The sequence below is a fragment of the Puma concolor genome, chromosome F2 (genome assembly GCF_028749965.1).
Source record: "Puma concolor isolate L17-30 chromosome F2, mPumCon1.1.hap2, whole genome shotgun sequence".
Taxonomy (NCBI): domain Eukaryota; kingdom Metazoa; phylum Chordata; class Mammalia; order Carnivora; family Felidae; genus Puma; species Puma concolor.
In genome coordinates, this window is record NC_141684.1 from 41,875,130 (window position 1) to 41,947,218 (window position 72,089).

At 42.7% G+C, this 72,089-nt stretch overlaps 1 protein-coding gene, 1 non-coding gene and 1 pseudogene across 3 annotated transcripts; 2 read left to right on the top strand and 1 right to left on the bottom strand.

Moving 5' to 3' along the window:
- Positions 1 to 6,008: 6,008 nt before the first annotated feature.
- Positions 6,009 to 6,090, top strand: TRNAS-AGA (transfer RNA serine (anticodon AGA)). Its single transcript has one exon. It is a non-coding gene; the product is annotated as a tRNA-Ser (tRNA).
- Positions 6,091 to 6,504: 414 nt separating this feature from the next.
- On the top strand, positions 6,505 to 29,672 carry CFAP418 (cilia and flagella associated protein 418). Of its 2 annotated transcripts, XM_025922995.2 has the most exons (6): positions 6,543 to 6,741; positions 11,789 to 11,876; positions 15,232 to 15,296; positions 15,838 to 15,903; positions 23,636 to 23,731; positions 27,535 to 29,672. In XM_025922995.2, the coding sequence occupies exons 1-6, from the start codon at positions 6,587 to 6,589 to the stop codon at positions 27,686 to 27,688; spliced, it is 624 nt and encodes a 207-aa protein (XP_025778780.1). In that variant the 5' UTR covers positions 6,543 to 6,586; the 3' UTR covers positions 27,689 to 29,672. The 2 variants fall into 2 exon arrangements, with proteins under 2 accessions (XP_025778781.1, XP_025778780.1); XM_025922996.2 differs by lacking the exon at positions 23,636 to 23,731 and having other exon boundaries at positions 6,505 to 6,741.
- A 1,467-nt stretch (positions 29,673 to 31,139) lies between these two features.
- Positions 31,140 to 33,593, bottom strand: LOC112859306 (RNA-binding protein 25 pseudogene; annotated as a pseudogene).
- Positions 33,594 to 72,089: the final 38,496 nt, after the last annotated feature.

Here is a 72,089-nt window from a genome sequence, read left to right on the forward strand (position 1 = left end):
GCCAAGGAATGCTAATAGCCATGGGAAGCTGGAAGAGGCAAGGAATAGATTGTTCCTTGAACCTTCAGACGGAGTGTGGTCTTGCCCACAACTTGATTTCAGACATCTGGCCTCCAGAACTGAGAGAATAATTTCTGTTCTTTTAAACCACCAAGTTTGTGGCAATTTGTTATTGGCAGCACTAGCAAACTACTGCAGCCCTGGACAGTGGTTTGAGGTTTGGGTGAAGTTCAAGCCCAAGAATAGAAACAGAGTTCAATCTAATGGTAGAAGAGAAGTCCATCACACAGGAGTTCATGGGGCAGACAGCAGCATGGCCTTTCACTTACCAGATACCAGAGTTAGGCTATCCAGACCAATTCCAGATTGAACCCTGATGGAGAAGAGTGAGCAAGTGCTGAGCTGACTCACAGGCTGGTGGAGTTCATCCTTCAGGTGAGATATTTCAGTACCCACAGGAGAGCAGGCAAACAGGAACGGACAGAGCAATCAGTGATGTTCTGCTAATAAATGATAAATATCTTGTAGAACCTGGTCATATGCAGTCTAAGATGAGTTGGTTTCGGCGGAGGGATAAAAAAAGCCACAAAACATGCTTCTCCTACAATGGAGAAGTCACATGCTAGGCACATGTCAGCACTAGAGGCACAGAGCTGAGGCCAGGCTTTGCCCTCCGGAGCTCCACCTCCGGTCAGTGCCCCCCTGTAGCCTCCCCCAGTCTCTCTTAGAACAAGACCTCCCTGCATGTGCGACAAGACTCATTCTCCTTCAGTCAGCCAAAAGTTTCTGTGGCATTTTATGCCCATGTTAGCAAGAAAGAAGAATCAGGGAAAGGAATAACTGACCATCTCTATAGGCTTCCAAGTCACAAGTCACAGAATCTGTCTTATTGTTAGAAGACAGCAGGATTCCCTGACCCCTAAAAGTACCATTATAATAGGATTTCAGCTTAGATTTTCTCAAAAGCCGTACTTCTCCCTCCTAGGCACTACAAAAGAAACAGATATGCATCAGTTACATCTGCATACAAACAGATATGCATCCCTGTACTTCAAGGAGCCTGTGCTCTCATATGTAATATGAGGTCTACACATAACCACTAAACTATAAAGCAGTGGGTACATTAGAGTGACACAGACAATCAGAGATTAAAGAACTTGAAGGGATAAGAGATGTTTTTATTGATATATCAATGCAGGCATGAAAGGGTTCCTAAATGTGGCAATCTGATATTAAACTTGTATCATCATTCATGGCCACCAGAAAGAGTCTTATCCAGAATAACCCAGCATGATAATGAAATAAGACAATGTAATGGCTGCAATGAAAAACTCTTAATAATAAAAGAATTTCTAAATTATTTCAATTCTCGGGGTGCCAGGGTGGCTCAGTCGGTTGAGTGTCCAACTTCAGCTCAGGTCACGGTCTTGCAGTTCATGAATTCGAGCCCCACATCAGTCTCTGTGCTAACAAACAGCTCAGAGCCTGGAGCCTGCTTCAGATTCTGTATCTCTCTCCCCCTCCCCTGCTCATGCTCTGCCTCTATCTGTCTCTCAAAAAAATAAATAAATGTTAAAAAAAATTTTTTAAGAGGCGCCTGGGTGGCTCAGTCAGTTAAGTGTCTGACTTCAGCTCAGGTCATGATCTCTTGGTCCATGAGTTCAAGCCCCACGTCGGGCTCTGGGCTGACAGCTCAGAGCCTGGAGCCTGCTTCAGACTCTGTGTCTCCCTCTCTCTCTGACCCTCTCCCCATTCATGCTCTGTCTCTGTCTCAAAAATAAATAAACATTAAAAAAAATCAAAATTTTAATCAAAATTTTAATCAAAAAAAATTTTTTTGATTGTTTCAATTCTCTGGCCTTGATTGCTCCTTCTATAAAATGGAGTTTTATACATAATCACCAAAGTCTTTTCCAGCTTCCAAATATTCTTTGGGCAGTTTACCATAAGAGAGATAGCCCTGTTGGCTTTATCCTTAGGGACTTCCACGAGTTTTTTGTGGATGTGGAGAACTTTTGGATTTTCAGAAACCTACAGACATCTTTTTTTTAAGGCCATAGAATGGCTGACATGTGGAAATGTGACTGAGAAAACAGAGCAGACAGGTCTGCTTAAAACTCTGGGTTCCTCCCTAAAAGGCAATATGGCCAATCAGGGAATGGAAGACTGAGAGACACAAAACTTAAGCCCTGGCCTTGAGACATTTCTGATTGCCTCCGTCAGTTTGGTTCTCACTTTGCTTTCATTCTAACACCCAGCTGTAATCCCTACTCCCCCTCCCACATAGTTCTCCAATCGATCCTTTTTTTTTTTTTTTCTTGAGTCAGGTTTAACTTTCTGAAGGTTGAAAATCATAAAGAAAAAACCAATATGAAACAAGGAATTGGGGGAAAGGGAGCTGTACTCAGAGAACTGTAGAACTGAAAGGAACATTTTAATGTTTAAGCCTCAAAAGAAAGGCTGGACTACTGACTCCTCAGAGGGCTAAGTGGTTTGAGCCACATACATTAGCACTGGCCTCCTCAGACTGATCTGTTGGTTGGTTGCTATATGGAGGTGATAAAATATCTATTTGGGTGGGGTCAAAAATTGTATTACACTCTTACAGAACATCTGTGAATACTGGCCTTTTGAACAAATGACCATAGTTCACCAGGCTTCTGTGCTGTCAGAGGCTGCTTCCCAAATACCAACTTTGAACCTAGCTCTGCCATACGGACACATGGGGTCAATGAAAAATAGTGTCCAAGGGCCCCCAAGCATGAGAAGGTCTGGCAAAAAGTGACAGGTTTTATCCAGGCTGCTGAAGAGAAATGTACTGAGACTGGAAAGACTAAGGAGGTGCACGCCTTCCGAACGTGTCTGTGGATCAAAATACACCCTAACAGATTTCTGAGAGAGCCCCTGGCGGCCATGTTAACCTTGGCATTGTTATCATTAAGAGGCTATGCTCATTTCTGGCACCTAACATCGGACACATTGACAGCAACAGGGTTGATGGAAGAGGAAAGAATCTGTTTTGCAGTAAAAAAAGATTTAAAGATAAAAAAAAAAAGCAGTTCTCAGATTTCTCAGGCCATTTGAAATCACGCCAGAGAAATACTTGATTTCAGCATTCTTAAGCCCTCTGCGATGATGCTGTGAGTAGTGTCCCCCACGTGTGATGATGTATTTTGGGGCCAGAGTTTTCTCAAGATGTTCCAAGCCTGCAGGCTCCTGATCCTTTTTCAAATTATGAAGATGATAGTATCCCAGTGAGGGTTGTGATTAGTCTAAACTCTCCACAGCTGTGAGAGTAGAATGGGCAAATTCCAATAAAGATCCTGCGTGTTCTGGACTGAATTTACCTACACGACATCGAGGCCTAACTCAGGGACCACTTAAAAGAACCGGAGCTGCCTCAGTGCTGTTCTGTTTCTTCCACAGCATCAGCTGCTGGGGGGCTGGCAAATGTTCTGGGAGGATGCCTCCCCTCGCACCACTGTCATTGGGCAACAGTGGATGTTCATTTAGAAGGTCTGGGGTGTGTGGGTGAAAAGCAGGGCTGGGGAAATTAAACTCAAGTACATGGGAATTTAAAGAGGCCTTGCAATTCATTATGTGAATGGCCAGGAGGATTATAAAACACCTTGTAACTGAAGAGGTTGGCCTGGAGCTGTGTGGGACAACAGAACCAGCTGTATCACCACCCCTAACTCATTTAGAACAGTGCTAGCAAGAAGGCAGGCTCAGAGCTTTCTTCAGTTACTTGGAAAAGCCAACAGGGCTTTATTTTCTTATTTTGGACACTTTTTTCCTAAAATACTTCCTTGGAATACTAAGTAATGTAATAATACACAGCATGCTCCTTTTACCATGTTTAATAATTGTATCATCTGAAGACACTTGGCTATTCTCCCTTACGACACATCTGACACTACGCTTTCCAAAACTGGGAAAGACTTAGGGGACAAGGATTTACATAACTGTCTACACATATTAACAACTATAGAAATAATAAATAAGATTCCTCACTTTGGAAAACAAAAAGAAAATACCAAAAATATATATATAATAGTTTTTTTTAATCTAATATGATTTGCATGAATGTAGAATCTTCTAAAATTACGTATATATTCATCATGTACGTCCACTTCCATTGTTTACAGTCCACTGAAGCACACCTGGTATCACTCCTGACATCTAGAGATTTTTAATAGTCTAGTCTCTATGATTTACAGTTTATCACATAGCCACACACATATGTGACATGTGACATTTCTCCTTGTAAACACTGAACTTTTCTCTAAGGCAAACCAGAAAGACAACATGACTAAAGTCAAGAGACCCAATGGAGAGTTGAATGAGCTGTAAGCAAAATTCTGAAAGCACCAACCTCTGGATGATCTATCCATACGTGGTATTTTATTAAAATGAGGATGTGAGTGGAAGAAGATGGAAACAAGCTCCAATTTTTTCTAATATTCATAACAAACAAAACACACAACTACAAGCATTTCCACTTTTAACTTTTCACGGTCCTTCATGCAAATCTTCTACATGCTAATAGATCTTTCAACTATTGGCCATATCACCTCAGATGTCATCATTTCTAGAGAAAAATCAAATCATTAATTTAAGCCTGTTAAACTGGATGGCGACTGTGCATTACTCCCCCTGGAACCCACGTTGCAAGGGCAACTTCAGTATCAAATGGCTTACTCCTGTCTTTCTGCTGGAGGCCATTTCCGAGTACAATCACCCAGTAAGGCAACTTGGAGGGGGGGCAAGGGAGGGGAACTTTAAAGAACTGAGTAGGAAATCAGACAGTATGTCAGGATTCTTATGGCTAAAACAAAGCTGCAGGGAGAATAAGCAGGGCAGCCCTACAGATAAGAGGAGTGTTGCCTTGCTGGGAATATTCAGTTGGTCTGATAGTAACATTAGTAGTTGCTGGTAGATGCTTGACAATCAGCTCTTATGGAGAAAAAGCCATGTTTTATAGCATTTGCAATTTCCCTGGTGTTATTACACCCATGAAGGCTGATTTCAAACTACCCAAAGTGATATCCCTGCATGAAATTCACCATAACAACCTCTGTATATTTCAGACACAAAGACATAACTAATCTCAACAGCATAAATTACAATAAAATGTGGGGAAATAACTAGACTATGGTGAATTTTGAGCATTACTGTTGTTTTTAGTGTCGTTATTTTAATTGTAAGTTTATATAATTTAGTTCTAATTAATGGTTGCATTTAACAATTGGCTCCCAAAATTCATAAAAATATAAAGGTGGGCTCTAGTGAGCAGGTACCATTGGCTCCAGCACACCACTGCATTTTGTTCTTCAGGGACATTAAAGACATTTTAAACAAACAACAAACCAAATAAATGAAGCTACTAAATCACCTGGATCAAACTATTTTCAGGGATTCCAAGGGTTACACTGTGGGTAGTATTTACAGGGATACCATTAAATGACAACACCTTACATTTGTATCACGCATTAGACTCTTCAAGTTTAGGGCACGATGGGACAGTCTGATCCTGCGTAGTGAATTTAAATCGGTGAGTAATAATAGCATTTTAGTGTCTGGTGCATGAAAAGAAATTCCTGGGAGCTATCCGTACAAGAGAGAAGTGTAAGGAAGGAACTGGGAGCCAGGCAAGGAAGCCTAGAGCTGGCCAGAGCCCCTAGGTTCCAGATTCCGTCCCGGAAACGGCTCCATTACTGAGAAAGCAGGTGTACGTTAGTACCAGGCTTTCCTAGCTCCCTCCTGTTTTCTGACTCTAACTTAAGAAGTCAGACTAGAACTCAGTTTTTTCTGATAGAAAAGAGTTGGACGGGATATCCTCTAAGAATCCCTCAAAAAGATAAATTAGAACCATAACATTCAAATACGCTTTTATCTGACAGAACAGCTTTGAATGGTTTTTCTCCCTGATCCAAACATACCTGTTACACTGTACACACTCGTGTGAAGAGTCTACATAGATCTCACTGCCAAAATTAACAGCAGCAGTAGTCGTGGCCGAGTGGTTAAGGCGATGGACTAGAAATCCATTGGGGTCTCCCCGCGCAGGTTCGAATCCTGCCGACTACGGGAAGGTGAACTTTTGCTGCCGATATTTGTTTTCGTTTCGGAGAGTTCTTCCCAGTGTTTCCCGCAGATTATTTAAGGAATTTTGAACGGTTGGAATACAATGGGAACCCCAATGGGGCCGTAAAAAGAGCGCGTGAGGGAGCTAGGGTGTCGCGTGATTGTGGTTACAACCTGAGCCCAGGAGGGGGAGACGGAACAAAACACGCCAATATGAAGCGAAGAAAAGCAAAGCGTCGCGAGGTCGCGCAAAAGGGACAGCTCCGACCTCCGGCCCCGCGGGCTGGCCAGCTCCGCCAGGACTCGCGGACCCCCTGCGCCCTTTCGCGCGAGCACGTCAGCGTCCGGGCCTCTCGGACGCCTGGGCTGCCTCGGGACGACAAGCGCATGCGCGGGAGTGGCCGCGAGCGAGAGCGCGATCTGTAATATCCTCGCGTTGCCCCTGGAAACCACCCGGCGGTGTCGCGACGGGAACGGGAGAAAGACGTAACGATTCAAGATGGCGAAGGACCTGGACGAGCTCTTGGATGAGGTCGAATCCAAGTTTTGCAGACCAGACCCACTCAGACTGGGCATGGTCGAGCGGCCCAGAGGCTGCGTCGGCGGCATCCTCAGCAACGACCGGAACCAAGCCGAAGCGAAAGAGAATCTCAGGTTAACAGGCGGGAGGGGTGAGCTGTCCTGGGTAAAGCCTGCTACACGCCCTAAAGCCGCCCGCTGCCCACGATCTCCAGCTCCTCTCCCTAGTCGGGCCGAGATCCTGAGCTCCCACTCCTAGTGCAGCATACACGTCAACTCCCTGTCCGGGAGGATTTGGGCATTTCTTAGCAAGGACCAGCGATCCGCCCGTGAGAGCCCTCAGCCAGTCTCTTTCACCTAGACAGGTCCCGGGGGCTCAAATGGGGCGGGGGAGTGCGAGGTGCAGCTTTGGGGTCCTCTCCTGAGACCCGCCCTAGAGGGCCGCTCTGACCAGGGTCTTTGCCTTAGCGTGAGTCCTCATCCCACTGTAAGATTCGTTCGCACAAAGAACCTCAGCCTATCGCCTCTGACCCAATTCCCCAGGCAGAATAATCCTTGGGCCGGTTGTTCGAGAAAACGATTCCGTTCTATACTGTGTCATCATTAGCTAATTTTTTTTTAAACTCAGAGAAGGGAGTAATATTAAATTTTGGATAAATAGTTAATTATTGTGAATACAATGTTAGTACAGCCACCTATCTTCTCCCTGTGGCCCCCAGGTAAGGGTCTCAGGGAATCTCAGGCATCCAAATTGAAATTTCAGGAGATTTCTTAAGTATTCTGGGTTTTGATCCTAAAAACTACCTTTCAAATTTGTCCATCTTTTTGATTCTGTATAATCATGAGATAATAAGACTTCTTTTTCCTCAATCCCAAAAAAGTCAAAATTTTTGTGTCAGAATGAATATTGCCCTTCAAAGTGATGACCTGGGAATCTCTGTAGTGACTATGTTGGAAATGTTTGTGTAATTACACAGAGGCAGCTTTGGAAAAACTCAAGAAAGTCATTCTTGTCAATTTATGACTGAGTCTGTAGTTTGGTTTTGTTTGGCCTTGGTGTACAGGTGCATGATTTCCCAGAAGTATTTACCCAACATCGGTACCCAAATTACCCGACCTAACCTCTAGTGACATTTGTTTATAAAAATTGACCCTCAGAAGATAAAAAACATTGAAAAGATTCTAAAGTTCAGAAACAAATTCTAAAAATTAGTTAAGTACTGGGCAGTATTCTAAAAAAACAAATGTAGAGCCAACTAAAATGACTACTTTGAAGGAGCTAATACTTATTTGACTGAACAGTTATGCAAATATCACTCATTAATTTATATATTTTTGCCTTGTATGCTGGAGGTCTTATGTATTCATTCCCAGTACATCCCACCGTCCACATTCCACAGCAATGTTATTTTACAATTTCTTTGGTTCTTTTTATTCATTCCTTGGGATGGAGAGAATTTATCAAAGAGCTTTCCAAAGCCTTCATCTTAGGAGAGCTAGCATGCGGATGGATAGGATGTCTTGGAGCATGCTGCTCAAAATAGAAAGGGCTGCTGAGGTGGATCCTCTTTAAAAACGGGTCCTTTATGCCTCTCCATGGCCTGTTCTTGAACTACTAAAATCCATCCATAATGTTTCTAGCATCCCATCCCATCTTACTACATCAGATTTTTAAGTAATACTTTTATAAAAGCTGTAGCAAACAAGTACTGCTGTTATTTGTGTGTTAAAACTTTTCATTTGGCCATGTACTTGTAAAGGTAAATTATGCAAAAAACAGCAGCAAAGGCCCTAAACCTAAAACCAAATACAGTCCCTACCTGGTATATGAGGTCAAACATTAAAATTTTATCATGAGCCAAAACTGATACTAAAAATTAGGAACCGGGGCACCTGGGTGGCTCAGTCGTTGAGCGTCCGACTTCAGCTCAGGTCATGATCTCACAGTCCGTGAGTTTGAGCCCCATGTCAGGCTCTGTGCTGACCGCTCAGAGCCTGGAGCCTGCTTCAGATTCTGTGTCTCCCTCTCTCTCTGTTCCTCTCCTGCTCTCACTCTGTCTCTCACTCTCTCAAAAATAAATACAATTTTTTTTTAAATGTTTAAAAAAAATTAGGAACCTATTTTTTTATGAATTTGTTAACAGACTACCTGTCAATTGTATAGCAATGTAGCCAGTATCTCTTCCCCTTATAAGAGTTAAAATACTGAAATTGTCTCTTAAAATGATAGCTCCACAAATAATAAATGACCATGCTACATCTGGATACCAGGAACAACTGCTTATGTAAGAGGTCAAAACCTATACAATTTGTTGAAGTATTCAAAATGATAAAGAGAAGGACTGGTTAGTTTAAAAAAAAAAACTCGGTTGAACTGCAATAGGACTAAAGTGGTTCAGGATGATACAGATGGGAATATTTACAGATAATATCATAACCTCCTAGATGATAGCTATAATAATAGCCAACATTTATTGAGTCATTTCTATATGCTAAGTGCTTTGTATGTGTCATATCATTTAATATCCACAACCCTGTGAGGTAAATAATATTATTATCCCCATTTCACTGACCAAACTAAGTAAAAGTTACTTGCCCAAGGTCATATTTCCAGGTCTACCAGGATATTGTAGATCTAGATTTAAGCTTTTATATATACCGTTTACATTTAATTTGGGTCTCAACTGTTTATATCTGTGTGTGTGTGTGTGTGTGTGTGTGTATATATATAGTGTATATATATATATATATATATATATACTTTATATATATATATATACACTATATATATAAATATATATGTATATATATTTTAGAGTATGCCTTTTACTTTTGACAAAAACTGTATCTTTAATCAAGATTAGAATATAAGAAGCCAAGTTGGGGGGGGACCAATAAGTGTTTATTAACCTTTGATTAAGATTATTGTATTATAGGAATGCCTCGTGGCTCAGTTGGAAAAGCATGCAACTCTTGATCTTGGGGTCATGAATTCGAGCCCCATGTTGGATGTAGAGATTACTAAAAAAATAAGTAAATGAACTAAAAAAAAGATTATTATAGCATCAAAAGACCAAAAAAAAGTATTATAGGGTCCATTAAAATTTGTATGAGTTCTCACTGAAATAATGGCATTCTTTTCTTCTTTTTTTCATTTCTATAATAAAGCATAGGCAATTGTATGCATCATGAAATGGTATAACAGACCAGAATCTTATGTAAGTGTGGATCCCTAATAGTTCTATTGGGTTCATAAAGTTTGAGTGCATCTGATTCTTGAAATTGTGAATATCCTAAAAACTAAAGGAGGAGAGAATTTCAGGAGAACAACTTAGCAACCTGCTGTCATAAAAGAAATTGAAGGAATTGGTGCCTCACAGCCTTGGGCATTTTCGAAAGATTAAAGGGGGGTGGAACTGAAAGCAGCCATTAAATTTAGTGATGTAGGCAGTGTTGACATTTGAGAGAAAAGTTTCACTACAGTTGAGGGATGTAGAGGCCAGAGATAGTATATTAAACCTGGAAAAAGTCTTAAATAGTTATCTAGATCTCATTTTTACAGGTAAAATATCTGAGGTTCAGAGAGGTTAAAAAGTTTAAACTAGGTCAGTAGCTCTCAACCAGTGATGATTTTACCACTCAAGGGCATTTGGCAATGTCTTGGCATATTTGTCACAACTGGGGAGGGGTATGCTACTGGCATCTATTGAGTAGAAGTTAGGGATGCTGTAAAACATCCTGCAGTGCACAACAGCCCTGCTTCTACCACCACCACCACCACCACACACACACACACACACACCAAAGAATGATGTGGTCCCAAATGTGAGAAGTTCTATGTTTGAGAAACCCTCACCCAGATCACCATCCCATATATTTGTGAGAGAGTAGAAATAATGGATATAGACTTCAGGAGCGAGTGAGAGGGTGGCAGCTCAAGAGAATTTTTGGAGTCCTGTATATACTTGTAAGTCAAGGGAACGAGCCAGTATAGAGTGGAAGAATTTAAGGGTAAAAGTTATAGAGGGAACAACTGAAGAGGCAAAGCCTGGAGATAGATGGAATCAGACATTCAGTGTCTGGATTTTCTTACATTGGGTTAATTACTCCAGGCAATAACAAAGAAGGATTATAATCCTGAAGTTAAGAATTTTCAGGAGCACTTGGGTAGCTCAGTTGGTTGAGCATCCAACTCCTGATTTCAGCTCAATCACAGGTCATGTGATTGAGCCCCACATCAGGCTCTGTGCTGAGTGTGAAACCTGCTGAAGATTCTCTCTCTAAAATAAATAAATAAATAAATAAATAAATAAAAGAATTTTCAGAGTAGATACAGTTCTGAAATCAGTCTGACTAAACTTATCTTCTAAAATATATACTTTAATGGTCTAATTAAGTTATGAAGTTGATATAAAGCATCTATAACAAACTCTAAAAAGAGTTCCTCTTGTTTAGCATTAGGTGTGCGGACTGCCCTAGATTGAATTCCAAACCTCTCTTCCCACTAGTTGTATGATCTTGGGTGAGTTTCTGAATCTCTCAGTCCCTGCTTCTTCATCTATATAGTAAGTATTCAGTAAATGTTAGTTAGCTATTAAAGAGTTTTGTGCAGTAACAGTTCATATCAATAGTCCTGTGATGGCTTTCCCTGCACAAAGTAGAAAGGTAGTTGAGATATTCTGTCAAGTGAATGCTCTTGTTAGATAGATAGATAGATAGATAGATAGATAGATAGATAGATAGATAGATCATTTGATTATATAACATTCAGCTCCTGTAGTTAAGAGATACGGTTATTGACTTACAATGGAACTCTTAGGGAAACAATTAGAAAGACTAATTAAAATTATCTTTGTTTATAATTCTCAGGTTCTACTTATAATTGTACGTATCTTGTGTTCTTTAAATAAGTGGTTGATGGAATTTAGAAAGGTAATGCCCAGCTTTCTCTTGAATATAGCTTTAAATGTTTTAAGTGTGAAATAGTAAAGTACATATATGAATTTGTACCTGATAAACTGCATCTTTGTGTCAACAGTCTTCAACTATGTCTATAGAAGGAAAATAATTAACATCACATTTATCCTCCTGTTACCAACTCTAATAATAAACCAATTAGACAAAATTCTTCTGATACTGACTGACTTTATCTGCACTTAAGCTTCAGCTGTTTTGTTTTCAGATCAACAGAAACATTTGCAAAAGAAGATGATCTTGACAGTCTTATTAGTGAAATATTTGAAGAGCCCAACTTTGACAAAAAACCTTTTGTAAGTCAAGTATTATAAATGTGCAGTAATTCTTTCATTATTTCAAGACATGTTTAGAACAGTCTGTAAATGTATAGAATGCACAAGTATCTGTAGTCCTTTGAATTCTGAGAAATACGATTATTTTAAAGGAATTATTCTACTCAGAGTTATAGAAAAAATAAAATATTAAAAACTCTCAGTATGTGTTTTGCTGTTCATTTCTCAGCAAGAATGAAACTAGAAAAGCTGTTAGAGCAGAAGTCAGCTCACAGATGAAATAGGTTTCTTACATTTATTTGTATACTCTTAAGAACGCTTTTCTAAAAGACTGAAAACGGGTACCTGGGCATCAGATCCTTGATTTCTGCTCAGGTCATGATCCGAGGTTGTGGGATTGAGCCCCATGTGGAGCCCGCTTAAGATTGTCTGTCTCTCTCCCTCTACCCCTGTCTCCCTGCCCCTCTCCCCTACCCGTGCTCTGTCTCTCTAAAAACAAAATAAAAATAAATAAAAGATTGAAAACAGCTTTAATTATAGAAATATGCTTAATGTTTCAGATGCAATGACATTGCTGTTATCCCATGAACCAATGAGTACATTGTTTGTATTTTAATGTTTAAGTGCTTTTGTATCTATCAACTTTATAAAAAGCTTATAAAATAACAGCCAGCTATATATTTACCACCCATAGTGAACATATCTTAATGTTTTGTCATATTTGCTTCTCTGGATTTGTTTTTAAAGAAATAAAAATTATAGTTTAAGAACTCCAAATCCTACTCTACTGCCTTTCTTCCCACAGGTAACCTATCCTTTCCATCTATACTTTTATATTTTAATTACATACTTATATAATCCTAAGCCATTTTAACTGATGTACAATAGTCCATTATGTAATTCTGCCACAGTTTGTTTACCCACTTCCCTGGTAATAGACCTTTAGATTGTGACCAGTTGTTGCATTTAGGAACATTGCTTCTTCAAATATTCTTTGCATGGCTTCTTTTATCCACGTACGAGAGTTTCTCTAGGGTGTACAAACCTAGAGGAGCAATTGCTAGGTCATAAGGTGTGCTTATCTTCAACTTTTCTACCCATTGCCAAAACGTTTTCTAAAGTGACTATACCATTTCTATTGTGGCCAGCAGTGGATGAGAGTCTGTATACATTAATTTTTACTGGTTTGGTGAAAATACATTTGTGAAATTTAAGAGAAGGAGGCCAGATGGAAGTCTAAATTACAGGGACCACGAAGGGAAAAAAAATTTAAGAGATGAATATAATACCAGGGGCGCTTGGGTGGCTCAGTTAAGCATCTGACTCCTGATTTCAGCTCAGGTCATGATCTCATGGTTCATAAGTTGGAGCCCCACATCAGGCTGTCTGCTATCAGTCACAGAGTCCACTTCAGATCTTCTGTCCCTCTCTCTGCCATTCCCTTGCTTGTGTGCTCATGCTCGCTTGCTTGCTCTCAAAAAATAAACATAAAAAAAAGAAAGAAAAATATATTATCATAGAGGGCTTTTTTAATGTTTATTTATTTTTGAGAGAGCACAAGCTGAGGAAGGAAGAGAAAGGGAGACAGAATCTGAAGCAGCTCCAGGCGCTGAGCTGTCAGTGCAGAGCTCCAACTCACAAACCGTGAGATCATGACCCAGGCCAAAGTCAAAGTCAGACGCTCAACCAACTGAGCCACCCAAGCGCCTTTCAAAGAGGCTTTTTTTTAAGGGGGAAAATTACTAGGCAGTGGTGGTGGTAAGGATAGAGATAAGAGCCACTTTTATTTTTGGTAGCCAGACTAAAAATCAAATGACTAGTATAGAGCTTAAGATCTTTATTTCTCTAAATTTAACATTTTCTGTTCATAAGCAGATGGTAAATTAATAGGCTGATGACCCAGTTGATTAACATATCAACATAGTAAGAATGATGAGTACTCTGCAAACAAGAATGCATCATAAATGCCAAATAGCAATGCTAATTTAATCAATAGTAGGATAAAACTGCATGATGTTCTTGTTACTCAAGGATCTGAACAATTTGTTACTAAGTACCATAGGGCATGTATCTGTATGTGAGGTACTATCTCTTTAGTTCAAGACAGTTCAGAAGGAGATGGAAATACTTCTCTGCTTTGGCTTTAAAATACACTAAATTGAAATAATAATTTCTACAATTGTGGGTAGGTGAACTTCTTTGCATTTTTTCTGATAACTCCCTTTTTTTAGTTATTGTATTCAGTTCTCCAGATCGTGAGGGGAAAAAACAATCTAAATAAACTTCTGGAGGAGAGCAGATCTATGTAAAACATGGATTGGGTGAGGAAGAGAGGTGTCTTTGAAGAGGTATCTGTGCCACCTTATTCTTATCTTAGCAGCTCATCTTCCAGAGAAGAGAGCACTGCTTCCTCCCCCATTGCTAATTCCTGTTGAATTTCTGAACTGTTCTCAGACCCACACAAGAAAGCCCAAGAACAACAAATACTGTGCGTGCAAGCCTGGATGGTACATGAAACATGTTCCCCCAATAAAAAAAAAAAAAGACTCGTCCACGTTTTTATCTTTAGGCATGCATCAAAAATTTTTCCAGTTCTGTTTAACATCAAATAAAAAAGAAATAGTGAAACAAAATACTTCTGCCTCCGTTAAATTTCCTCACCTACTAGGTAAAATAAAGGCATGTCTCTGCATAGTTTAAATTGCATTTTCTCCATCTTACTTCCTTTCCTTGGCGGTGGTCCTGGTATGTGGTTGGTTTATGTTGTTTGGTACCATATACCAGTTAACACTTAATAAATGCTTGCTAATAATGATGATGTTATGTAACCATATAGGAACTACTGTATGGTTGTAACTAGGTAGTTCTACAATTTCCTTGAATGTCTATTGGTTGGTACCATTCCATTTGATCAAAATTAATATTTCTGAAGTTACCCAGGAGTTTGGTTAGTTTATTTTCAGTGCAGGTGAGTACCATTTACAGCCTTTAAAAATGAGTCTGAGGTTTTTTTTCCTCCTCAATTGAATTTTTCCAGGATGAAGTTTTAAATAGCAGGTCCTTCATATTAAATCATTGAACTTAGTATTAACTGAAGAGTTATAAAGTGACTCTAAATCTTAGCATGCTAATAATGGCAGTATATCAGTTTCCTAGACTAAAAGCTGAGTAATTTACAAATTCCTTAGGGAGGTCTACTTCCCTTTTGCCTTTAAAAGGTTTTGATCATTGTTTTTATTTCAGTAACTTTAAAATTATACAAAATTTGTATTTAAGTCATTTAAAAAATATTCTTGTTATAAAATAAAGAATATTAGATTTTATGTTAGAATTCTTCAAGTTACCCTTGGCCTTTATTGTTTTGTTTTTTTAACAGAAATTAAAATCTAAATCTTCAGGTAACACATCTGTCAGAGCTCCCATTCAAGGCCTTGGTAAAAGGTAAGTTGAGATTGCTTTAGTGAATTATACACACTAGTGAGCAAACACTATGAGCATAGTCTAGTAGATTTTGTAACCATTTAAACAACAGTGACATTGAACAACAAAGCACTGGTTGGTTTTCAAGAGAAAGACCAATAGCAATATCTTCGGTGTTCTTACGGTCTGTGACCCCACAGTGTAAAAGAACTTGAATGGAAGATTATTGCATTGTAAATAATTTTCTGCCACATGAAAAAAAAATAAGTGTGAACAGTTCCTCAAAATTAATGTTCTGTTATATTCTTCAGTGTTTACTTTGTCCCTTATATTATTTGGCAAACACATTTTTCTGTGACTCATTTTAACTCTTTGAGTGTTCCGGAATGTACAGGTTATATCCAATAACACAATGATCCTGGAATAAATACCTCTTCTTTGAAAGTTAGCCTGATCAGGAAAATATACTGTTTGATTACAAGTATATAGAGTCAATGAGGCCAAACTCACTTCTCATGTTTTTTTATTGTAATTTTTTCTCCCATCTATTGAACACGTCTAGCTGCAGCCCAGTGTACCTTGGTGGAAGCACTGCTCCATGTGGAATTGGAACAAATACTTCACAGAGGTAGGAGGTCAGAAATAGATTATCTTTCTTAACTAGGTTTTTCCCAGTTGATACCCTGTCCTTAAAATGTAGCTCTTATCATCTTGGCATCCATCTGTTTTGTAATGAGAGGTGTATTTTATTAGCCAGGTTAAGAACACTGTACTGAAATGTTTGTTATTCTGGGCGATAGCTGTTGAAAGCTGTGATGTTGGGTGTGTGCTGTTCATTGTGTTGATGCCCATTTCTAAGCCCCACGTGAAGTGCCTGGTTCATTCCCATCCAAGTCTGCTTTCCACAGGACACCAAGAGAGAGCTTCTGCCTTGCCATTTTTGCCTTCTGGGCAGTAGAAGCCAGTGGATGAGACAGGCAAATGTGGCCGTGCAGCTACATGATGTGTTACCCACTGTCTTGGCCAAACAGCATAAGAAAGCTGGGTCTTCAGTACCCAGAAAGTTCTCAAACATAGTCACTTGATTTTACATGCTTAAAAAGCAGAAACCCTCCTTTCTTTGTCTCTTCCCCACCCCTTACACCCACTGTCTCATTCATTACTTCTTTCAGGACAGTCTTATGGTCCTGATACCACCCACCCCATTACTGCTAGAATAGTCCATTATCATTGTCATAATGTAGGGAAACAAATTGGTTTAAGCATATCTTTCTGTTGTCCTGAGACTGTTGATTCTGTTTTTGCAGAGGCCTGTTTGTCTAGATTATTATATTTTGTCTAGTCATTTCTAAAACACTTTTCTACTTTCTGTTAATTTTTTAAGAAAGAAAAGAATGAGATATATAATTGCATGTTGACCACATTTTAGGAGGAATAATGGTTATATTGAATAATAGAAGTGGGATCTAAAACTCATTGTAGGAGGGTTTGTAGTGGTGCTGGCCTAGATCCTAGGAAGCCTAGAAAGAAAGGCCATGGGACTGAAGGGAGGTTGGGAGTGTGGGGAACCCTGTATTGGAAACAACAGGCAGCAGAATGGCTCAGATGGGCTACTAGAAGTCCCCCAGGGTGCTGTCTGCTGTAAGGGCTGTAAATAACAATTAATAGCACTTGAATCATTGTGCGTTGAGGGCCATCTATTCAAAGAATTAGAAACACAAGCTGGCCCTCACAGAAGAGTACAGTCTGCTTGCTGGCAGTCCTTACTTACCCATGTGGAGCCACTGGGACTTGTCTCCGTGTTTCCAGACCACACCCCCTCCAACCCCAGCTTCTCTCAGATCACCTAGGAACTGCAGTAGTTTCCCCGCTACCACCCACTCCTTCTTCTCTAGCTTCGCCCATATATAACATGAAGGATAATATCCCTAACATATTCTTTTGAGCACATCTCCCCTGTTCAGAGGGAAAATGAAAGCTACCATTCATCTCACATTAACGCTAGAGTCATTATTTGCTTTGCCAGATCGTGTTCTTCCTGGCTTCACCTCCAGTGAAAGCCGGGTTAGGATACTTCACTTGCACCAGAACATTTGTTATCCTCTACTTTCCACTTACATTTTTCTGCCTCTGAATGTTTTTCACATTTATTCCTTTTTCTAGAATGACTATCCTTTCTAATGTATGTCCTTGCTGTCTTTGCTTATCTACAAATTTTTTTCTCATTCTATTTGAGCTTCTTTTTTCTTTTCTTTATATGATATTCTTAAAATGCCCATCATGTCCCAGCCCTTATGCTAAATACTAGATGCCAAAAATAATAAATACATACATACATACATACATACATACATACATACATACATACATACAACCCTATCCAGGAGAGGAACTGGTAAAGAAGCAAATGATGACCCCTGCAGAGCATGAAGAGAAAGGGCCCTGATGGCAGAATGCCTGAGTTCAGATCCTTCACTGTGCCACTTGCGAGATGGGAAGCCTTGAGAGAAGGGATCTATCTTCTAAAACTTCATTTTCCTCACCTGTAAAAACTGAACATACTCCATGGAGATATCATGAGGATTAAATGCAATGGTACCTTAGAGTATGCCGATGGTGCAAAACATAGCTAAGATACTTTGAGTAATAGTTTGCAATTATTTGTGGGTCTTTCTCAAATGGCAGTGCTGCTAGTCCTATATTCTCCTACTACTTTTCCATTTTATCTCAGGAAATATGTATCAGTGTTTACTTACAGGTGTCTTCTGATTTTACAAATGGTCTCTAAGATAATACATTCTGGTTCACTTCCAAAAAGTAAATATTTCATGAAGATTTTCTTTTATATGGTGTTTTTTACATGTACTTTGGTTCTAGCACAGAAGAGTCTTGCTCCAGATGGAATTTAAGTAGACAAAAGAACAGCCTATTTTTATACCTGGGGGATCCTATTAGATAATATTGACCCATGAGCATGCCAATATCCATCAAACCCCTTCCTACTTTCTGCACAGCTACAAAAGGAAAAAACACATACTGTTAGCATATATATGCATAGATAAATGTTTATATTCGTGGATCTTTTCTTCCTTACCATTACAAAGATACCCTCATAGACCATCCTCTTCATAACACAGATCTATACCCACAGGAGGGTAAGGATAGACCTGTTCATATGCATGTAAAACATTTTATGTGTGAAGTACTTTATGCTGTCCAGAGCACTGTTTTAAATATGCTTATTGGTTCAACTCCACAGGAAAAAAACCAGGATGCAAATAGAGCAAGATTTTTTAACCCCATTTTATAAATAAGGAAATTGAGACACTGGTGTCAAATTCATTGAACACATATTAGCCACCTGTTTACGAGGTCCTAGGTTGTCAGTGATAAATAAATGCACACTTCTCTGCCCTCAGTGAGTTATCAGTCTAGATAAGGAGAGAGACTTTAAATAGGTAATTCCACAAATAAGTATTTAATTTCCATATAATACATAATTTGAAGGGAAAGTGCAGGGTACTATAAGCGTAGATAATTAGCACCCAGTTAATAGGAAGGGTTAGAGAATGCTTCCCTAAGCAAATAACATTTAACCAGACTACAGCATGAAAAATGAATTAGCAAAGAGAGGACCATTAGAGCCAGAGGGCACATGGTGTTAGATGATCCCTGAGCTGGGAAGGAGTTTTGGAGTAGCACAGGACAGCCAGGTGAGCTGGAGCATAGTGAGTGGGGGAGAGAATGGCTCTTGATGGGGCTGGCAAGGTAGTTGAGGGACATTTTGTTTGGGGTCCTGTAGCCCTCTGGAGGATTTTAGAAAATGTATTGATATTTGCAGTGGAAGCCATTAGTTGTTTTGTTTGTTTGGGGAAGGGGGGACTGGATTTTGTTTTTAGCAGATGGAGTGACAATCATATTTGTATTGATGAAGTCATTTTGGCTGCTGAATGGAACATAGATAAGAAGTTGGAGGGACAAGACTGGTGAGGACACAGGGAGACCAGTCAGCAGGTAGTAGTTATGGTGCTCCAGGAAAGAGACAGTGATGATAGCTGTAACCTGAGTAGTGACAGTAGCTGTAGGGAAAAGGTGTCATGTCTATGCTATTTAGAATCTAGAACTGACAGAACTCAGTGTTTAAATGGCTATGGGAATTAAGAGAGAACATTGTCAAGAATGACACCCCAAGTAATGTGCCTTGCCAAGGTCACAAAAATTATTACAAATCGAGGACTCAAATATGTAACGTGTTCTTGGCCTATGATGCTTTCTAGTATACCAGTTTGCAGCAGACCATGTAATATATGCAAAAGGGATGAATCTTAGATGTTTTTTCTATTGCTGCTACTGTCATTTTCCAACTGCCAAACATCAAGGCTTCCTAGTCCACTGTGCATATCTGACAGGATTTAACTGAGAACCAGAGTCTAAGCAGAAGACTATATTGGACTGTATTTTGGGTATTCCCATCATGAACATCTTTAAAATTGTAAATATTATACTTACTAGCTGGACAAAAGGACAAAGCTGATGGTGACAACTTGGTATTTGCGTTCCCTCCACATTTTGGAGGAAGAATCCTGACAATTTATCTTTCATTAGAATCATGCCTTTTTTTTTTTTTTTTAGAGGTGCTCTAATATGTACATAGTTATGAGAGAGAAATGTATTTAAGCCCTAAAAATAAGCACTTATTTACATGCCAAGGGCATAAAGGAAATTGAGTCTAATTTTCCATGTGTTTTATTTGTCTGATTTCTAGCTGAAGCTCTGGTTTGGGAGTAATGCTGAATGAATTTAGAGTAAAGATTTGAGTCTTTTACCCAGTTGGTGGAAAGGAGAACGAGTAGCAGCAGGAAGCATGGTGGCATTAGTAAAGTATAGATAAAACCAAAGTGTTATTTTCAAGCCAGGTCGAATTTTACTCTCCTATTTTTTAAACTACTTGTAAGACTGGATTATTTCATAGGCTGCTACCAATTATGATCTAATAGAGTGAATCGTAGCAGCAGAATGATTTCTTAGCTGCAAGTTAGTTTTATTTTTCTCACAGGGCAGTGTTTGTAGGAAAATGTGGTAGTGTGAGTAGATTTGAATAAACTACTAAATTTTAAATTAAATTAAAAAGCTATATTTAATATTATGGTTGAGATTTTACACATACAAAATGTCAGGAGATTCTAAATTATAGTTCCCGCAACAGCAATAATTTAGCCAAATTGCACATATGTATTAAGGCATTAAAGTTAACACTCTGTGCAATCATGTAATAAACTACATACGCATAAGAAAGCAAGTTACGGCAGCTTTGGGAATCATCATTTTGCATTTCCTGACTTGTACGTTCAAACTCCAAGTTCAAATACGTACGAATGTAATTGTGTTAAATTTCCATATGTACAAATACAACCCTATAAATTGTTAACAGTTTGAAAGAAAATACAGAATTGTTTATGAAACTTGTATAGATTTTGAGTGTTTATTTTTTTTATGAGTAATCATTTTTAAAATAAAAGCATTTATTTTCAAAGAAATTGTCAGCACAAAAAATATTCGCAATTTTGAAGTTACCATATCTGAATTTTAGAGAGAAGTGAAAAATATATATAATGATGGGGTTTTTTTTTATTATTTTTTAATTGCAGATGTCTTGAATGCTTATTTTAAAAAATAAAAACGAAATTTAAAAATGTATGAAGAGAAAGGTAATAATCTTCTCTCCCCTCCATTCCCACTACCCCTGAGGCAGCCAGTGTTAGTTACATAGTATATAACCTTCCACACTTTTCTCCAGGTTCTTCCAAACCTGCAAACACCTATATAGGAAATTTTTTCAGTTGTTTTTACAAAAATAGGATCATGCCATATATGTTAACTGTGCACCTTACTTTAGACATCCCTCTAGGTCAATAGATAAATCTAATTCTCTTTATCATCCAGCTACCTAATATTCCATAGTATAAATATATTTCATATTGTTCAGTCTTTTCCCTTTTTAATAAGTATCCAGGTGCTATCCTGTTTTTGCCACTTCAGCAGTGCTGCAGTTCAGTACAGATTCCTGATAAATGCTTATATACTGATGTTTTTGTTTATATGTAATAGGTGCCCAAAAATGGGATTGCTAGTGCAACAGCTAGCAGTAATTTTGATTTTAAAATAGTGCTAAGATTTTTCCCAAAAGGTTATAGCAATTTACATACCCACCAGGAATGTCTGAAAGTGCTAGATTAAAACATTTATTTGTGGTTGCTTTAAATTTTGATTATGTTATTTTTTAACTATTTAACAAACACTATGCCAGGCACTGTTACTAGCACTTTACCGGTATTAACTCATTAGGTCCCAATAATAATTCTAGGAGGTATAGAAGTATTCTTATTACCCCCATTTTATAGATGGGAAACAGTCACAATGAAGTTTTTTGACTACAGCTAGTAAATAGTAGAATCACATTTGAAGCTAGGCAGTCTATCTCCACGTCTATACTATGATGCCTGTATTAGAGAGATTGAATATATTTTTAAGGGTTTTTTGTTGTTGTTGTTGTCGTCACTTGTAAGCACTCTTTTATAGCGTTAAGTATTCAGCAATGTGTTGAAAATATTTTCTTCCACTCTATCACCACTGGTCTTTTCACTTTGTTTTTGGTATCTTAAAGCCTCTTTTTATTTCCTTTTAATTTTTAGATCAAATGTGTATCTACACTGATTCTAGTTTGTTTAATTTTTTTTTAGTGTTTATTTATTTTTAAGAGAGAGAGAGAGAAAATGAATGAGCAGGGGAGGGGCAGAGAGAGAGGGAGACACAGAATCCAAAGCAGGCTCCAGGCTCCAAGCTGTCAGCACAGAGCCCGACTCGGGGCTCGAACCCACAAAGGCGTGAGATCATGCCCTGAGCTGAAGTATGGCACTTAACCAACTGAGCCACACAGGCACCCCGTACATTGATTCTAGTTTTTAAATACTTCAAACAGTGGAGGAAATGTCTTCTTTTTTAAAGTAAATCACAGTCACTATACAAATCAAATTGTTGGGGCGCCTGGGTGGCGCAGTCGGTTAAGCGTCCGACTTCAGCCAGGTCACGATCTCACGGTCCGTGAGTTCGAGCCCCGCGTCAGGCTCTGGGCTGATGGCTCGGAGCCTGGAGCCTGTTTCCGATTCTGTGTCTCCCTCTCTCTCTGCCCCTCCCCCGTTCATGCTCTGTCTCTCTCTGTCCCAAAAATAAATTAAAAAAACGTTGAAAAAAAAAAAAACAAATCAAATTGTTTGCAGCAGCAGTTCATAAGTATTTCCACATATTGTCATTTTACTCCTAAACTTACTGTGTAGTATGAGTTTTGAGAAACATGTGACATTTCAATTCCTCACATTTTCAGTAAGTACCTAGTACCTGTTAAGTGTCATTCCAGTCATTCTACCCTCTTTCTCCTGTATCATCAGTGTTTCTCTTTTCTCTGCATCTTTACCATCAACATAAAAATACGCTTTTTTTCCTGGCTTCTTAAATATAACCTCCTCTTAACCCGTTTTCTTAACCACCTCTCACTCCCTTTAAAGAACCTGCTCAGATGTACTTCTCAGTGAGGCCTGTGCAGACTACTTAAAATTGCAATCCACTCCCTCCCGATACTCCCAATTTTATTTACTCTACTTATCATTTCAAAATCTGGAAGCACTTTTCACCTTCTAACATACTATATTATTTAGTTATTATGAGTATTGTTTATTTCTTCTCTCATTAGAATCTAAGCTCCATGAAGACAGTGTTACCAGCACATAGTATTCTTTGGGTAAATATCTTTTAAGTGACTGAATGAATACATTAATGCCAAATAGTGGGGCAACTGAAGCGAGTAAGATACTGTCCCAGCATTTAAGTAGCTTATGGGGTGATAGATTCATTTCCATATAATGTGGCAAATTCTGTGATAGGGGCGCCCCTGGAATTTTCAATAGGAAGGGAAGCAACTTAAAGAAGTTATCCTAAGTGAAGATCTCCCTCAGACACAATTTGAAAACCACTGAACTAAAAGATCTGCACATCCCTTTTGTCTGACTTATATCTGTACAGTATGCATGTGTGTGTCTGTATCAGTATGTAAGATCTTAGTAAAATATGTAGGTTTGTACAGAAATCAAACCTGCAAGTTTGTGCAGAAATTTAACCTGAAAATTTTTACCTGAAAAATAATCAGTCCTTTAGTTAAAAAATAAGATGTAATCACATTAATCTTTACTTTTCTGTTGTTTACTCAGTCATCTCTAATATGTGGTGTATCCTATTAATAAATCACCAGAATTCCCTATTTAATTTTACCAGTAATCTTTAATGTACTGTTCTTTTTCTCTGAACAGAGCTTGTGACCATCTGCGTTGTGTAGCATGTGATTTCTGGGTAGTAAGCTACGACGACTTTATGTGGGACAAATCATGCGATTATCTGTTTTTCAGGTATGTTTCCAGAGAACTTCCCTCTGTGAAAAAACGTACCAGTATACCTTTTTATTTCTTATTTTGCTCTAACGTCTCTTGGTGGACTTGGCAAGATCATGTAGCCTCCACCTCTTGACCATTTCATCTCTCCATCTGCTGTCAGGCTATGTGACGATTTGTTACTTCTGGCAGGAGTGTAGAAAGAGCCTCCTCACTGATTTTTCTGCCTACCTTCTCTTCTTTCTGACCACCCTTTCCTTGCTGAGAATTAAAGCATAACTCTGAGGGTGCCATTCTCTTGCCCAAAAGTCTTCTGCTTATGGAAGCATGTCCAGGTTCCTTAGTACAGAGCAAGACCCTTCACAAGCCAGCCCCCATCTGTCTGTCATCCACCTTGTCCTTCCCCAGTTTACTTCTCACCTTCACAAGATTTTTGCTGCGTCAGAGTACTCAGTACTGCCATTTCTTCGGACAGTGCAAGCTCTTCCCGTCCTGGGACACCTTCCCACCATCCCACCATTTATCTACTTAAACCTGAACTGCCCCTCAGGGTACAGTTCATTGCGTGTCTTCCATGATTCCCTCACCACTCCTGTCAACTTGGAAGTAATTTCGTTTTTTCCTGGGTCTCCACAGCACTTTGTACCTATCATAGCACTCACTGGAATAGAAGATTGAAAATCTTAAGTTGGTATACGTCTGCCTTCCTCCTTGTGCTCAGGATAGTGTCTTACTCATATTTTGCAGTTTGCACATTCTTTTTTTTTTTAATGTTTATTTACTTTTGAGAGAGAGGGTGCACTGGTGTGAGTGGCAGAAGGGCAGAGAGAGAGAATCCCAAGCAGGCTCCTCACTGTCAGTGCAGAGCCCGATACAGGGCTCACACTCATGAACCGTGAAATCATGACCTGAGCTGAAATCAAGTCAAACCCTTAACCGACTGAGCCACCCAGGTGCCCCACAGTGTGTAAATTCTTGAATACTTACACCATACCTAACATTTTTAAGATGATGTAAGTTATAAAAATGTATCTGAATTGTACTTCACATTTTCAAATAAAAATTAAGAGCTAAAAACTAATAAAAGTGCATAAGGCATGCATTTTGCACCCCCTCTCCCCCGCCCAAACCTGGGCCTGAATAAGAATTGTATTTTCTGATACAAGTAATCAGAATATATTGCAGCTGTCTCCAGTAGTGAAGAGAAGGAAAAAGGTGAGAGTTTCTTCTGCACCTCTTTTGGCAGCCATTCTCATGTAAATCCATAGGAATCTTCTCTACTTGAATTATTTTTAAACTGTCTCACATCAAACCGCTTTCGGGGGGCCTGGGTGGCGCAGTCGGTTAAGCGTCCGACTTCAGCCAGGTCACGATCTCGCGGTCCGTGAGTTCGAGCCCCGCGTCAGGCTCTGGGCTGATGGCTCAGAGCCTGGAGCCTGTTTCCGATTCTGTGTCTCCCTGTCTCTCTGCCCCTTCCCCGTTCATGCTCTGTCTCCCTCTGTCCCAAAAATAAATAAACGTTGAAAAAAAAAAAAATTAAAAAAAAAAAAAACCGCTTTCAAAATCTTATGAAAACTTTGAATCCGCTTCACAAAACTTCAAATATACAAGTACATGGAAAAATTACAGTTTGAGAGGTTTCACATTTCCCAACCCAAATAAAGCCTAGTGAAGTCCCCAAATCCCAGATCAGGTTAGCCCACTTGTTAATTCTAGAGTTGGAAAACTTAGCTTGTGATTTCAGATCCGTTTTGCCATTTCTGACTTTTCTCAATCCTCTGCTCTATACTAATTTCCGGTTAATGTAATGAGTGGTCAGTAACCCCCATATGTCACCAGTATAAACCATAAACTTTTATAAAACTAGTGTAGAATAAAAGAATGCATGTAGTATCAATGCTAGGATGAGCCCTCTGTGACTGAGTAGAGGGAGGTAAAATAGTGATGTATTCAGGGGGAAAGCTAGGAAATGGAAGATTTTTCACATTTGATGGCCTAGCCGTCTGAATGAGGATGTGATCTACAGAAAGTAAAGGATTGGAGGGAAGATGAAACATTTGAGGAGGGTAGGGAATCACAGCTGAAGAAAAGCACAAGTAGGTGGTCACCAAAGAAGGCAAGTTAAAACGTTTGCAGGATGCCATTAATTGCCTGACAACACAGGGAACCATTTATAGTGGTGTCAGTCTGTACCTTGGTTTGTTTTATTGTCCTTATTTTGTAGATGAGAGAAATAGTGTATTCTAGCTTTGACAAGTTCTGGAATTTTCAAAGAGAAGTATAAGCTCTACTTGATCATCCTGCCATAATAGCTAAATAAAATGCTTTTGTTTTTCTACTAAATCATTTTCTTTACAGAAAATTATATTTCTAAGCTTTTTTTTATTTGTTTATTTTGAGAAAGAGAGAGAGAGAGAGAGAGAATACGTGGAGGAGGAGCAGAGAGAGAAGGAGACAGAGGATCCAAAGCAGGCTCTGTGCTGACAGCAGAGAGCCCAACATAGGGCTCAAACTCGCAAACCATAAGATCATGACCTGAGCCAAAGTTGAATGCTTAACTGACTGAGCCCCCCCAACAGGGACCCCTCTAAGCTTTTAAGATATGTGCTTCCTTAAAAAAATTCTGCATACATTAATTAGTTTCCTGGCTACTCATGATTCCTGCTCATAAAATCTCCAATTAAGGATTCAGTCAAGTATCAAATGTTAAATTTGTCACAATATATTACAGCTTGAATAAAGAACTTTGTTTTCTTCATTTAACCACTTAGTTTTCATTAAACACAGTTTTGTGGAGTTTTTTCCTTTCTGATAAAACTTAGATTATTCATTTCTTCCCCTAGTTTGCTGTAACACTTACCTAGTCAAAGTGTCAGTTTCCTGAAAACAAAGTTGGCCAGTAAAATCTCTGAGATTTTGTTAGGTTCAAACCTAAATTATGCCTGGGTTTAGTACAATACAGTACTGAGTATGGTGCCCACTGACCACCAGAGGGCACTTTGTAGCCTGCCTTCCATTGCAGTGACCTCAAAAGTAATAGCACTTTTTGTCTCTTTTTTTAATATTTATACTGTGTTTCATAATTTTGCTTTGTACTTTTTCATCACTTCATTTTGAATTTTTCCTTTTTTTCTGTTACATACATTTGATACATTGATTATCATGAAAACCATAATTGATTTTCAGTTAATTAAACTTAAATTAACTTCTTTTTTTTTATAGTAGCATCAAGTCAGATAGTTATCATTTTTTATAATGGTTCTGCCCATTGATTTAATTGTTTTAACATTACTGACAGGGGCTCCTGGATTGCTCAGTCAGTTAATCATGCGACTTTGGCTCAGGTCATGATCTCACAATTCGTGAGTTCAAGCCCCATGTCAGGCTCTGCTGACAGCTCAGAGCCTGGAGCCTGCTTCAGGTTCTGTGTCTCCCTCTCTCTCTGCTCCTCCCCCAGCTCATGCTCTGTCTCTCTGTCTCTCTCAAAAATGAATAAACATTAATGCAGCATAGACATTTATTCTGTTGCTAATAGTATATCTTGCTGATAAACGAAAGATACAGTATTAGTTCAACAAATAGAAAAAACAGGCACTTTTTCTCTATTAATGAGAAATTGCTATAGTTAACCCATCAGAAGCCTATTGTCTTTATGCCTCTTATGTGCCTTCCACTGACCATATTGCAGGCTTTTAAAAATATGGTATAGGTGAGTATTTGAGGTAGGAGATGAACCACCATCCCTCCTACTCTCTTCTCATATCATGTCATCTCTGATAAGACAAAGCCACTATGCTAAAATCTTCATTTTTTATTAATAGGAACAACATGCCAGAATTCCACAAATTAAGAACAAAGTTGGTAAAGAAGAAAGGAACACGGGCCTATGCCTGCCAGTGCAGCTGGAGAACTATTGAAGAACTGACTGACCTTCAGACCGAACATCAGCTTCGTTGGGTTTGTGGTAAACATTAAGAATGCAAACTTTTTGTGTTTAAACAAATGTATCCGTGAGAGCAATCTCCACTAATCATCATCATATTTAGGTAAAGGTACATAGCAGTATCATGCCCTTTGGAAAAAGACAGGAAATTTCATTTAATGGCTATACAGCACAGATTTTCAAAGACCAAATGGACTTGAGAAGATAATGTGTCCAATAATTTTGGAATTATTTCTTTTTGATATATGGGCATTTTACTTAGTAAATAAGATAGCAGTTCATCCAAATTCTTTGCTAACCTATCTCCTGTTAAATGGAAGTTTAATTATGACGTTTTATACAAACATATAGCCATTCATTAGCAACTGCAGTATTAGTCACTGCTAATACATTTAGCTAAATATTCCTCACGTATAATATTTAAAGGGGATAAAGCCAGCCAGTGTAGAGAGGTCACTGAGGGGTGTATACATCATCTCCTCTGGTCAAATCTATTGTTGCCAAAAATCATAATTTATACATGGCAGAAACCATGTGATCAGTGGCTCACTGAAGGATTTTTAGGAGTACTGGTATGCTGTAAATGAAAACACTGCCTGTATCTGACCTTACCTCAACAACTCACAGTGATATGCATAATAATGATAAATATGTATTACTAGTTTTAACTTATTTCTTCTTTTGTTGATTTAGATATCAAAAGTTACTTAGTTTGCTATTTTAACAAATAATCCATTTATATATAAAAAAAAAATTTTTTTTGATGCACCTAAAATCACAAGGAAAAATCCTAATACAGATAGATCATTGTTAGATTTTTTCCAAGTACTTTCTAGCCTTCAGTGCCTAAAATTCCATCAAGTGAACATCAAGTAAGATATTTTCTCAGGCAGCCTGTTGATTTTTTGGTATGATCAGGTTAATATATTATTTACTACAGGAGTGCATGAAAGAGAAATAAAGCATAATTGAACCAACAGGTGATCTGTTAGGCTTCTCCTTTACATCACTGAGACTTGAGAAACCCTACAATAGCAGCCCATTCATGAAGTCAGTTACCTAAAAACTATCAGTTCCCAGCACCATCAAGAAATTTTGGGGGCTTTCCAATCTACCATAAGCTCTTTGTTGCATGTGTCTAAGATATCATTCAAATGTATGACACAAGGTATGCTGAAAGAGAGTAATTGAAGCAAAGTTGTGATTGCTTAGTCTTAAGCTGAATCCATTCCAGTCACCTGATTCAAGTAAGAAGGATCAGCCATTAAAATCCTTTTCCTAGCCGTGACACATTTGCTTACCTGTAAAACTTACTCTAGTAGGTCTAGCATTGCAACGGAACTCATAGTGGCAGATGCTTACATTTTTGTATTGACAATGTATACAGACCTTACTTACTTTATTTTTGAATAAAAAGTTTTTACTCCCTAAAATTTTATCTGTGTGTAATTATATGAGAAACAAGGGGATTTGATTGAGAAACCATTGGTCATAATGATGACGTTTTCTTTATATTCAAATGTGCAAATTTACTAAATCATTAATTTGAAAATTTTTTTCTTTTTTATTGTTTCATACCTATTCTATATCCTAGATACATTGCTCATGTTTGGCATTCCATAACATAATTCCCCAATGTCAGAAATATATATATGAGCTCACATTGTTGTTGGCAGTTGTACAATCTGTAATCTAAAATGTAGAAAGAATATTATGTTTGTATACTGATGGATAAATAATTTAAGCCAAAATGCAACTATTTTAGTAACAATGCATAAGAAAAGTATAGTTTCTGCTAAGTTATAATTTTAAAATGCAAAGTCTATAAAACTTTCAAGATGTTTTGCCTGTTTGTTTTCAATATTTCTCATTTTCTACTTTAGCAATTACCTATTTTTTGTCAAGCTAGGTAGCTACTTTCCTTGAGCTGTATTATACTCTCAGATCCTTATCCTGCCTAGAATAATAAGTAAATAATAAATCCTGCCTATAAATAATAAATAGCTTTATTCTGTATTTAGTTGTTTTATTTTATAGTAAAATATTCATATGAGGATTAATTTGAAATAATTTCGGTAATTTCTTTTAAAATGATAACAAGAGTTTCTGGGGCGCCTGGGTGGCGCAGTCGGTTAAGCGTCCGACTTCAGCCAGGTCACGATCTCGCGGTCCAGGAGTTCGAGCCCCGCGTCAGGCCTTGGGCTGATGGCTCAGAGCCTGGAGCCTGTTTCCGATTCTGTGTCTCCCTCTCTCTCTGCCCCTCCCCCGTTCATGCTCTGTCTCTCTCTGTCCTAAAAATAAATAAACGTTGGAAAAAAAAAATTTAAAAAAAAATAAAAATAAAAAAAAATAATAAAAAAAATAAAAATAAAATGATAACAAGAGTTTCAAACCATCCAGTTGATCAGAGAATTTATTTATTTACATTGGAGAAGAGAATTTATTTATTTACATTGGAGAAGAGAACATAAGTTTAAGTGTGTGTGTACATGTATGATAAAAGAGCAGTGGTATTTTTTTTCTAATGTGAAAAAGAGTCTCACTTCACGGGACCAATTTTTTTGTTTCATATATCAGTAATCTCCACGTTTTGATATAAAAACTTCCTGTTTCTTTATCAAGTGCCATGGCAACATCATCAAAAATACTTAGAGGTAAACTGTGAGCCATAACGTTGGAACAGACAAAAACAACTCATGTAGCTCCTTTTTCACCTATGTATTCTATGATTTTCATTTATTTATTTATTTATTTTTAAGAGAGAGAGAGTGATCAGGGGAGAGGGGCAGAGGGAGAGAGAGAATCTTAAGCAGGCTCCATGCTCAGCAAGGAGCCCAACACGGGACTCGATCTTACAACACTGGGATCATGACCTGGGGCGAAACCAAGAGCCAGACACTCAACTGAGTGAACCACCCAGGTGCCCCTTCTATGATTTTCTTATTAATCAATGGTCTAATCTGTCCTTCTGTCAATAGAGAATCCACAATAGACCAACCTGGGAGATATGCAGAGAGCTCAGGTTTGGTTGTAAGGATCTTCTCAGTGAGACTCTTATACGTTTGTGCTTTTCTTCAGTGTTTACCATGCCTTTGGGCAGCATTTTGTCATCCTCACGGTAATCCAAGTTTCCTTTTTCATAGTATATCATCACTGACTTCATCCTCAAATTTGTTTAAGACACCATCTATGGGGAGTTTCTCTCCCTTCACAGAATTAGACTGACCAGACTGTTGGAAGTACCCCATTTAAGACTTAGCCCTACTCATGGGTACCTGTCTGGCTCAGTTGGGTAGGCATCCAACCTCAGCTCATTTCATTATCTCATGGTTTGTGAGTTTGAGCCCCGCGTGGGGCTCTGTGCTGGCCACTCAGAGCCTGGAACCTGCTTTCGATTCTGTGTCTCCCTCTCTCTCTGCCCCTCCCCCCCCCCCCAAAATAAGTAAACATTAATACTAAAAAAAAAAAAAAAAAAGACTTAGCCCTATTGTTTGGCCTATGTTCTTCAGGTTGTTGTTGATCTGGGGAGTCTTCATGAGCAATAATAATATCACAGGGAGACTCATCCCCAAGACTTTTGGGGGTTGCATTGCCACTGGCAGAGGGAACAGATGGGGCAGAACTGATGGCCTCAGAGTGAGTTTGAGACCAGGCTTTTGCTCTGGCTCTTCCTCTTTCATGGGTTCTTCTCATTTTTCTTCTTGTTCTTGCTTTTCTCCTTCCTCTGGTTCTGGTTCTTGCTTTTCTTGTACTTGTCTGCGCCCTCTCACCCTCTCATTGCGTCCTCTGGAGCTCTGCATCTGGATCCTGGCGCCCTTCAGCCAGAAGGCCCTGCCTGATTTCCTCTAGTTCTTCCTTTTCTCTCCTCAATCCCGTTCATCTGCTTCCATTTCCTTTTCCCTATCATGCACCCTTTTCTGAAGGAAGCTCCTCTGTAATACTCAGTCATCTTTACCATCATAATCTTCCAAGAATTCCGTTAGGCATTCAGTTTCTTTTGCCATTTCTCTTCTCTCTTCTCTTTCAGCCTCTTTCTCATACTCCTGGGTTTTCTTCCAGTCTCTGCATTCCCAATTCTTAAGGCACTCTTGGTAAGAAGCTTCTTTCTCTCAAAGTTTTCAGGTTTTCTTCATTCATCTGCATCTTCACCCTCTTCACAGTCCTGCTTCTTGTCTTCTCCCCCTGCACTCCCACTTCCTTTCTCTCTCTACATTCTTTCTCCCCATTCCGTTTCAGGATCTCTGCTCTTTTCTCCTGATCAACTCCAATGCTTATTCCTATGTGAGCTCCTCTCCCAATCATAGTCACGGTCCCTATCCTGTTCGCCCATTCCTTCTCCTCTCCTCATTCACGTTCTCTCCCTTTTTCATGCCCACTCTCACCTTTCTTGCTCCCCTTCACATTCCTTCTCTCCTTCTCTCTGTCCTTTGTCAATTTTCTGTCTCTCCATTTCCTTTTTTCCTTTCTCCCAGTTTCTTGTGTGTGTGTCTGAATTTACTGATCTCAGGTCTCTTTTCTTCTAACATTTCTATAGCATTTATATCCTCCTTAGTGGTGAGTGGGTAAGGGATTAGTGGAGCCGCTGGAAGTCTGAGGAAAATGTGCTTCTTTTCTTCTTCATGGGGTGAGAGTCAAATTCTTGTGAGGGGGGCATTTAGTTCACTGGAGTATTCAGTATTAAAAGTTCAAACGCCCAAAGGCCCATTTGATCTCTTTGCTTCTTCATCTGAGGCTTCTTATCGTTAGTGAGTTTCTGGCCTGGCATTTCCATCAGAAGCTTTCTTCTTTGTTTTCCACTCATCCAGTTGTGCCTTTGTCTTTGCATCTACTTTAACAAGTAGCTTCCACCATCCAATCTGCAGATCATGCCATAACCTGAATGCCATAGGGATAGATTCAGGCTCCTTATACTCACAGAATCTGAAGGCTTGAAGTTTTCCAGATTCACCTTGTACTCTCTTCCAGCTCAAAACCAAGCCACATTTAGCAAGGAGTTGTCTTATAAGCATGTCCAAGGCTTACTCAGAAGTGTTACCAAAAAAACTGTAGTGGTGGGATCACAGTTTTCATCATTTTCTTTAGTCTTTAAGCCTGGATAATCCTTTCTTATTCCCAAATGCTTTCCAACCATAGACACAGTGGGTACTAAGACCTTTGGAGCAGCAGCAGCCATAATGTTCATTGGTACAGGACTCATTGGAGTCCCTGGAGGTACAGGTGGAGGAAAGCCAGGAACTGTAGGGGCGGGATCCCTGATGGGAGTGCTGGGATTCCCATGGGAGGGCAGCTCAAACGACAGGGGAAAGACATTCTTACTGCAGCAGTCCACCACTGAGGAAATGGTACTGTCTTCACGGCCTTCTGGGCTCCAGGTTAGGTGTGGGCTCCACTGGCTCCAGGTTTCTGTGTGCTGCTCACCAGGAGACTGGTTCCAAAGTGCCTCCTCACACAGGCTGCAAACACAACCACACTGTGCAGGGAGCTTCTGGAGCATTGACATTCAAAGGAGCAGGTCCAAGTACAAGAACGAGCCATGTTGGTATGGTGGTATACGTCTACACCCTTGTTGACGTCTGTGAACTCAGCGTCTTTTTTCTCTTGGGCCAAAGAAGATTGCATCAGACTGTGATTTTGAATTGCTTTCACTCCTTTTCTCTGTGATATTTTAAAATATGGAATAAAAAGGTGTTTGCATCCAGTAAGTCCTATGGTAAAGCTTAGCAGTAACTTTCAAATGCTGACTTTTCTCTGTTGTTACTTTTTTATTTTTTTAAGATTTTATTTTTAAGCAATCCCCACGCTCAAACTCACTATGGGGCTCAAACTCACAACTCTGAGATCAAGAGTCAAGAGGTCAAGAGTCAAGAGTCGCATGCTCTACCAACTGACCAGCCAGGCACCCCTCGTATGCTACATTTTAACAAAACTTCCGTCAGCCAACACACTACTAGTAATACAGCTTTACCTATTGTTTAAAAAATAGTTTTTGAGGGGCGCCTGGGTGGCGCAGTCGGTTAAGCGTCCGACTTCAGCCAGGTCACGATCTCACGGTCCGTGAGTTCGAGCCCCACGTCGGGCTCTGGGCTGATGGCTCAGAGCCTGGAGCCTGTTTCTGATTCTGTGTCTCCCTCTCTCTCTGCCCCTCCCCCGTTCATGCTCTGCCTCTCTCTGTCCCAAAAAAATAAATAAACGTTAAAAAAAAAAAAAATAGTTTTTGAAGGGAAGAAAAATTCAAAATATGCATCTTTTTAAAGATTTAATGTATTTAATTGGGTTTGTGACACCATTTTATACCCTATTTTGAAAGATTGAATGGATATATGGATATATTGATGTGTATGTGGTTGTTAATTTGTTTTCAAACTCTCCCCAAATGTGTTGAAATAATAGGTGACAATATGAAATGTTACTAAATCAGAATTGAGTCATGTCCCTTGGAAAGTTACTCAACTCTCTGGGGTTTTTCTGCCTCATCTGTATGAATGATCTCTCTTTTATAAGCTTGTTGTAAGGATTAAATTATACAAAAAGTGACTAGCGTTGTGTTTAGTTCACAATAAGTGCTTAATAAATGTTCTCATTCTTTTTCCTTCTGAAAATAATACTGTCTAAATCAAATAGTGCAGCATGTTTTGTACAGCAAAGCATTTGACCACATGTTTATTTTTCATTCCCTAACATTACTTATGAGGAAAACAACTATGCTTTCATTTTTATTTCATAACTAGCAAATGTAAACATGGCAAGCTTTATTTTTACATAACTTGAAACTAAAGCTTTCAGAAACAAAAGAAAAAAACCACTCACCCTAGCCTCCTCTTCCTGTCTGGTTTAAACCTAAATAACTGTCATGAAGGCATCTGGGCCTTTCAGGGTGTCTCCTCAGCTTATCTGCCTCTGCTTCCCTCCTCTTCCAACCAGACATATATCCTACCCACTATTCCTTAGATACGCCTCACGTTTTACAGCCTCTTGATGTTCCTACTCTCCTTCATCTTATCCTATCAAAATCTGACTCATTTTTCAAAGTCTGTACCTTTTATAGTTGTCAGAGCCTTGTCCACTCTCAGGGGAGGGTCCACACGGTCAAACCTATTTTCATAACGCGAAGACATTAACTTCCCTTTTCCCTGTGTTGACATTCATACTGTCGGTGCAAATGTAGGCCCACCTCCTGACACCTTATTGAGCGTGATATAAAGTAGTGAGTGGCACAGGCATATGCAGTAGAAAAAGCCAGTTTTACTTAAGAATGTCCTTGGTAAAGGCAGTAAAAATTATTAATCTTGGTCTTCAAGAACGTATCTTTTTTTTTTTAATTTTTTTTCAACGTTTATTTATTTTTGGGACAGAGAGAGACAGAGCATGAACGGGGGAGGGGCAGAGAGAGAGGGAGACACAGAATCGGAAACAGGCTCCAGGCTCTGAGCCATCAGCCCAGAGCCGACGCGGGGCTCGAACTCACGGACCGCGAGATCGTGACCTGGCTGAAGTCGGACGCTTAACCGACTGCGCCACCCAGGCGCCCCAAGAACGTATCTTGTTAATACACTGTGTGACTAAATGGGGAGTTCACCAAAAGCACAGGTGCAATTGAGTTGTGAGCTGAACAAACCACTTTTTCCATCGAATTCATTTTTGCGTGAAAGAACACTGCAAAATCAGACTTGAATATTTGGCATATGTTTTCTCAAAAATAAACTGAGTGAGTCACCTCCAAAAAATAACTGACAGTGTTTCTTGCCAATGATAAAATTCAAGTCTTCAAAGCAAAAATAAGAATTCTGGAAAAGGTATTGAGCACTGTATGACATCATCCTGAATACTTAAAGACTTTCCTGACGAGACTAGTGGTGATATAGACAAGTGATTTTTTTTCCATACTATGTAATGAAATGTGAAAATATTTGGAAAATCTGTATAATTCAGCAAATCAACATTGCTAAATGGCCAACGCATGATATCACAAAACTATGCATTTAAAATGAAAGATATGGGGCACCTGGGTGGCTCAGTCAGTTAAGCCTCCGACTTTGGTTCAGGTCATGATCTCACAGTAGATTTGAGCTCCGCGTCGGGCTCTGTGCTGACAGCTCAGAGCCTGGAGCCTGCTTCGGATTCTGTCTCCCTCTCTCTCTGCCCCTCCCCCGCTCGTGCTCTCTCTGTCTCAAAGATAAACATACACACACACATACATACATACATACATACATACATATATACATACATACATACAAATAAGATACAAGATAGACCAATGGATTTTAATGTAAGAGAGTACTAAAAGTTCGATAGGATTTCCGTTTCCACAGGGTAACTGGCTTTTAAGAAACTAGCACTTTTCAAGTTTTGATGTAGTATTGAAGAAGAGCCACAGTTACCTGAAAAGGCTCTTAAAATACTCTTCCCTTTTCCGAATACATGTCTACATGAGGCTGAATTTTCGTCTAAGTCTTCAACCAAAACAAGATCTCAAGAGACTGAAGGCAGTGGTAGATATGAGACCCTAGCTGTCTTCTAGTAAGTCAGAGTTAAAGGGATTGGCAGAAACATTAAATGCCACTTTTTTTTTTTTTAAGTTTATTTATCTTGAGAAAAAGAGAGAGGGAGACAATCCCAAGTAGACTTTGTGCTATCAGTGCAAAGCCCGACACAGGGCTTGAACCCATGACTGTGAGATCATGACCTGAGCCAAAATTAAGAGTCGAATGCTTAACCAACTGAGCCATCCATCAATCCAAATTTCCACTCTTCTAACTATATTTGTTTTGTAAAATATAGTTATTTTCATAAAAATATAACAACATAATTGTTCGTTACTTTTAAATAGTTTTTAATAATGTTCTCAGTTTTAATTTCTAATATAAATATCAATAGATATAACTGCAAAAAACAAGCTTTTTGGGGTTCACATAATTTTTAAGAGTGTAAAAGGGTCTTGAGACCAAAAAGGTTGAGAGCTGTTCTACAAATCCTTTGTATCCTCCTTACCCACACCCCATGCCAGCCTGAAGATATGATTTCTCCCCCTTTCATCTGCTTTCAAACTTTCTTTTTCTCATATAATACCTTGTATTTTTTGTGGCTTACTGTAGTTATCCTGAAGATTAGATTTCAAGTTCTTTAAAGTCTTGAATGATCTCTCACTGGTATATGAGGAACTGTCTGAGACAGCTGTGCCACTAACTTCCTGGGGCACCATGGGGAAGCCACTGTGTCTTTGGCCCATGTATAAAATAAGAGTTGGATTTAATAACATGTTTCCTTTTGGCTTGAAAATGGTATGAATACTGTTCCTCTTAAAAGGACTTGGGGACCCAGTGTTGTACCATCCATACACTGAGAGGTGCAGTACTTGTAGTGGAGAAGTACCCAGATTCTAGGGTCAGAAAAACATGGGTTTCAAAAAGACACTATGCATCCTCTTAGAGCATTCAGTCAGTGGGGGAAACAAGTGAACCACTTACTACAGAGACCATGACTGCTCTCAGAAGTAAACAGGGTCCTTACAGAGGACAGGCATTTAAATCAGGTTGGGAGAGAAGAAGGTTCTTCCTCCTTGGAGAAGATTATTCTCAAGCTGTCTTGACGTGTTTGAAGAATTACAAGTAAATTGATATGGTTTGATGTTTTTGTAGTGAATGTGGGTGGAGGAATGCAGCAGTAAGATCTGAGGCTACCCAGGCAAGTAGGGTTGAATGAGGAAACCTGTCCATTACAGTCCCATGGAATAGAAATTGAACTAACAGGGAGAAGCAGCTGAGAGAGAAAGCTGACAAACACTTTTTCTAAGGGACATGAGTGTGTGTGGTGCTCTTGTTCACAATTACTCTTTCCCCTCCCTCCAAGAGGACTGCACATCCTCACCTGTTGAGCTCAGAGGGTTAAGAATGATATCCCACACCCTGGCAATGAAAGAACCTTAAGGAGGCATTCCCAGGAAAGCTATGTTCAGTGAAGGCAGAGGGAGAGCATGTGGAGTTTACCATAGAACGGGAGTTCCAGAACTCGTGGTGAACAGAGTTGGCCAAGAATGGAGCAGTGTTGAAAGCAGAGGCTGGAAGGAACTTCACACTTCAACCGAAAAACAATAGGGATCAGAGCCCTGGGGGATTGGCCTGCCTCAAGGATCTAAATGAAACTCTGGTTCCAGTTAGAAACAAGGCAGTGTCTGCATGACTCTCTCATGGCCCTGAGTGGTGACCCAGGCTGCTGGACTGCTGTTTCCTGCATCCAGATCAAAAGTCTGCATCCTTTGCTCTCAGTTTTGAATAGAATCGATTCAAAAAATCCAGATTGTTAGGAAATTTCGAAGCTTATCTCTGGCTAGGGGAGTACAAAGTCCCCAAGAAAAAAATGTGTTGAAACATAGTCATTGTCTTCAGAAGGCCATTATAGGCTCTTGGAGTACTAGGGAGTGAGGCCTAAGCACCAATCCTTTCTTGTCAAGAATATGTTCGTCAGAACAAGCTGTTATCAAGGAGCCCAGAGGGTTCAGATAGATAAAGAAGGCCTCAATTTGCTAGAGACCAATACCAGAAGAGAGGCAAGAAGAATGAACCCATGAGACAGTTTCATCATTATTCTTACTAAGGGTTGAGGAAACTGACACATAAAGAACTTGCCCAAAATCATATGGGTTGTAAATAGCAGAGTAGGATTCAAACCTCGATCAACCTGGGGTGCCTGTGTGGCTCAGTCGATTGAACATCCAACTGTTGATTTCTGCTCAGGTCATGGTCCCAGGGTCATGGGAATCAAGCCCTGCATTGGGCTCTGCACTGAGCATGGAGCCTGCTTAGGATTCTCTCTCCCCCCTGCACCTCCCCCCGACTCATGCTCTCTCTCTCTCTCTCCCTAAGATAAATATAAAATAAATAATTTTTTAAAAACCTAGATCAACCCAACTACAACTGTGTGTGGAGGGAAAGGGAAAATTGTTTTCCACAGGATGAGCTAGAGCAGAACTTTAGTTGAGTAATCCAGGGCCTTCACCCTGGTATGCCCTAGCGGAGCCCTGAGGGACAAACAGATGAACACGCTGGACTATGAGAATATACGATCCTGGTTTGACCAGAATAATACCTTCAGATATTTTCTAGAATTTTGTTTAGAGGAAGCAAGATACCGTGAGTGCCCAGAAATAGCTAGGTCTCAGGTTGTCACCCAATGCCGATGGGCAGGTGGTAGCTTCCAGGAACAGTATGAGGAGGAGGCCAGGTGAGGCACAGCAGGAAAGCATTCCGTGATCCACTAGGCAAGTCTGTCATGGGCTCAGGGATGAGGAATGACAGACTACAGTGGATTTGATTACTCTAGGTTCTTGCCTAGCTCAGTGGTTCTCAACTCTTGGCTTCAGAGTAAGACACCTGGGAGCTTTTTAAAAAGTGCCGGTACCCAGGGTGGAGGCCCAGAAATTCTGATTCATCTGTCTACAGTGTGGCCCAAGCATCAGTATTTTTAAAGAACTCTCCCAGTTACTCCATTGTGCAGTCAGGGTTGATTACTAGTAGCAATAGGATCTTGGGCACATCACATTCCTCTGGGTGCTTATTGTTCTCACCCATTTAAAAAAAAAAAAAAGTATTTGGGTGGCTCAGTCAGTTGAGTGTCCGACTTCAGCTCAGGTCATGATCTCACGGTTCACAAGTTCGAGCCCCATGTTGGGCTCTGTGCTGACAGCATGGAGCCTGGAACCTGCTTCAGATTCTGTGTCTCCCTCTCTCTCTCTGCCCCCCCCCCCACTCGTGCTCTGTCTCAGTCCCTCAAAAATGAATAAATGTTTTAAAAAAATCCTTAAGTAAATAAAGTAAAAAAGAGTTATTTGTTAAAAGCTCTTACTGCCAGTATAAAAATATAAGCTTACAGTAGGTGATTTTTTTTTTAATATTTATTTATTTGGGGGGAGAGTACAAGCAGGGGAGAGGCAGAGTGAGGGGGACAGAGGCTTTGCCCTGACAGGCTGAGAGCAGCGAGCCCCAAGTGGGGCTCAAACTCACGAACCCACGAGATCATGACCTGAGCTGAAGTCAAATGCTCAACCAACTGAGCCACCTGGGTGCCCCTGGTGATTACAGTAGGTGATTTTCAACATCCCTTCTGGGATTAAATGTTCATGAATCTTTTTCATGGTATAATCATTCTAAAATAGGTATTTCATTTAGGGTTCAACATATATTGTCATTAGTGTTTTTCTTAGTCCATGGAAACAGTGTGGTGTCAATGCTGAGTTTAAGGTTTGAGTCCCACAATGACCTATTCACCTTACATGGGGAAGAACGTCAACCTCCAAATGTAAAGGATGCAAATCCTTCCCACGAGGAGAAGACACTCCGAGCATGTGGCCCTCCAGAAAGTGAGTCACTGGCACCATCTTCCACTGCAAAGAGCAGCCCTTGCTACTAATATTAAGTAGAAACCGGGACTCTAGAAAGTAGATAGCAAAGAATTTTAAGTCAATAGAGAAATTTTACATAACTTAGAAGCCATCGTAAGTTCTTACACTGAAGATTTTTTTAATTGACATCCACAAGATGTGTGGGGAGAATTATAAAAGATCTGCTCTCAAAGAATGTACTGCCTTATTTTTACATTTTTATTGAGGGATGGGTGATTAAACAAGGTTTTTTCCCAGTAGATGGAGGCATATCATATTATGATCATTTTCAGCCTCAACATCTGGTGCCCGGAAGGATCCAGCAAATGTCTTCCAAGTCCCTTATCTCTGGCCTTGGTTTCCCTCGACCGCTTACTTTGCACTTGGCTTTTATGGAAGAATGTTGGATATTTAATCTAATTACAAGCACAAATTTATTCAGAAATATGCCAGGTCCAGTGATAAACCCAGGGACTGAGAAGGAAAGGATTTGCATGACCCCGCCTGTAAAGGCATAGATGTGTCCACGAACGGAGCTATGCACCATGTCCTCAGTGAAGGAGCCAGATGCCCCTTATGCCTTTGCCCCCGATAATCAGGAGCTTGAACCCTAAATAAGCTGCTATAGTAGGTGAGGTTAGGAGCACAGACCCGTAGTCAGACTGCCTGGATTTGAACCTTGTCACGTGCAACTTCAGGGCATGTGATGTTCTGCAGGTCACTTATCCTCCCTGAGACTCTTCTTCCTGACTAGTGGAACAGAGGTTGTAAGAACGCTTACCTCACAGAATTAGTGGGAGGAAACGAATGAAATAATCAATGGAAAGCTTTTAGCTTTTAGCACCTGGCGCATAGTTAAGTGCTTAGTAAGTGTGAATTCTTTGCTGAGTTCTGTCAAAGTGCATACCTTAAACACTACTTTCTGCCACAATTCTAGATAGGTATTTTTCCTTCGGCATTCTTCCTATTTTGCCTTAAACATGTATCACCACCACCAAGCTTCCTCTTATACGGAAACCCAAAATGACCCACTTAAAGGAAGCCTCAAATCACACGTGTGTTTAACTTAAAGTGCCCACCTGCACTATGCTGGGTTAGCAGCAAGCAGGCCCAGAGTTGCTGGTCATATCCAGGAGTAGAGTTGGTAAAAAGTGGGTTATTTCTTTTTTTTTTTTTAACGTTTATTTATTTTTGAGACAGAGAGAGACAGAGCATGAACGGGGGAGGGTCAGAGAGAGGGAGACACAGAATCTGAAACAGGCTCCAGGCTCTGAGCTGTCAGCACAGAGCCCGACGCAGGGCTCAAACTCACGGACCATGAGATCATGACCTGAGCCAAAGTTGGACGCTTAACCAACTGATCCACCCAGGCACCCCAAAAGTGGGTTATTTCTTAAGGAACTGTAATAATGAGTTCTTTTATGTTCAGTGTCTGACTGGTGAATACCAAACATCAAAATACAGACATCTACAGGCAGACTTGGTACACATAGACAATTTCACAACCTAGTGAAATTCAGCACAGGACACCCCCTGCCATTTGTTCATCATTGGTTATAATGTGACCAAATGGAAACTGCTAATCTATGTGCCAGTAATTGTTCTAGAAACATACACTTCTCCCAGGCAAGGAGAAAGGAAAGCACTTTGCTTAAACTTCCCCTTTTATAGTCTAAAATTCTTACTGTAATTTCAGGTCAGCTGTTGAGTCATAGGGTCACATCCTGAACCCAACTCTGGCCATGCCTGAGGCCTGAAGAACCCAGCAAAGGAAGGAGGTCGGTCCTGAAGAAGTCTTTATGGAGCTACAGCTAGTTACAGTGGAGAAGAAAGACACAAATTTTACTCTGGGGACTTAGGGATTTAAGAAAAGCCATGAGACTAATAAATTGAGAATCTAGCCAATAGGGGGCAGACCTGCACTGAGAATGGGATAAAATTTCTTTGTTGGGCTGTGGTCTGGAAAAAGCACCCATAACACTGTTCTAAAACATCATCCGTTCCATTTTTCATCAGTCTGCCTGCTGTGGTTAATGATATCCTGCAGTGGTGGAGTTCAGTGTTTTTTCTCTGGCCGAATTTAGAAATCCTCTGTAGTCTAAACCATCTGTCTGTTTTTAGGAGAAAAGAGTGGGCACTGAACACTAGATGTTTTACCAAGGAAGTTTAACAGCCCTCTCTACATGGAAGCCCTTGTCATCTTGAACTTGTGGCCCCACCTCTAGAAGAAAATTGGAACAATGTAAATAATTCACTTAAAAAAATTGACTCCCTGGGGCATCTGGGTGGCTCAGTCAGTTAAGCATCCAACTTCAGCTCAGGTTATGATCTCAAGGTTCATGGGTTCAAGCCCCACGTCAGGCTCTGTGCTGACAGCTTGGGGCTCAGAGCCTGGAGCCTGCTTCAGATTCTGTGTCTCCCTCTTTCTCTGTCCCTCCCCGACTTGTGCGCGCTCTCTCTCTCTCTCTCTCTCTCTCTCAAAAATAAGTAAACATTAAAAAAATTTTTTTAATTAAAAAAAAGACTCCTTAAGTACTTCAAGGAATCTAAGTAGGTCGAAAGTTAGAGAGGAGCAATGAAATGATTCCTCACCACCAACAAAAGATGGGAAATCCAGATGACAGGCTTGGCAGAGGCCATTGAGGAGACTGCAGGGGTGAACAAGTTTGTGCTGACTAGCCTTCTGAGACCGGGAAACCATTATCTTCATGACCTTAGAGCATGATTATTCAGCACAAATATTCCCAGAATACCGGGATCTGGCTTTATTTTTAATTTTGCTTATTTAAATGTACAGAAAAACAAAAAAGAAAAAAAAATCATTTGTAACTCTCACGTTTTTGGGTATTGAAATACAATGTATAAAAATGCAGACATCCCACCACCATTCCAAGAGGTAAACATTGTTCATCTGGTGCCCATCCTCCTGGATGGATGGATGATTAGGGATATTTACTGACTTTTTTTTTTTTTTTTTTTTAACAAAGACAAACATGGAGTCCTATTAGCAGACTGGGCAAACTCAAGCCCACCATCTGCAGAGGAGGGCTCAGTGGGGACAGCGGTTTCCCCCACAGGGCCTCCTGGCAGAGAAGAGCCTGGCCCGCCTGTATATGCTATGCTTCCCAGTCAGTCAGAAAATGAACGCTCAAAACAAGGTCACAAAAATTCTGATATCATTTAAATTATTACATTGAGCAAATTACTATATTAACACAAAAGTACAAGCCACACAAGATTATTACAGAATTTAATCACATATATATTATATATGATATATAAAATGTATGTGTGTATATACTTTTTAATTATGTTTTTTATTTAATTTTTTAGTGTAAATTTTAGTGTAAATTTAGTGTAAATTAGTGTAAATTTAGTGTAAATTTTAGTGTAAATTTAGTGTAAATTAGTGTAATTTTTTAGATTCTTAATTTTTTTAAATATTTTTTAACGTTTACTTATTTTTGAGAAACAGAGAGAGACAAAGCACGAACAGGAGAGGGGAGAGAGAGAGGAAGACACAGAATCTGAAGCAGGCTCTGAGCTCTGAGCTGTCGGAGCCTGACACAGGGCTCGAACCCATGAACTATGAGATCATGACCTGAGCTGAAGTCAGATGCTTAACCAACTGAGAGACCCAGGTGCACCCCCTCCTTTTATTTTTAACAGCACATTATAGGCAGTAGGTCCTACATGCCTTGATTGACATCTTTACCCCTGCTCTGTTCTCCTACCTGTGAACAGCTACTGCTGTTCTTGCTTTACCATAAGAGCTGGAGGCCAGAAGCTGCCAGACACCTTCCAGTCCTGTCCCTATATCTCTGTGCCTATATTTATGGCTGTAATAACGAAATATAAACCTGAGCATTTGGTGAATGTGCCCTCTGGGCCTTCTGTCTTTCCATCCCTTAACAGACCTTGTGCCAAAGGGTCCACATCCATCTTCCAGTCTCACAAACCAGCCTGGGTTTTCCACCATCACCCTACATCAGTCTTCCAGTCATCCCCAAATGCTACCTGTACCCTCTTTGGTGCCCCCTGGCCACTGACAGACAACCATAGCAACTACCTCTGCTACGCTTCTAAGGTAAGGGCCTTCTCCATTCTCTCAGAGGTGAGGGATAGCAGCCTCTCTAGGGTTATGGTCACCAGCACAGGTTTTTGGCTCTGCAAAAGTCCGCTAGCCAATGAAGGAGTCTGCTGCATCAGGAGGGCATTAGAGGGTCTGCAAGCGAAACTCAGAGGTGCAGGTGAGCATGGCGGGCAGCGTGTCAACAGCACAGTCAGCTCACATGCTCACTTATCCACTTAACCTCCATGAGCAACATTTACATACAGGAAGGAACTGTGAATGTCCTTGCTAGATACTATAAATCCCAAACTCTCTTCAGTGGTTAAGCTTGGCATGTCCTAGGGTTGCCTGGGTGGCTCAGTCACTTAAGGGTTCAACTCTTGATTTCAGCTCAGGTCATGCATGATCTCATCGTTTGTGAGTTTGAGCGGAGCCTGCTTGGGACTCTCTCTCTCCCTTGCTCTCTGCTCCTCCCCCAGCTCACTCTCTCTCTCAAAATAAATAAACGCTAAAAAAACACTTTATAAGCATGTCCTGAAGATACATGTATTATTCCCTGATTATAACCTGTGTCTTTTCTGGATGGGGCAGGGCTTTAGAACAGATTGCTAGAAGAGAAGACAGCATTTTAGAATGAGAGCATCAGAACTGAAAAGGACATCAGACATCCAGCCCCTTCATTTTATAGATAAGTTAACAATCTCAGAAAGTTGAGAGGACATGCCTACAGACATACAGATAATAGCATCAGGAACTTTTTTAGATAAGAGGAGTCTTGGAAATTATCAAGTCCAGCCAGAGGCAGGTAGGCCCCTAGGAAAGAGTATTTTTGATGCCCTACCCCTCCCTTTGACCTAATTCTCCTAACTCTCACCTAGTCAGATGGGCGGCCTGCTTAGGTTGGACCTCACCAGATGGTTCCCCAGGTTCTTCATCCCTCTTTCTACCTCCCCTCCCTCAACCAAGACAAACCACTCCTATCCAGACTATCGTGGCCTCCTCCACCGAAACCAGCTCTCCCACTTGAAAAACAAGTGATAAATAAATGTTACCCATCCCAGCTGTTAAAAGCTGATAATGGCTCCTAGTGGTTCTGCACTCATGGATATTCTTTTTTTTTTTTTTTTTCTTAGTTTTTGGAAAGGCTCAATTCATATGGCTCAAATTCAAACAATATAAAAATTTTCATTCCTATGCCTACTTTCCATTGAGCCAATTCCCATCTCAACTCTGCAGATAACCATTTCTATACCTTTTCAGAGTTTCTTTGTACTCATATAAGCAGATACAGATATGTGTTAATGGAGAATTCTTAAAAGAATTCTCAGAATTGTAATCCAGAGAAATCTTGACAGTAGAACTTGACACATTCTAAAAATCTCATTGAGCAACAGATCTTCCCCAAAACCGCTTTGAACATGACTTATAAGCAGCTGCTTTCTTGTAGTCCATGTTCCCTGCTCTAATGAAAATTAGTTCCAATGGGAGTCTGTAATAAGATCATCACCCAGAGAGAACCACAACCTACTGCCTCATTTTCAAGTCTGAAAGGAAGAGGAGTGGAGTTGGAGAAGCTCTGAGACCCCTTTCTTTATTCTTTGATTCATTTGTTGAACATTCCTATGGGCCAAACACTAAACTAGGCCCTGGAGACACAGATGTAGTCCCTGCACTCAGGGCAAAAGGAAGACAACATAGACCAAAGTTTTAATTTATATTATTTCAACTGCAACTGACAGTAAATCCAACCCAAACAGGTTTATCTTTAAAAAGAGAATTGACTGACTCCTATACCTGAAGCCTAGAAGGATAGAGTTGGCTTTAGGAACAGCTTGATTCAGAGCTTAAATGATGTCACTAGGAGCCATCTTGGCTCTGCTCCCTCTCAGTTGGTTCAATTCTCAGACAATTAATGGTGGCCCAGGCAACCTGAGGTTCATATGATTACCACCTTAGGCCATTAGGAGTGAGTCAATGATCCCCAAAACTCAAATATTCGGGAATTGAGTGCCCTTAGCCCCAATAGGCTTATTTAGGTCACCTGCCCATTCCTGAGCCAATCACTGAAACCAAGGGGGATGGACTATACTGATTGGTCTAGTCTAGGTCAAATGCTCCACTCTCAGAGCCCAGGGTAGGGGTCAACATTACCCAAAGCACATAGGTTGAGAGTGGAGGTGAGGTGGTACCCCAAAATAAAACAAAGGTACAGTAGCTACACATGCAAAATAGGCTGCTAGACCACAAAAATAGGCACTATCCATCCTATCCATGTAATTCAAGTGAGGAGAATATTTCAAAGGGAAACTACAAGGTGCCATGGGTCACCTGTCCCAGGGTAAAGCATCAAGGACATGTTCCCTAAGGAAGGAGAAGTCATCAGCCAAGTGAAGGTTGTGGGTTCATATTCATAGGAGGGGAAACCCATGGAAAGGCCTAGGGATGGGAAAGAATGAAGCCCATTAGAGGAACTTAAAGATTTACAATATGACAGAATCTCAGAGAGCAGGCCTGAGGAATGACAGGGACCACGGGAGCATTGAGGACTGTCATCCATCACAGTACCTGGGGACCCAGTGCTATGTGAGTATGAGGATCAAATCTGCCCAGGTCAGTTTCCTGCTTAAAACACAGAGTTCAATGTTCACCATGACCTTCAGTGCCCTGTCCACTCTCCAGCCTCCTGTCTCTCCCACCTTGGCTTCTCCCTGTGTTGCTAGTGCTACGCCCCCAACTCAGATGAGCATTCAGAGGGGAATTGGTCCAGGTGCAAGCACCAGCCAAGGGCCTGTCCTCAAGACCTATTGTCAGGTGCAGCACCTGTCCTCCCTGTACTTGCCAAGGCTGCCTCTCAAATGGACTTCCATCTTGTGAGCTGAGACCAGGACAGGGACTTTCACAGGATCTGTGGTCAAGAACAAACATGGGGCAGTGACCTTTCCGGGCAAGGAGAAGGCAGCACAGCATTGGGCCACAGAATCAAAAAGGATGGTCCTGAACTCTCTCCCTGGGCTCTGAAAGCTCCTGAGAGCTGATCCAGTCTCCAGCTTTGAACTCCTTGAGAAATTTTTCGTAACTTCTTTTGGGAGGGAGCCATGGGAAATGCAACTTCTTCAGGGTCACATATATAAGGTGGATAAAACAAGCAAGTAATGCCTAAAATCCTTACCTTAGGTTCTGGGCAGAATTTTCTCCCTGTTTCCTCTCTATTTAAGTTATCCAGTTCATATATGTGGTTTGTTTTTTTTTTAATGTTTATTTTATTTTTGAGAGAGAGAAAGGCAGACAGAGTACAAGCAGGAGAGGGGCAGAGAGAGAGAGGGAGGCACAGAATCTGAAACAGGCTCCAGGCTCTGAGCTGTCAGAACAGAGCCCGACACGAGGCTTGCACTCACAGACCATAAGATCATGACCTGAGCCGAAGTTGGATGCTAAACCTGGGCCACCCAGGCACTGCTATATATGTGTTTTTAATTATAAGTTGCCTCCATTACTTTCTGGAAGTAAATTAATAAATAAATGGAAGAAGAAGATTGTGAAATGGGTTTGGTTGGGTTTTGTATTGGTTTTTTGTTCGTTTGTTTTTTTCACAGAGCCACCATGGGTGTAAAATAATTTGCCAGATTAACTCCAGGCCCTCCCGTGTTTTAAAGCATTTCCTTATCTTATGTCCATGTTGTTAGAGTGGAATCAGAGCCACCACTGGTGGACCGTCGGCTTCCTCTCCTTGATTAGTCTCTCACTAATGCACAATACGCAATTTCTTCCTGACGGCCCCGGGAAGTCTAGCTGCAGCTGCAAGCACACATCTGTGTTTAGCTAACAGACCAGCCAGGCTCACGCCAATCATCTCTTTTATACAAGGAGACCAAAAAAGTGCATAAAGCTTCACAGGGGCCCCAGTGTCCTGAATGCAGTTTATATGCAGTAATTGCCATCTGCATTTTCTCATTCGTCAGCTAGAAAATTACGTTCCTCCGGATCTGCTCTTAGAATCTGACCTTAGAAATCAACCACTCCAACCCCTGGTGGCGGTATCTTTGGCTACAACTCCAGGCGCCACCCCCCTCCTTGCCCAGGCACAACTCCTCCTTCAGTGTTGTGCAGTTTACTAAATCTCAATTTTATATTTCTTGACATTTGAACTATGTGAAGGCAGCACAGTTCTTCTTGTTAGGTGACACTACAGATACCAGAAAACAGGGAAGTCGTCCCAGCTGAGGGGAAGGCCTGTGTGGGATCCAGAACCTGGCAATGCTGGGAACCACACCACAGAGACACCTACGCTATTCCCCAGCACCTGTCTGCCCATTTTCTTCTTTTCTCCAGAGTATCTCCAAGCACACTGTGGATACGGCCGCCAGCTTTTTTTTTTTTAATTTTTTTTTCAACGTTTTTTATTTATTTTTGGGACAGAGAGAGACAGAGCATGAACGGGGGAGGGGCAGAGAGAGAGGGAGACACAGAATCGGAAACAGGCTCTGAGCCATCAGCCCAGAGCCCGACGCGGGGCTCGAACTCACGGACCGCGAGACCGTGACCTGGCTGAAGTCGGATGCTTAACCGACTGCACCACCCAGGCGCCCCACATCCGCCAGCTTTTTAATGCAGGCCTTGATCTGTTTGAATGCCTATGTGATCATCGTTTCTAAAAGGCTAAGGAACTAAACCAAGCTTTCTCCTCCTCCTCCCACCGAGAGGCACTGGAGTTCAACAGGGAGGGGGCAGAAAGATTTGACTCTGGGCCTTGCATCTGGCCTTTCTCCTAGAACAGGTTTTCCTCACTGCCAATCATCCAGGAATTCCAGAAACCTGTTCAGCCTTTTTCTCAGAGAAACTGAGTCCCAGCAAAAAGCCTAACAGCAACCATCCCCCACTTGGAGAAAGGTCACATTTGAAATAGCCACCTTTCAGGGTACCTGGGCGGCTTGGTTGGCTAAGCATCTGACTCCGGCTCAGGTCATAATCTTGAGGTTCATGTGTTCCAGCCCCGCATCAGGCTCTCCGCTATCAGCACAGAGCCCACTTCAGATCCTCTGTCCGCACCCCCCTCTCAAAAATAAAACATTAAAAAAAAATAGCCACCTTTCTTGCTCTGCCTCACACCACTTAAGGTCTCCTTAAAAACAAGCCTTGGGTGATTCACCTCCCACGCCCAAGCAGCCTCCGAAATGTTTTGCTAGATAAAAGCCCATCCACTCCTGAGACAAAGATGCCCTAATTCTGCCATCGTTCATGGTTGTACATCAGAAATTTCCTCCTTCGCCTCAGTAAGATTTGTCTGGCAACCATGAGTGGTCCACTTGGGCGTTGGGGAAGGCTGGAGACAGCCAGGCCAATGAGGAGAAGAGGGTAGAGAACCCTGAAGGAGGTGAGAAGCCCTTGTTAGCTGGGAGTTTGTTAGAAAAACAGACATACGGCTCCCACCCCAGGCCTGCAGGATCAGAATCCATAGTGCAGATCTCTGGGCGGCATGAACGTTTGGGAAACTGATTTCTGTGCAACTCCAAGCTTGATTAGATCAGAGGTGAGTCTCTAGTTCATTTCTTTCACTCTCACAAATGACCCCTGAGAATAATAAATGTTCGGTAAGAAGGTCTTTGTGCAAAGTAAGAAAACACAGCTTTTCTTTTTTTTTTTAATTTTTTTTTTCAACGTTTATTTATTTCTGGGACAGAGAGAGACAGAGCATGAACGGGGGAGGGGCAGAGAGAGAGGGAGACACAGAATCGGAAACAGGCTCCAGGCTCTGAGCCATCAGTCCAGATCCCGACGCGGGGCTCGAACTCACGGACCGCAAGATCGTGACCTGGCTGAAGTCGGACGCTTAACCGATTGCGCCACCCAGGCGCCCCAACACAGCTTTTCTTAATTCTGGTAACAATCCTGGGAGGTTGGTGGTAGTCTCTCCATTTTACAGACTAGCGCCTGGGCTTAACCAGGCGAGACTACTCGCTCGAGGCTACAAACTCAAAGAACTGGGATTTCACCCCGGGCTGAAACCACCTTTCCAGTCAGGAATTCTTTGCTTCAGGGGCTGGATCAAAAAAAAAAACAAAAAAACAAAAAAACAAAAACAAAAAAACAAAAAAAAAACCCAGGCAAAAACCCAGGCCAAAAACATCCCCACCGTAAATCCTAGCTGGAACTCACTTCAGGAATCTGGGCTGAGGCTCCCGGGGAGGTGGGGAGGGAGGAGGCTGCTGCCTGCAGGGGTGGGAGGAAGGGGAGGGGCCTAGCAGGGCAGGACTTTGAGCTGCTCCCAGGAAACAACTGGGCACAAAGTCCCTTCACCCGGCCCTGCCCAGGCCTGTCCCTTCAGCCACAAGTTCCCTCGGAGCAAAACAGAGCCCTTTGGGCCTGGGCCTAACTCAGCAACTTCAGAGGCAGACTGGGGACACATTACCCCAGATCTCATTACTGTTCCTGTGCACTCACTTCTCCCCTGGAAACTGCCTTGCCTGAGGCTTCACAGAGTGACAGCCCCCCTCACAGAGACACTTCTCTCTAGAAATGCAACTTAGAGCGCTGTCTCTGAGACCAGTGCCAGTGTCACTCCTCCATGAAGTCTGCCCAACACTAGGCTCCCACATCATGCAGCAGAGACAATTCTGCAAACTCTAACTGGACATCCGTTATGGGCCCAGGAACCCCTCAGGATGTTTCTGCATATTTTATCTCCTTTTATCCTTAGTCTATTGAGAGAGGTACTGTTGCTCCCATTTCACAGCTGTGAAAACAGAAGTTGTGGAGCTAGGATTTAAATCTGAGTCCTGGGGCACCTGGGTAGCTCAGTTAAGCATCTGACTTTGGCTCAGGTCATGATCTCGTGGTTCCTGGGTTTGAGCCCCCTGTTGGGCTTTGTGCTTATGGAGCCTGCTTCAGATTCTGTGTCTCCCTCTCTCTCTCTGCCCATCCCCTGTGTGCACGCTCTTGTTCTTGTGCTCTCCCTCTTAAAAACAAATACGTAAACTTAAAAAAAAAGAAAGAAAAACCTGGGTCATAACTCCAGATCCAGTACTTAACCATATAGGAACTGCATCTTTCATAGATTTGGTTTAGGATTTAGCGTATTTGATAATTATTTAATTGCAAGTATGGGTGCTTTTTCCACTGAACCATACACCTCCAGGGGCCCCCATCTTATTCATTCTTGTATCCCAATGCTTAGATTGCCTAGAACATAATTTATACCAAATATTGAACTAAATTATTCAGCAAACTTTTACCAAGCAAAATACAACATGCCAGACCTTGCTTGTGCTAGGAACAAGAGCTACAAAGATGAAAAAGAGGTAACAAAGAAATTTTAAAAACTTGCGTTAGACATACAGACATTGCAGTAGAATTAGGAACTTGTAAGGATGGAAGGATTAACAAAGTATGGTGGAAACAAGAGGAAGGATCCTGGAGTTGGCCTGGAGAAAGGGGTTGGCGGTGACCACCACAGCTCATGCAGAACCTGAGTGAGATTACACACAAGAAAGAAATTCACAGTGAAGAGGGACAGGACCTTTCAGGGAGGGAAGGGCAGAGGCTGAAGCATGAGGGTTTGAGAGTGCCTAATTTAGCAAGGGTTTTAGGGGAATAATAAATAGCACTCCGGAATGAGTAGGCTTTCTAAGGGTCCTCCACAAAGTGAATTCCTCCCACCCCAAACCACAGGCCTCCCCCTTCCCAAAGCAAAGCCCACCTCAGTCAACAAACATTGGAAAACATGCCCACATGCACCTTTCTGCAGGACAGGAAAGGGAAGATACCTGGCTGAAAGTGTTGTTTTTCTCCCAAGTCAACAAATGGCCCAACCCCAGCCCCAGAAGAACAGAGGGGAGGGCTGTAAGTCTTCTAAACCATTCCCTCTGGGGAGTCTGAAACTCCTTCCAGTCTATAGAAACAGAAGACCTTGGGAATAACTGCCCCCACTCCAGCCCACCCCATCTCAGTAGTGTTCAGAGTGGCTGCCATGGGAAGTGCTGCAGAGGGAGGCCACGCTGGCCACACAAGGCCTCATATGGTGTGCAGTGAGGGAGAGCTTCATCCCTGAAGGTGATGGGGAGCCACTGAAAAATGGTGAGCAGGGTGGTGATAGCACTAGGAAGACTAGGAAGTTCACTCTGGGCACTGTGGAGTGAGGAGGGTGGGAGGGTAATCTGCCAGGGGTCACCCTAGAACTCTGCCCGGGCAGCAAGGATGGAAACAAGGAGAGGGAATCGAGGTGTTTGGGAGGTGGCACATAGAGCCAGATGATTAATTGGGTGTGACAGACAAAAGGAAAGAGGGAGTCAAGTTTCCCTCCAGGGTCTGGCCAGCAGCTGGCTGGGTGATGGTATTGTTCTGGAGACTGAAAGGACAGAGAGAGGTTGGCAGAGGAAGAAGAGCTCACTATGGGACATGTTGGGCTTGACCTCCTGAATATCCAGAGCCAAGATGCCCGGGAGGTATGGATACCAGGAGAGAAAGCAAGCCTGGACCCAGAGACCAGGAGTCAGCCAGCTGGGAGAAGGCACATTTCCCAGACAACAGAAGCCTGGCATGGAAAATAGCATGACAGTGAGTCACCCAATATGGTCTTTCTGTGCCTGGATCTCCTCCTGCTCCTAGGAAAGTCCAGCCCCTCTCACACACATCCCAGGGAAATCTGGGGACCTCTGGCTGTGTGAAGAAGGTGTATGTTACATGAACTTACTTCATGAACTAGTCCTCTGCTGCCACATGGTATCCATGGTTTCCCCCCATCCCCCGCCCTGTTCTGCTCACTGAGGGCCACCTGGGCTCAGCCATGCCTAGGGCCCAGTGCTCTCTAAGAACCATGACACTAGCCGTGACCCAGCTGGAGCCAGTGTCCTCCATCCAGGGCACTGATGTCTACAATGAAAAGGAACCAATGAGGGGCTCCTGGGTGGTTCAGTCAGTTAAGCATCCAACTCTTGATTTCAGCTCAGGTCATGATCTCACTGTCTTGAGAACAAGGCCTGGTGTGAGCTCTAGCGCTAGGTGCAGAGCCATTTTCAAATTATCTTCCCTGCCCCTCCCCCGCTAGAACATATGCCTGCTCACGTGCTCTCTCTCTCTCTCACTCTCCCTCTCGCTCTCTCTCTCTCAAACAAAAACAAAAACCAAAAGAAAAAGAGAAAAAAGAAAGAAAAAAAAGGAACAAATGTGCAACAAGCAAATCAAGTATGACCATTGTTATAAGTGGCTACTCTGAAAACCAACAGAACCCAATTATACCCTAGTCCCTTAGCAGGCCAGGTCCCACCTAGGTCAGGACTAACTCAGCGCACACTGCCACCAACACCTAAACCACCACCACCATCACTAGGAATGCTCCTAGCATCTCCACAGCCTGGCCCCAGTCCAAGCCTGGCTTCCTTCCCACCCCAGGATTGGCACCTTTCCACAATGATCGATGTTGGAAACATCAATTTGCTTCAGGGGAAAAAAAAAATCCCTAACCCCATTCACATGGTGTAATCCAAAGGCATAGTCCATGTGGGCCATAATCAGTAACCCAGAGTCTGGATCGTTCATTCTTAAATATCGTCTATGGGTCCACCATTAGCAAATTCTGTTGGCACTGCTCTCAAAGCCTACCCAAATTCTAACCACTTAACCACCTCCATTGTTCTCAGCCCAGACCCAGACACCATTATGTCTTACTTGGATTATTGCAACAGCCTCCTCACTAGTCTTCCTGTTTCTGCCCTTTAACCCATTCCTAACACGGCAATCTGAGTGAACTTTTAAACCCATCAGACCATGTAGCTCCTCTGCTCAAAACCCTCCCCTGTCCTCCCACCTCAAAATAAAACCCAAGTCTTTACAAAGCCCTGAACACAGCCCCCTTCTGCCCCACCGCCACGCGCACACACACACATCTCATAATGTTCTGACCTGACCTCTAAGCTGCTCTTCCTTATTCACTTGGCTCCCTTTGGTCCTCAAGCAAAGGACCTTTTCTGTCCTCTCAGGACGTTCACACTTCCTGTTCCCTCCACCTGGAATACTCTCCCTTCATACAGCCACACATTGCCCCTTCAGTCTTGGCTCACCATCTCAGTATGCTATATCAAATGCCGACACACACACACACACACACACACACACACACACACACACACGTACACACACACTTCCGATCCTTTCACCTATCCCTTCCTATCCCTTCACCTTGTGTGATTATTCTCCTTAGCACTTCTCACAATGTATCTTCCTTATTTTGCTGTTTATGCCTGTGTCCATGAAGACAAGATTTTGTCTTTTTTGTTCCCTGCTGACCAGCCCCCAGTGCCCTCCACCAGTGTCTAGATGAGTGTTAGTGTGTACTGGATTAACTCTGTGATCAATCTGTTGATCAGCAATGGAGGAAGTTGAAACATTAAACGTGTTTTTCCCCCAGGAGACCTCTAGTCCACTACTCAACAGACCTGAGCCAATCCCATCCAACTGGCCCCCAGACATGCCCAAACATGCCTGAGAGCCAGGGGACTTAGTTCAGTTCAAACCAGAGAGTCCTGCCAGGATGCGGGTAAGAAGGAGATCACAGGGGATATGGACCCTGAGAAGAGCAGTGGGCCTGAGGAACAGCGGGGAGAACCCAACCATCTCAAGACTCTGTCAGGTGACAAAAATAGGAGCCTGATGCCCTTTGTGCAAGGGAAAACAATCCGTGGAATGGGGAATACAGTACCCCTTAAGCAGTGGAGCGCTCTTCCAGAGAGATGTTTGGGCAATAGCAAGTTATATAGAGCTTTAGAAGCAGCAACTGGGGAACAGGGTATGATTGCCAAGGTCAGGAATTTCCCTATAAGGCCATCAGGTCTGATTTTCTAGGGAAAGGTAAGCTAAAGCTGAGTTAGAGGATTGTGATTGGTCCATGTTAGCTTTTCTTAACAGTGAGGCATTTCCATCAGTTGGGCTGATTTAGATTTGTGATGTGGTTCAGGCCATGGGGGCAGTCTCCATATCACAGGGTGTATGAATTACTCCTATCTACGCCAGAGGAAAAGGAGTTGACACAGGAGATCCTTAAAGGGTAACTAGAGAAGGTGTTGCCAGGAAAGCTGTGAGGGGACTGAGAACTTCCAAGGAGGGAGGGAGTGGCTGATAGTCCTGCCCCAGAGGACTCACCAAGAAAAGGCACCTTGGCCCAGTTTCCAGCAAATAGTAAGAGTAGGAGCCAGACAGGAAAGAGTGGAAGTCTGAAGGGGGTGAGAAAGTGGAGAAAGGGAAGGTAGGCAACTCTTCTGCAAACTGGGCTGAAAGGATCTCTATAGGCCAATTGAGTGAGATCCATGAGGGCTTTTTTTTTTTTTTTCAGTGTTTATTTATTTTGAGAGAGAGACAGAGAACATGAGCCAAGGAAGGACAGAGAGAGACACAGAATCCAAAGCAGGCTCCAGGCTCTGAGCTGTCAGCACAGGGCCCCATGCCAGGCTCAAACCCATGAACCGCGAGATCATAACCGACTGAGCCAGCCAGGAGCCCCCACGAGGGCTTTTTCATATTCTTATTCAGGCAGGAAGAAGCCAAGGAAGACAGGTTGAAGGAACAGAAGAATTGAGGGGCTACTCAAAGGAAGAGTAGAAGCATAACTGCCTGTAGCTGGTTCAACCTTGGCACAGTGAGGAGACCCATCCTCCTTGTAGGTGGGGGCAGAAGGAAAAGGCTAAACTGAAGAAGCTTGCAAGCGGGGGGAAGGAGGTGGAGGACCCTTTTGCTAAAGCAGAAGCAGGGTCATTACTGGGGAGCAGGGAGGGCTTAAGGGAGGCATTAGGGTTTGAAATCTCTGCAGAGAGAATTGGGAGAAGGAGCTGACAAAGTCCACATAAGAGACATTAAAAGTAGTGTGTGGAGGCAGCTGCCATTGGACACCATGAGTCTGGGCTGTATGGCATCTGTAGGAGTGGGCTTTGCAGATAGAGGCATGGGCTGGTTTAGTCAGGGAGGGAGGGAGCTGGGGGTGTGGGGAAGAGACGGGCAGGACATCATGTGCCCTGGGGAGTGAACTGAGGATGCTAAATTCAGGAGTCAAGGAACTCAAGATCTAAGGAGGTCTCGGAACAGAATCCCTCAGTAGGAGGGAGGAGGGAGCTTGAAGGATAAGCGGTTGTGGTCAGACAACACCCCACCCCTCTCTGAGGTGGGGCAACTAGCTCCACGCTGTGGCCATGGGGATGAAAGGCTGGATGGAGGTAATGATTGTTGGCACAGGAAGGTCAAAGAGTCGGTCGTTGACAGGGGTGCTGAGGTCTCCCAGGATGATGCAAGCACTAAAGTCCTCAGAGCTTGTGAAGAAGAACCAAGCGGTAGCTGGAGGACACAACAAGGATGACAGAGAAGAGCATGGAAGAGACTGAAAGTTGCTGCCAAATACCCACCTGACCTTTCTTCCTCTGCAATAAGGAGTTTGATTTTTGGCTGGAACCACCATCACCCAAGCTCTTTAAAAGCACATTTCCCAACCTAGCTGGCATCTTGGGGTGGCCAGGTGACCGCTCTCTGGTACTTCTATAAGCCTTCTTATCTCCTTCCCTCCGTGGCCAACCTGGAAGTCCTGTGTAACAACTGAAGCTTGAGCTGTGTCTTGGGCCATGAGGACCAGGGTCTCAAACTAGGAATGGCAGAGAAGTGAGCAGGAAGAAGACCGGTTCCCTGAGGACCTCACGAAGCCAACTTAATTGCTCTGGGCTATCTACCTTTGAGACTTCTCTAACTTAAAAAATAAAGTCTTATGTGTTTGAGACACTGCTACTTTAGTTTTCTGTCAGCAGAAGAACTAAGCCTAAATATTACAGATGGTGTAGGAGGATGGCATAGTTCTCAAAGGACGGAACCTTATTTGCCTATAAACAGCAATAAGAAGTTACAAGAATGTCAACAGTGGCTTCGAGGCCTAATGTAAATCGGAGGTGTGAGAACAAACAGCCTCCACTCACAAGAGCTCTAGGCAGTTGTGTTCCTTAGCTGAAGTGAGGAGGAGGGGGAGGGAGGTTCTGCAAAGAGCTAGAAGCCATGAGGGGGTGGGGTGTCATTAAGGAAGTGTTTCTTTTTTTTTTTTTTTAATTTTTTTTTTTCAACGTTTATTTATTTTTGGGACAGAGAGAGACAGAGCATGAACAGGGGAGGGGCAGAGAGAGGGAGACATAGAATCGGAAACAGGCTCCAGGCTCTGAGCCATCAGCCCAGAGCCTGACGCGGGGCTCGAACTCACGGACCGCGAGATCGTGACCTGGCTGAAGCCGGACGCTTAACCGACTGCGCCACCCAGGCGCCCCTAAGGAAGTGTTTCTAAAAGTCAAACCTGAAAGCCGAGAGAGGGAGCTCAGCAGTGAGAAGACGAAGAGCTGGCCTGTCGGAGCATCATGTGGTTGACCACAAGAGGGTCCATATTCAGGACAAAGAGTAACAATGAGAGTCAAGGGTCTCACATTTTTCTTTTCTAATTTTTTTAATGTTTATATTCATTTTTGACAGAGAGAGAGAGAGAGAGAGAGAGACAGAGACAGAGACAGAGCATGAGCGGGGGAGGGGCAGGGAGAGAGGGAGACACAGAATCCGAAGCAGGCTCCAGGCTCTGAGCTGTCAGCACAGAGCCCAACGCGGAGCTGGAACTCACAGACGGAGAGATCATGACCTGAGCTGAAGTCAGACGCTCAACCTACTGAGCCACCCAGGTGCCCCGGGTCTCACATTTTTCAATTGAGTTCAGCCGGTTTCCTGCTGAACATGTCAAATTTAGAGACTCAGTTTCCTTGCAGCAGCTGCCTTCTAATGGTAAAGGTGGGCAGGAAGCCACCTTGAGTTTGGAGGGCTGGGTAGGAAAACTGCCCCTCCTGCAGCCAGGGCCAGTCCAGGCATGGGGTTGGGGTGGGGAGGAGTCCCCCACCCCACTCTGGGCAGAGAAGTCCTGAGGTGGGTCACCATTTTCTGAGGCTCCTTTCCCACTTGGTCTTCTCGAGTATTTCATCATGTGTTTCTAACTTAATTTCCATACTAACTTTAGAGGGCTCTACATCTCTATTTTTGAAGGGCAGATTGATAAACAATTGAAAATGTAAATCCTGGGCAAATGTGTGGGTCTTTAAGAGGACCATTTCAGGGGCACCTGGGTGGCTCAGTAGGTTGAGCGTCCAACTTCGGCTCAAGTCATGATCTCACAGTGAGTTTGAGCCCCACATCAGGTTCTGTGCTGACAGCTCAGAGCCTGGAGCCTGCTTCGGATTCTGTGTCTCCCTCTCTCTCTCCACCCCTCCCCTGTTTGTGCGCTCTCTCTCTCTCTCTCTCTCAAAAATAAACATAACAAAAAAAAAAAGGACCACTTCCTAGGCAGCTGCCTGCCAGGACTCCGAAGGAAGCCAGCACAAAAGTAGACAGAGGGAGATCCACTCAGGAATGGAGACAGGATAGGGACTCAGGACTGTAATTGTAAAGGGGCCAGCTACGGGGTCAAAGGCTGAAGAGAGACCTGCTTCTTGCTAGGTGAAATGCAAAGGCCACATATGTATAAGGGAACACAGAATTCATTTGCAGGAATCTGGGCAGATACACAGTTGCCTTAACTAGGTTATAAGGGCAGACCAGGGACAGAGTCCAGAAGCTGCTTATCATAGGAACTTAGCACACGGTTAGGTGGGTTAACAATCACGAATTCTTGTTGTTGATACACACTCTTGAACTGAAGAGTTGCCCGCCCCACCTAGGGCCCAGACTAGGGCCGAGGGCTTGGGGTAGAGTGGGGCTGGACTTCAGGGTGAGATCATGGTCTTCAGCTGTGGGGAGGGGATGCTAACAAAGGTCAAGGATCAAACAAAGCCTGACAAATAATGCAGAGCCTGCAAACATGGTCACTGTCCTGAAACTCGTATTCTTCCCTGTATTCACCCCCAAATGGAGGAATTCAGCCATACTATCAGTAACAGCTGCCCAAGCCATGGGCGTGGTGCCTGCAAGGAGTGAACAGCCTTGATCTTGTAGACCTTAGACTCTGGAGATAGGTTCTTATTAGAATCACCGGGTGTGCTATAGGGGCACCTGGGCAGCTCAGTCAGTTGAGGGGCCGGCTCTTAATTTCTGCTCAGGTCATGATCCCAGGGTGGTGGGATCAAGCCCCATGTGGGGCTCCGTGCTGAGTGTGGGCCTGCTTATGATTCTCTGTCTCTGTCTCTGTCTCTCTCTCTCTCTGCCCCTCTACCCCACTTGTATCCTAAAATAAAATAAAATTTAAAAATCACCTGGTGTGCTATAAACAAAACCAAAAAAAGTCTGATGCTCAGGCCACACCCCAAATCAATAAAATTAGAACCTCCAGGGACAGGAACCAGGCACCAGTGAATTACAAGGCTCTCCAGATGTTTCCAATGTGCAACAAAGTTTAGAACCTGAGGCTGAACTGTGGCCAGCCATTTACCAGCTGAGTGACTTTGGGCAGTTTCCTGAAACTGTGCTTCAGTTTTCTCATGTGTGAAATGCAGATACTACGAGCCCTACTGAAGAGGCTTTGGGGTTCAGAACCAACGGCCAAGAAAGAATTCTTGAGGATGTGTTTGGTGCAAAAAAGTGATTTTATTAAAGCACGGAGGACAGGACCTGTGAGCAGTGAGAACCGCGGTGGGGGGGGGGGGGCGGGCGGTGAGGAGTGGTTGCTTACATACTGTAGAGCTGGGGGAGGTAAAGTCAAGAGGAAGTTTCTTAAAGGGATTTCCATATGCTAAAGAGGGTTTACAGATTACTGGAGGCCTAGCTATTGTCAAGGTGAGGTTGTTTTTCCCTCTAGCAAAGCAATAACAGTAAGATAGTAAATAAGTAAGGTAGTAAACTGATGAAGACCATTAGTTTCAACCAGTTGTTTTCCCTTTTCCTTTGTTCTTGGGCAGCCAGGAGTGCCTGAGAAATCTCACATATAGCTCCCCAGGGAAGAGTGTTCCTTAGAGGTGGGTGTAGGAAGCTCCAGTCAGGTGGGTAGGGACCTGCCAGAGGCGGGGGTTCAGGCTGTAAAAGAATTCACCCAAGGCAGAACAAAAGAGATAGAAGTTTAGTGAATACACTGCATGGGAGCAGCAGGCAGGACAGCAAAGGAGAGACTGTCTGCCACGAGTCGGTGGTGAGGGGCCACAGTTTTAGGACAGAGTGAGGAAGTATGGGGACGTATGGAATTTTCATTTTTTGGTAATCTTAGGGTCTGTGCCTAGTTATAAGTAGCCCATTGGTTAGTTAGGGCCTATGGCTATTTCAAGGTGGGTCACTCAGTGAGCCTGTTTGCATTCAGCTCAGTGGTCACTGTTGGCCCTTTTGCTTTGCTAGTTTCTATTGCTCAAGCCTGTTTCCTAAAAGTGGCCTCTACAATGGGGAGGAAGGGAGCAAGAGCCTTACCCTCTCCTGGCTCATGTCTCACTGAGAGGTTGGCTAGGAAGACTTTCCTTGTTCCACCATTAGCAGGACTGGTTCTAGTATTTTCTAGGCATAAAGCACACAGGTGTTAGCCCTCCCAGAATTCCCAGGTGGGAACAGTCTGTGAAGCTGCACTATCTTGGTAGGTGACAGAAGTGGGGACTATTGGGTTTCAGTGGCAAGAGCCTCCATTCAGGACTGAGACCCAAATTCTCCCCAACTATCCATAAGAATATCTCTTCATCCTTTTGTTTTCATTTATTAGACATAATATTCATCTGAGCAGTCTCTGTGCCCTAATTCAATGATTTTAGCCAATTCCTTTTTCTAATGTAGGTAGAAAAAGGTAGTTTTCCTAAGGTAGTTTCCTTAGGTAGTTTTCCTAAGCGTGTGTGAGTGTGCACTAGTTTCTATAAACACATACGTGCACTTAGGTTTTTGATTTGTAACCTCCAGACAACTCTTAGGTCTCCACTCCACAAACAGTGTTGCTGGAGTCCTGGCTGGGGGTGGGACCATCACAATGTGGGTAGTAAAGGAAGAGACTCCAGACTAGTCAGATGACACCAAAATTCTCTCTGCTAGAGAAGGTCAAACTTGCTTTAAACAGAAGCCCCGGTTTAAAAAAATGCAAATTCCACAACCCATCCCCAATGCCCTGAAGCAAAATCTCCAGGAGAGGTCGGGAAACATGTAATTTCTACAAGTGCTCTCACTTGATTCTTATCATAGGAAGTCTTTCTTTTTCTTTCTCTAAATGCAGATACCTCCTCACTAGAGATTACAGTTCAACAGGATGGGGGTGGCAGGGACGAGGTCAGACTGATGTTTTTGAACACAGTGGGTTTGAGGTGCACTCTATTGAGAATCATTGCTTACCCTCAGGCATACTTGACCCTATTTTCACCAACTTGATCATTAGCTCCTAAACAGCTAAATGTCAACTGCGCTTTGTAATGGTGATTTTAATCTAGTTTTTTCTCTTCTAGATAGGCTATAACTTAGTTTTATTCATCACCATTATTTAAAAACAAACACAGGGGCGCCTGGGTGGCGCAGTCGGTTGGGCGTCCGACTTAAGCCAGGTCACGATCTCGCGGTCCGGGAGTTCGAGCCCCGCGTCAGGCTCTGGGCTGATGGCTCGGAGCCTGGAGCCTGTTTCCGATTCTGTGTCTCCCTCTCTCTCTGCCCCTCCCCCGTTCATGCTCTGTCTCTCTCTGTCCCAAAAATAAATAAACGTTGAAAAAAAAAAATTAAAAACAAACACAAAAATTCTGCTTTATTCAGCTGTATAGCTCATCAGGTGAGGCACTGCCTACATGCCCTCATTAGTCCTCTCAACAACTTTGAGGTTGGCTCCATTGGTAGCCCCACTTGACAGATGAGAAAATTGAGATAGAAGTTAAACAGTTTGCTTAAGACCAACCAGGGAATAAGTAGCAAAGCCTTTCCCACTGAATCCCAGGCTAGCCACCTTATAACTACTAAACCCCTGCACTCAGCCTGACCAGGCTTGCCCACAGCTCAGGGTTCTTCTGAACCAAGAAGTCTCCATATTCCATGATCAGTTTCCCAAGGAGAGAATGGGGCTCCGCCCCAAAGCCCACACACTTGCTTTGTATCAGTCCAGCAATGGTGGGCCGTGTTGGAAGTACCTGTAGAGTCAATAATTCCTAGCTGATGATGTATCCAAATAATCTGGCGAGAAGGTTAAAAATGCAGATACCTAAGTCCTATCCTTAGAGATTGTAATACTTAATGTCTGGTAATGAGGTTTTGGTGGAGTCCGGAGCCAAAGGCCAAGAAAGAATTCTTGAGACATCTTTGGTGCAGAAAAAGGTGAATTTATTAGAGCACAGGGACAGGACCTGTGGGCAGGAAGAGCTGCACTGGAGTTGTGAAGAGTGATTTACATACTATGGAGTTGGGGGAGAGAAAGTCAAGACAAAGTTTCTAAAGGGATTTTCCAATGCTAAAGACACAGATTACTGTAGGCTTCACTATTGTAGAGTGAAGGCTGCCCTTCCCTCCAGCAAAGCATCAACATTAAGACAGTAGGGAATTCCTAGGGGTACCAGGGTGGCTCAGTCGGTTAAGTATCTTACTCTTGATTTTGGCTCAGGTAATGATCTCATGATTTGTGAATTTGAGCCTCATGCTGGCAGTGCAGACTTGCTTGGGATTCTCTCTCTCTCTCTGCCTCTCCCCCTCTCATATGCGCGCTCTCTCTCTCTCTCTCTCTCTCTCTCAAAAAATAAATAACTAAACTTAAAAAAAAAAGAGTAGGGAGTTCCTGGATCTCTATTTCCTTCTTGTCTTTGTTCTCCACATCACTATGGAAAGGAAGGTGATGTTGGGGCTATAGGTTTCCGGATATTAGGCTATTAATAAGATTGTCTTTTCCTTGTAATTTGCTAAGATATTTATAAACTGATGGAGACTCAGGTCTAACATGACTGTGCTCTCTATCAGTTAACCATTTGTTTTCTTTCTTTGACTTGGTTCTTGGGCAGTCAGAAGTGCTGAATAATATCACATACATCCCAACTGTGTTGAGGGGGCATGTGTTAGCTTGTGCTTTGTCCTCAGCTTGCCTTATGCTCCCTCATCATCTGGGATGCAACCAAGGAATCTGCCTTTTTTTATAAGCCAGTGATTCTGATGGAAATAATCAGAGGGGGCTATATTTTAAAAAAGGGGGGGGGGGAAGGAAGGGGAGAAAGGAAAGAAGGAGGGAAGGAAGGGAAGAAGGAAAGAAGGAAGAAAAAAATGCACTAAGCGGGCAATCAGAGCCCTTGACAGAGGATAAGAAATGCACCCCTGTGATGGGTAGGGGAGACTGCACCCTTAATGATGTCTTGTCCCTTTCTCCAAACCTAGTTAATTTCTACTGTTCCAAGACCCACCTCCCAGGTCACATCTCCTCTGTGCTGTCTCTTTCCATGGCTCCTGAAAGAATTTAGGAGGCTTCCTTGGGAATTTCATCACCCTTAATCTAGGCATTGGTGCATTTTATTTATCATATTGTCTCAAGTGGTGGTTTTCACTGCTTAATGCTTTGTAGGTGACTGATTCACTTTGCAGAGGTGAAGCCATGACTCAGTCTGCTGAGCTACAGCTGGACAGCCAGGGATCTGGACGAGACCCAGCTAATGAACAGAGTCCAGGTGGGCCTGAACAGATGTTCAAACACTAACAAGAGCTGTTAATGCTGCAGAGGTGATACCCCCACACCCTCATGCAGGCCAAGATTCTGAGCCTCTTGAGAATAGTGGCTCTGCCAGACCCTTTCCTGAACTACCAGTGCCTCCCCAGGGGTAGGCACTGAATCAAGGGTGCCAATAGTTTTCATGGGGCTTGCCAGCTCCAGTCACGCGGCAGCAGCTGGACAGGATGGTGGTGTGGGTTTCCATGGGAAAGAATGCGGAGAGTGATTAGTGATGTCTGCCTCAGGCATAGGAGGCACTTGCCTGCCACGTGTTTGCCAGCTGTATTACTTTCCCGGGGCTACTACAACTAATTACCACAAACTGGGTGGCTTACAACAGCAGAAATTTATTGTCTCACAGTTTTGGAAGCCAGAAGTCTGAAATTAGTCTCACTGGGTCAAAATTCAGGGGTTGGTAGGACCGTTTTCCTCTAAATGCTCTTAGATGAATCCTTCCTCACCTGTTCCAGCTCTCAGTGGCCCCAGTGGGACTCTAGTCTCTGCCTCTAGCCTCACATGGCCATCTTCCTGGGTTAGACCTCCCTGACCTTTCTCTTATGAGGACCCCAGTTACTGGGTTTAGTACCCACCCCAAATCCAGGATGATCTCATCTCAAGCTTATTAACTTAATTGCATCTGCAAAGACCCCTTTTCCAAATAGGGATACATTCACAGGTACCAGAGGGTAGGACTTGGACATATTTTTAGGGAGCAGGAAACAGTTCAACCCGCTGCACCAGGCTTGTGCTAAGTAAATGTCAGTGATTAAATGCCCCCTCCTACTTTGTTTCCCACCTCCCACCCCCTTGTGCAAACCTTTTCAAAGCTGGTGCTAGTGAACCACCCCTTTTGCCAGAGTCATGACTGCCCTGGTGTCAGTTTTGGCCCATTGCAGGCCTCCCCTCCAGCAGCTGGGATGGCAGGGGATGTGGAGGATTAAGAGGCAGAAAGCCTCCTACTCCAACAAGGATAGTAAAATGAGTATCAGACCTTTTCTGAAGATTACCAGACTGTTGCACCGAGTCTTGCCCAGGGTGTACCAGAAGCCGAACCCAGCACATGAATGTGAGTCAAGGCCATGGTCAGGTTGCCCTCATCCCACCGACTTGTACAACCTCCTGTGAGCATCACCTTCTACCCCAATCTAAGCACCTCCTGCTTAAAGTTCACCCACATCATGAAAAGCAGTTGTGATAAAGACCAGGCTGCAAAAGACCTGCTCCAAATCCCCCTCTGCTACCTCATGTGCCGTCTGACCTTGAGCAGCTCATTGCACTTCTCTGCATCTCACTGTAAAATCAGACTGATAGGGGCGCCTGGGTGGCTCAGTCGGTTAAATGTCCGACTCTTGGTTTTGGCTCAGGTCACGAACTCATGGTTCATGATTTAGAGCACTACCTCGAGTTCTGGGCTGACAGTGCAAAGTCTGCTTGGGATTCTCTCTCTCCTCTCTCTCTCACTCTGCACCTCCTCTTCTCACTCTCTATCTCTCTCTCTCTCAAAACAAACATTTTTTAAAAATCATACTGATAACAATACCTACAGACTTAAATCCTTTCTCCAGCAAGGCCAGGTATCAGTAAATAAATCCTTCCTTGCAGGCTTATGCAGAGGGCTAAAAGAGGCAGGCCATAAGCTTTTTTTTTTTTTTTTGAATGAAAGTGTCTCACAATACATCAGGTATGCCATTCAATGTTCACCAGGTTTAAACATACTCCTGTCTTCAACCAGCACCCGCACATTTGTAAGTCCTATACCTCTATCTTCCTCCTGCATATGTGACTGCCTGACACAATCTCAAAGTGGCCATGGTCAAACTCCACATCTTCCACCCTTCACCTGCTCTTCCTCCTGTAATTTCATCTGTGTGAGCAACCACCCCATCCAGATATCTAACAGGCACCACTCCTTTTCTCCAAATCAGTCACCGAATGCCATAGCTTCTTCTTTCTTAATATTTGCCAGATCTTTCTCTGCCTCTTTATGTCTACCTTGTTTTCACACATTTAAAGCCACATCATTTCCCACCTGAAATAATGCAACAGCTTCCCTTCTCAGTCTCTTCCCTGCCTGGTTTATGTTGACAAGGCTGATGTTTCTAAGGCACAGATCCAATCACGTGCCAGGACTGCACAGAACCTTTGGGCCTGAGACGAGTCTCCTCAGCATGGCTGTGAGGCCCACGTGGACAGCCCTGGCTAGCTCCCCAGCCAAGCTCCCGGGGTCCCCTGAGCCAGAGCCCTGCAGTTCCTCAGCCACCTCTGCCCCACCCACTCCCATTTCTCCACGCCTTTGCATAAGCTGTTCCTCTTGCTGCAAACATTCTTTTATTCATTCCTCACATTATTAATCCTCATTCAACCTTCCAGACTCAGCCCTGTCAAAGGCCTCTTCAGCCTTCCCTCTCCGGCTCACTTCCATCTTGTCCTGTATCTCTTGCAACATTCATAGATTATATCATAAATACTTATTATTTGTGTATTCCACATGCCACACACCCCTGCACCCTGCCCCAGACTGTGAGTTCCCTGAAGTTTGGGACTGTGTCTTTTCTCTATATTTCTAGCACCTGGCACAGTACCTGCCAATACACTCAGTGCCTTAATAAACATTTGTTGAAGTGTTGAATGCCAAGGACAGAGCAGCGCGATATTGAGAGAGATAACTGGTTGATTATTTTTTGATGATGTTTGTTTGTTTTTAGCATTTCGTATTGGAAGGAGAAATATCTCTGCATGGAAAAAAATTCCTTTGTTTAGTAAAGCACACAGAAATCCAGAAATCATGAAAACTCTGAGAGACAGCATAGCCGTTTTGGAAAAGCAAGACAAAAAACAAGGTATGAGCTAAAACAAAAACATCATTATTAAAATGCATGGATTCCAATGCCAAAGATCAAAAGCTTAACAAAGAAAATCCTGAATATGATCTGTGATTATGTACATAGGGTCTCTATAAATACATTTAATTTTGTTTTTTTCCAGTTCTGTTGAACTACGATTGACAACCGATTGGTTCTCATACAAAGAAAAATACCATATTATATAATGAACAAAATAGTGGGCAACATCTTTAATTTTTTTTATCAAAATATACTAAAATTTCCTTCATGTGGCCATTTCTTCCAAGGGCTTAACACAGGGAAGGTCTTTTGCTAGGCAACTCTGCTAATGTAGTTCTTCATAGAATTTGTACTATATGGACATCAGCATCTAACACAATAATCGCCGTTGAAAGTTGCACATCCTTGCACAGCCAAGATTTTGATAAGATCTAGATCACTGTCAGTTCAAGACTAAATTTCGGGAGTCAGGCCAAAAGTGCACACATTCTGTGTGGTTGATCAAAGACGATTCGTTTTGGGATAGCAGGTGACAAGGGTCACCTTCTATGGGAACCATCCCTGTTAAAGGGGTGAAGCCTGCCCCAGCCCCATCCACAGGTGGGTCACAGCCTCTTCTGTGTAAACCCTAAACTCTAATTATGTTTAATACTCACTTGCCCCCAGATCCATCCTGCACCTTCCCACACCTCTGCCATTGTCTCTGCCTGGAATATCCTCCCCCCCTGAGTTCTACCTAACATATCCTATCTACAGGTCAAGGCCCACATTGTTGTAATAGAGATTATCCCCCTATTATCCCTTTCTTCCATATTCTGGCTGTCCACTTGACTATAGACTACATTTCCCAGCCTCCTTTGTAACTATATGTGGCATAATGACCAAGTTCTCACCACCAGGATATGGGAGCCACTTCTGGGTATGTGCTTCAAAGCATCTATTGCATGTTCCTCCATCCTCTCTTCACCCTTCCCACAAGTGGAACATTGATGTGTCAATGACCACGCTTTAACCAGGTAGATGAAGACAATGACCAATAGGACGGTGGAGCAAAGCAATGGGATAGAGCAGAACGGGGTTCCTGAATGGCCTTGTGGAGCTGAGCTGTCGCACCAGCCTAGACTGCCACCTACATCTGTACAGTTATAGGAGGAGGAAATAAAATTATATCTTAGGATTGACCTTATGTAGACAACACTGTTTTGGAGTCTCTGCACCATAACTTATTTATGTATGGTCTCCTCTGTGGAAGCTTCCCTGAGAGCTCTGTCTGAAGTCCTGTTGTGACTTTGGAGGCAATGCCCATACAGCATCCATGCACCTTTATAGAGATCTCTCCACATGTTTTATTGTTGCTAGTGGGCTGTAAGATTCTTGAGGGCAAAGGCCACACTGATTTCATCTTTTTTATTTTTAATTTTATTTAAATCCAAGTTAATTAACATATAGTATAATCTTGGTTTCAGCAGTAGAATCTAGTGATTCATCATTTACATATAACACCCAGTGCTCATCACAAGTGCCCTTCTTAATGCCCATCACCCATTTAGCCCACCCTCTCCCCACCTACCCTTCAGCAACCCTCAGTTTGTTCTCTGTATTTAAGTCTCTTACAGTTTGTCCCAATTTCATCTTTGATGTCCCCAGAACAATCACCACGATGTCCTATACACAGAAATCATGTTTGTTGAAGAAGTGAGTGAATACACATTGCTTCCCACACGAATACTGTTTTTAGAAGAGAAGCAAAGTTAGAAGCAGCAAAGTCAATTCACAACACATTTACACAGAAACAAAAGTAATGTGGCTGACAAAGAGGCCTGGTGGGCCAAGCTGGGAATAGTAATTCTCCAAAAATAAATGTATTGTGGTAAAAAAGCCTGAAGAGACCTTGCTGAAAAACACAGATGGTTCCTGAAACCCTGGAGTAGCCCCTCTCTTCCTTCCAGTGATCCCCCCAAAACCCCGAAAAGCCAAGGCAGAGATGGCCACATGTCCTCAGGACCTGGACAATCACTTCTGCAGACTGGGTCACCTCTCCCTGAGCATTTGTCCATAGAGCCAGGCCTGTAAATAGTTTCTCAGAGGTACCAGGAAAGGGGCACCATCATTGTTCTTCCCAGCCATCAAAGTATAGGAAAAGAAGAATATTTCCCAGGCCATCAAGAAAACACTCACTCATAAGGGTGAGAGGTCTGGGGCCAGACTGCTGGGTTTGAATTGCAGCTCAGCTGTTCACCAGCTGTGCAAACTTAGACAAGTAGACTAACTTCTCTGCACCCTGTCTTCTCACCTGTGAAACAGAGGTAATGATAGCACCTACTCATAAGGTTGTGGTAGAATTAAGTGACTTTATACATCAAGGCACCTGGGATAATAAAATGCCCATTTTCCAGATTAAAAATACTGAGGCTCTGAGGGATTATGTGACTGTACCAGAGGTCTAGTATCCCAGCTCTACATCGTGTGCTAATGAGAAGCTCCGTAGCCTTCACCTAGGTGCTCTTCTGCTCTGCAAGGGCTCCTGGGCTTCAGGAGGGGGCAGCTCCAGGGGGTTAAGAGCTGAGGGGAGGCTGTATTCTCCTCTTCCTATCTGAGTAGCTTGCCAGGAATCAAGGTGAGGAGCCACACCTTTCTGGACATGCCTGCCTGCTGCCCAGCACCCCCGCAGGCTCCTGACCCAACCTGGGCCCCGAGTAGCTGAGACTTCTCTGCCAGGCTGGTCCAGGACAAACAGCAAGATTTCTGGCTGTTTGGTAATAAAAATAGATGAAGATATGTGAGGGGACCAGAAAGTCACAGATGACACTGTGAGCAAGTGTTTGTAAAAGAAAGGATGAATGAGGAAGTATAAATGAGAGGAAAAAATGCTTGGGCAGAGTCAGAGCACAGGTGCTTCCTGTGCCATCCTGCCCCTTTAGCGGAAGTGATCTGAATAAAGTAATCTGGGTGTGTCTGTATCACAGACACAGACCCCAGCGGTGGACAGAAAGAGATACAGGAAGAGTCAGGCAGACATATGAAGACAAAACAAGGGACAGAGGGAGAAACGAGGAGCCAGGAGAGGAGAGACGGGAAGGGAAGAAAGAGAAATGGAGAGAAGAAAGAGAGAGCCACAGAGCGTCACAGAGGCTGCCACTGTCTTCATCATGTCAGATTCTCAAAGTGCTCCTCTCAGAAAAATGAATGGAACACTGACTTCTCCATCTGAGGGGGTTCTCTTTTTGGAAAGTGCTGGAATGTTCTGGTTGCTGCGTGCTGACCAGCATCCCCAGCTCCCATTCCTGGCTAACTTCCTTTCACTCCCTGATTTGATAGGACCACTCCCTCTTCCTGAGCTCTGCTTCTTCCATAAAGTTGATTACAAGATGTCACATCCCCCAGTCAGTTGACTCAGGGAGTCAGGTAGGTAGAGTCCGGTCCAGTCCAGTATGCCCATGGATGGCCTTACATACATTCCCATCTCCAGGGTGAAGTGTCACATGAAAGCTGAGGTCCAGAAACCCTCAGGGCCAAGGTTAGGGTTGCTTAGAGTCCCATCAGTGGTAGAAAGGCCCGGAGGCCCCTCTGTCCTCCAGGGACACCCATCCCTTCTGTCAGACCAAGCAGACACAAAAGTCACTGCAAACCACAGCTCCAGTCGAGCCCCATCTCTGTCCCTGGACAGAGCCACTGTGATCTCCCATGGCTGGCAGACCTCTGGATGCCTGTGTCCAGCCCCTGCATGCCACACCTGGGCTGCAGGCCTCCCAGGCCCCCTAGGGTTTGGCAGCTCCACACTTCACCCCGTGAACTTCCTTGCAGGTCAGGCAGGACTCTGCCGCTCTTGTCCCGACTCCCAGAGAAACTTGAGCCAAACATGTGTCCTTGGGACCAGCACCCTCCTCACATCTGCTTCAGGGTGGAGGACATTTCAGATTCCAGTCCCTTCCGGCCCAGGCGCCTGACCCCTTGGCAAGGCCAGTAGGATGGGCCTGGGAAATCCTGTGCTCCAACAGCTCCAGCCCATAGCCCAGCCTCAGGACAGACCAGCCTCAGCCTGGAATCCAACAGAATTCAATCCACAACAGGAATCCACCACACCCACTTCCAAGTCTTATTATATCTGTATGCTCAGCAGGTCTGCCCCATAGCAGGTGCATAAGAAGGATTCTTGGGTGTCTATAGACCATTATTCTAAAGTTCTTCTTTCAGTCCAACACCAGTGTGGCTTCGCTTCTTCTTCCAGTTCTACTATGGGCACAGGGAACCATAGGGAAACCCTTCTTTTTTTTTTTTTTTTTTTAATTTTTTTTATGTTTATTTATTTTTGACAGAGAGAGAGACAGAGCATGAGTGGGGGAGGGGTAGAGAGAGAGGGAGACACAGAATCTGAAACAGGCTCCAGGCTCTGAGCTGTCAGCACAGAGCCCGACGCGGGGCTCGAACTCACAGACTGCGAGATCATGACCTGAGCCAAAGTCGGACACTCAACCAACTGAGCCACCCAGGCACTCCTCAACAAATTTTTTAATGTCTATTTATTTTTGAGAGAGAGAGAGACAGTGTGTGAGCAGAGGAAGGGCAGAGAGAGGGAGACACAGAATCCAAAGCAGGCTGTCAGCACAGAGCCTGATGCGGGGCTTGAACTCACGAACCGTGAGATCATGACCTGAGCCAAAGTCAGTCGCCTAACCGACTGAGCCCACAGGAAACCCTTCTTGACCTCCCAGATGGGAAAGGTCAGAGGAGTGCAGACTGAGGTGTTCCTGGGCCATCCCTAGAACCTGGTATATAAGTTTCATTTGGCTGCCATAACAAATCACTGTAAATTGGCTCACTAGAAACAATAGAAATTTGTTCTCTCACAGTTCTGGAAGCCAGAAGTCTGAAATCAGTATCTCTGGGCTGAAACCAAGGAATTGGGAGGGTGGGGAGGGCACACACTCTCCAGAGGCTCTAGGGAAGGGAAGAATCCATTCCTTGCCTCTTCCACCTTCTGGTGGCTGTGGGCATTCTTTGGCTTGTGGCCACATCACTTCAATCTCTGTACCTGTGCTCACATCGCCTTCTCCTCTTCTGCTTTTTGTTCTTTTATTTTTAATTAATTATTTTTTTTAAGTAGCCTCCGCACCCAATGTGGGGCTTGAACTTACAACCCTGAGATCAAGAGTTGCAAGTTCTACTGAATAAGCCAGTCAGGTACCCCCTCTTCTCTCTGTGTTAAATCTTTCTCTTCCTCTCTCTTATAAGAATACATGTGATTGCATTTAGGACCCACCTGGGTAATCCAGGATAACCTTCCCATCTTGACATCCTTACCCACATCTGGATTAATTTTAATTTAATCACATCTGGATTATGGCAAAGTCCTTTTTTTGCCACATAAGGTGACAGTCATAGGTTCCAAGGATTAAGAGATAGATATATTTGAGGGTCTAGTCTGTGACCAGTCTGGCCAATGGCCTCAGATCCAAAGTGCCAAGTGTCACCAGCAGGATAAGGCAGGGAAGATCTCACTCTGAGATGTCATGACTGCAATACAAAAACAACCCAGATGCCAGAA

Bases quoted from the DNA above. Each gene is read 5' to 3' on its own strand.
- CFAP418 (XM_025922995.2), top strand. From the start codon at position 6,587: ATGGCGAAGGACCTGGACGAGCTCTTGGATGAGGTCGAATCCAAGTTT. The intron at 15,297-15,837 runs GTAAGTTGAGAT...GAACACGTCTAG, and splicing joins ATTCAAGGCCTTGGTAAAAG to CTGCAGCCCAGTGTACCTTG. The intron at 15,904-23,635 runs GTAGGAGGTCAG...TTCTCTGAACAG, and splicing joins GGAACAAATACTTCACAGAG to AGCTTGTGACCATCTGCGTT.